The sequence below is a fragment of the Sarcophilus harrisii genome, chromosome 2 (assembly GCF_902635505.1).
Source record: "Sarcophilus harrisii chromosome 2, mSarHar1.11, whole genome shotgun sequence".
Lineage (NCBI taxonomy): Eukaryota > Metazoa > Chordata > Mammalia > Dasyuromorphia > Dasyuridae > Sarcophilus > Sarcophilus harrisii.
In genome coordinates, this window is record NC_045427.1 from 76,849,891 (window position 1) to 76,921,979 (window position 72,089).

General features: G+C 36.8%; 1 long non-coding RNA gene across 1 annotated transcript; it reads left to right on the plus strand.

The window, feature by feature from the left end:
- Positions 1 to 13,284: 13,284 nt before the first annotated feature.
- Positions 13,285 to 58,978, plus strand: LOC116421347. Its single transcript, XR_004231678.1, has 4 exons — positions 13,285 to 13,486; positions 15,566 to 15,649; positions 41,732 to 41,773; positions 58,503 to 58,978. It is a non-coding gene; the product is annotated as an uncharacterized LOC116421347 (long non-coding RNA).
- Positions 58,979 to 72,089: the final 13,111 nt, after the last annotated feature.

Below are 72,089 nucleotides of genomic sequence, written 5' to 3' on the forward strand. Positions count from 1 at the left end.
CACTAGCCCTTTAGTCAGGAGGACCTGAGTTCAAATCAGGCCTCAGATACTTAATACTTCCTAGCTCTGTGACTCTGGGCAAGTCACTTAACCTCAATTGCCTCAGGAAAGAAAGAAAGAAAGAAAGAAAGAAAGAAAGAAAGAAAGAAAGAAAGAAAGAAAGAAAGAAAGAAAGAAAGAAAGAAAGAAAGAAAGAAAGAAAGAAAGAAAGAAAGAAAGAAAGAAAGAAAGAAAGAAAGAAAGAAAGAAAGAAAGAAAGAAAGAAAGAAAGAAAGAAAGAAAGAAAGAAAGAAAGAAAGAAAGAAAGAAAGAAAGAAAGAAGAAAGAAAGAAAGAAAGAAAGAAAGAAAGAAAGAAAGAAAGAAAGAAAGAAGGGAAGGAGGGAAGGAAGGAGGGAAGGAAGGAGGGAAGGAAGAAAAAGAAAGAAAGAAGGGAAGGAGGGAAGGAAGGAGGGAAGGAAGAAAAAGAAAGGGAAGGAGGAAGGAAGGAAGGAAGGAAGGAAGGAAGGAAGGAAGGAAGAGTGAAAAGTGACAAGCAAAGAAATACTTAATTGTACTGATACAAAATGAAGTAAGCAGAGCCAAAAAAAACAACCAAACACAAAGCACTACACATTAATTACATTGATGTAAATAGAAAGAATTACCATGAAGATAATTGAAGGTAAGGAAATACTGTTGTGCTATAAAAAATGATGAGCAGCTTTTCTGCACTGAGGTGATTCAGGCCAGTTCCACTGGTCTTGTGATTGAGAGAGCCATCTGCATACAGAGAGAGGACTATGGGAACTGAGTGTGGATCACAACATAGTTTTTTCACCTTTTTTGTTGTTGTTTGCTTGGCTTTGTTTTCTTTCTCATTTTTTTCCCCTTTTTGATGTGATATTTTTTGTGCAGCATGGTGATTGTGGAAATATGTATAGAAGAATTGCACATTTTTAATATGTATTTAATTACTTGCTATCTAAGAGAGGCAGTAGGGGGAAGGGAAGGAGAAAAAATTTGGAATGCAAGGCTTTGTAAAGGTGAATGTTGAAAACTATGCATATAATTTGAAAAAAAAAACTAAAAAAAAAAATTAGCTAAAAATAAAGAAAAAGAAATGATGAACAGGATGATTCCAGAAAAACTTGGACTTACAGGACCAGGAGAACATTGTACACAGTAACAGTAATATTGTGTGATGATCAACTATGAATGTCTTAGCTATTCTCAGCAATACAATGATTCAAGACAGTTCCAAAGAACACGCTGAAAAACGCTATCCACATTCAGACAAAGAAGATATGGTCTGAATACAGATTGAATCATACTATTTTCACTTTCTTTTTTTCATGAGTTTTTTCTATTTTTTTTTTATTTCTTCTTTCACAATATGACTAATATGAAAGTATGTTTCATATGATTCCACCTATACAAACTATATCAAATTGCTTACTGTCTTAGGGATGGAGGAAGTCAGGGAAGGAGACAATATGGAACTCAAAAAAATTTTTAAATGTTAAAAATTGTCTTTATGTATAAATGGGAAAAAATACTATTTCAAAAAAGGATGTGGACTCCAGAGTGTATAACATTGTATATGGTGTCAAATTTTTCTCAATGCATTGATTAGTTTTGCTATTTTTTCCTTTATTTTTCTAGTACAAAAAGAAAGCTATTTATTATATAATATGGTTGTTTTGCAGGAGGAAAAGGAGAAAAGCTAAGGAAGAAATTTAGGTTATGTAAAAACAAAGTATATCAACAAAACTATTATTTTTAATGTAAAACAGAGCATTACCCTGTTTGAGCTAAAAGATAGGCAAAAAAAAATTTTAGCATAAACGCATGGCTACCTATTCAATTAAAGTTAACAAACCAAGGCAGCAAAAATGCTGAATAGCAAACATACATTATAACCAAGTAGATTTTTTAAAAATTTAAATAAATTACATAACAGGATATCAGAACAAAGACAGTCTTATCTCAAGGTTAAAAAAAAATGTTAAGATTACCAGCTGTTTCCAGGTTCTTTCTTATGCAGCTTCCTATCCATTTATAAAATTTGGCTCTGGTAGCACTAGTGTAAAAGTGGGAAAAGCTTTAGCTAGCTCTATTAAGTAAGTTAAATAGCCAATAGCTATTAGTTATAGCTTTTACTAGTTCAGAAACTGTGTGAAGCACTTTGAATTATTATCTCATTTGATCCTCAAAACAACTCTGGAGAGGAGGTGCTATTATTATCTTCAATTTATGGATGAGGAAACTAAGGTAAACAGAGATTAAGTCCCTAGTCTAGAGTCATACAGCTATGTATTGGAGGACAGATTTGAACTTAAATCTTCCTGACTCTAAGACTATCTCAAAGGTGCTTCCAGAGTAACTGAATCCATCTACTAAAACAGGGATTGGTTAACTATAACCAGCTACAAATAAAACTATTCAGTGCACTTAATTGGAATAAACTATTGGGTGGTCCTCCATCCACCCACCTACCAAATACACTTCTTTCATAGGACTACAAGGACTGGAAGGAACCTTAAGAAATCATTTTTACAGATGAGAAAACTGAAATCCGAGGGAAAATGACTTGTCCAAAATCATATGGGTCAGGTATAAGTAAAGGAGCTCCTTTACTTACTGAAGGAGCCAGGCTTGAATCTGGTTCTTCTGATTTCAAATCCAGTTTTCACTCGCAGTTTATCCACCACTCTCCAGTTAGCATTGTTCTTTCTAGCTGAATGAGATGAGGTGAGACAGTTGTGAAAATTGAGTAAGGCTTCATTTACTTCAGAGTTTGAGTAGGCCTGAAGGACTTTAAGCATTGAGTCAAGGGCATATTTAAGTCCCCTTGTTATCCTCCCATAACATCAGCATCTCCCTATTTCAGTCAAATATGGGCAACTATGTACTTATTGGTAAAGTTCAATTTCTTGGGTAGTTCCCGCGTTTAGAATATAAGATCCTCAGCCAATAAGGATGAGGGTCAGTAGTGGGAGAGGGTATTTGTGTTAGGGATTTAAAGTGTTGATCCTACATTTGATGGTGCTTCCTCCCTTCCACTGTCTGCTCCATGAGGGGACACCCTTCTCTCCAGAATGTATAATAAACTTTGCTTTGCTTCTAGAGATCTCTCCAGCTTTTTTTTAATTAAATGTTGATCCCTCACCATTTCTGAACCACAAATAGCTAAGCCAAAATTTAGGGGAACCCGTTTTTAGTAATTCTAAGAGTTCTAGAAGAAAGCTCGGTAACACAAGTTGCCAACTCCCAAGGCATTTTCCTGATGTGATCTGTGATATGGGGTTTTGCACCAAATGAGAACAGACACTAAATGTTGGGGTTTGGTCATGTGAAGAATTTCTGATGACCACTCTCTTTGGTAAATTTATTTAGAGGAATAGATTACAGACAAAATGAAGGTATACAATAGACACTGGGAATGGTAATTACAAAATAGAGTGAGAAAGCATATGAAAGACAAGTGGAACTCACAATTACCCAGTAGAAAGGGATACCCCATAAGGCTGGGGTATGGCCTTGGCTGACAGGCTAAATCCTGAAAGGGACTCAATACCCTAAAAAGTTAGTTAGCTGTAAAGAGAAGTGGCGTTGGGAAGCAGCATAGGGAAGTTAGGGGAGACACCACATGGTATAGGGGAAGGAGAAGGGGAAAGACACCACAAGGCAGAGTGCCTGCTGCGGCAGACTGACCAAAGGCAGGCAGCACCTGTGAGATGGCCCATAAGTAGATTTTATAGGGAAAATTTAACCTCAGGGACATGACTGGGATTCCTGACAGGGTATAGCAAATTGAGACTGCTGCAGACCTCTATAGAGGATGGGTCTCAGGAATTTGAGATAACTTAGATATCAAACTAGCCCATGTCCCCAAAGGGTGGGATCAAGGGGCTAAACTGATCTCTATCAAAGCCTTCCCTCTACTTGCTTTAGGGATTAATTCTTTAGTTTCTCTTGTCCAAAACATCATTCAGGACCTCATCATTCCTACCTTTCTTTCCTCTCTCTTCTTTCTCTCCTTTGACTCCCTTCTGTCAAGATACTGGAGATACCATGTTTCCCATAGCTAAGGTCCAACAAGCAGGCTATGCCCCGAGTTAGAAGTAACAATCTTTTGCACTCTGGATGATCTCATTCTCTGACAAAGTGCATTGTTTTGAACAACACAAGCTATTCACTTCATATTAATCAATAACTATTTAGATTTTTTTTTGGAGCTCCCCTTATTTCCCAGGGATCTTGAGAGCCAGAAGCAACTAGTATGCTGCAGTATAAAGTCTCCCATCAACATTTCCTGATATGCTAACAATTCCTGAATTCCTAAACCAGATACTGCACTCCTATTCTGCCATACTGATTCTGGTTTGGCAAAATGCTGAATAATCACAAGGCTCAAGAACCCTTAAAACCTGAGACAATCAGCCTGGGGCCTATTCCAAGAGGAACAGTCCTGTGTCCCACAGGATCCAGGACTGCATGAGCCTGTTGTGGAACTGCTAAGAATGTCTTGATCCAGCTCCCTTATGGTTTGTTTTTTTTACATATATAAGCCTTGTCTTTGCCCCCAGCATAATAGGAGGGGAGGAAGAAGGGGAAGCTTCCACTTGCAAAATAAATAATAATTTATTATGAAATAAATTAAACTTCTGTTTGATTCCTGACTCTCCTGTCTCTATCCAACCCACAGGTTGGCTGGTAACTGTCTAGTTGACATTTCTATACCTCATGATCCTGGCCTATCAGCAGCTCTTGGTGGTACCCAGGTATTACTTCCTTCCACCAATGTTACTAAACCAATGTTACTAAGTAGCAGCTCTGTACTTATGTACAAAATTGTAAAGTCAATAACAAAATTCGTCTTTTGTATCCACCTACTTCCTCTTTCATGGTGTAGTTCTTTTTGTAATGGCAGAGAAACTAAGCAACCCAGAGATTAGAGTTTATTAAATGGAGAGAAATACTGGACCAGATGGATGTTGGTCCAAGGGCCAGGCAAGACTAAGTATCAGAGAGCAAGTGTTTTATAGGCTAACAGAAGTGAGTGCAAGGGATAATGTTGTAAAAAAAAAAATTATTCTGTCAATAAAAAGTTACTATAATAAAAAAAAAAAGTTTTTTATAGGATAACAAGAACAATGACATAATGCGGGGAGGTACCTGGGTGGGGATAACCTAATGGTGAGGGAGGCCCCTAGGATGACACAATGGAGGGAGGTTACTAATGACATCTAAAATGGATAAACCTTTATCCTGTCAAACATTAAGAAGGAATGTCTATAACCTAAAGATATAAAACCTTTATCTCATCGCCTATTTAAAAGGGAATGATTATAGCCTGGGGTTTTGGGGCAGAGCAACTGAGGTAGACCTTTATTTCATCAAACATTAAGAGGGAAAGGTTATAATCTGAGTCAGAATAACTAAATAGGACAATTGGAGAAACTGAGTCATGACATTAAAAGGGAACACTTTTCTCATTCTGCTAGACCCTCTTTCAATCTCTAACCCGAAGAACTCTAGGGTAATAATCCTAAATTTAAACTTTAAGCTTGGTAACAAATTGATAACTCTTCACAAAGGTGTTTATCTTAGCCAGCTATTTTTTCAACCCAGTGAGTACATCAAAAATCCAATAAAAGTTGAAGATGTGACCCTCTTAGGAGGTATTTGCATTTCAACAGGGAACTGAAGTCCATCCTCCACCTTACACAACCTCCTTAATGATTCTTTCACCTGGGATGGAAAGGTATTATGGGCCAGTAAATACAGTATATACTAGAGAACAGTGAGTGGGAAGAGAAGGTGGCCATTGTTTGGTAATGGCTACACATGGGATAGACCAAAAGCAGGGGCAGGAAGCTGAGAACAGTGGTTTCTCAGAAAAAAAGACCTAAGTCTAATCCCATCATGTAGGGGATTTTGGGAGTCAGCTGGCCAAAGGGACAACATTAATCTTCTTGGGACAAGGTTCTAGAGGATATAGGATAGGTCTTTGTGTTGCTCAGAGAGAAAAATACTCTATCATACACACATCTCCTAATGTCAGTGCCCTAGGGCAAAACTTTCCTGGCCTGACTCTAGTCTGGTCTCACCTAAAATACTCAAACTATAATTTAACACTATGCTCTTGTAATGTCAAAGGTCACTTTTAATGGAGTGACCAGTTCCTCCATTTGTCCTATTTCGTATTCTGCCTTAAGGTTATGACTGTCCCCTCCTAATGGTTGAGATAAAGGTGTTATAGACATTCCTTAATGTCATTAGAATATCAGTAACCTCCATTTATGAGGCTATCCCCACCTAGGTCTCTGCATTATGTCATTGCTCTTGTTATACCATAAAAGGCTTGCTGTCCAGATACTCAGGGCTAGACTCTTTGAGATGATACTCTCGTCTAGCCCTGGGATCCATTGGTCCCAGTATTTCTCTCCATTTAATAAACTATTGAACTGGTCTCTAATCTCTGTCTTGCTCAGTTTCTTTTGACATTACACTCTCTTTGCTCTTCTCTTCATTAGAATATATAAACTGGTTCTATCGTCCATGTTCCCTATCCATATCATATAAACTATTTTTTATTATTATTAATACCCTCCCTTATACCTGAGAAAAAGGTAAAGATGAAATTAAGTGAAGCAATGAGGTACACAAGGAAATAGCTTTTTTCTTCATTTTTTCCATTATAATTCAGATTTCTTATCTACCTGTGGCAGATAGAGAATTATGATCCTAAAAATCTGATTCATTTTGAACATGGCAAAAAGGCAACCCACAACACAAGAAAAGGGGAATTGTATTTTGTGGACAGGAGAAACGGGCAAGGTCCATGATCATTAGGAGTTGATAGACTAGAGTGGGTGCGGGGATTACACAACCTTTAGCTGGACTTAAATGCAGAGTTGGCAAATTCCTGGGAACAAGAGGAGGCATGGAAGGAAGCCAGCATCTCTAATCATCTTGGCTGTAGTTGTCCCAGGGTTAAACAACAAAGGGATGATTTCTTTTTCCCTGCAAAGAAAAGTTTAAGATCCTCTCCCTGGCTGAAGCATATATGGGAAATATTTGTCTCAAACTATTATTGTTATTACTACTACTATTATTTTTCTCTTCAGGAGGAAAAAGAAGTAGAAAGTTGTGTTTCTTCAAGACCAGGCCATGGGCAACATTTCACTCTTTCCTGCATGGTGATTTTCTTAAATTTGCATCCAAAAAAAAAAAAAAAGGATGTTAGTATAAACTCGGGTGGCCTATTCCTATGTTGTTTTGCATTTTTTTTCCCATCCCCTTAACTAGAAAGCAAGAGGAGGAGCTGCTGATACTTTTATCCTAAGAGAATATAGCAAGTGGAATAGCTGATTATATGTAGTTTCATATGGGAACCACTGGAAGCTGCTGCTTTAACTGGGGGGCGGGGGGTGGATGGATTTTATTTACCTAATTATTCATTCATCCATAATAATATGGTTCTTCTATTACTTTTGGAGAAATTTGAGAATGAGATGGTCATCTGGCTGTCTTTCTTCTTTCTTTTCTTTTTTCTTTTTTTTTTGTTTCATACTGAATAAAGTTGGTACTATTCATAACTAAAACTGGTATCCCACTGGCAGCTAGGTAATACAGTACATAAATGAAAAGGCCCTGGAGTCAGGAAGACCTGAATTCAGATATACTTCCTAGCTGTGTGACCCTGGACAAGTTAATTAACCTTTAATTATGTCAATTTTCTCATCTGCAAAATAGCACTTAGGATCAAATGACATAGTATTTTTAAATCGCCTTATAAATCATAAAGCACTATACAAATGTCAGCTATTATTACTTATTATTATTTACATGTGCCTTCCAAAATTTCTCCCACCGATTCCTTCATTCTCCTGTGGAATACAGCTTCTCCTTCTTATCTATCCTACAAATCCCCAGCATTCATCCTCTCTTAGAATAAGATTTTAAGAATTAGATTTGAAAATTCACAATCACAATCTAATCCTCTAATTTCACACAAAATAAAATGAAGGCTTAGAGAGGTCAGGAAACCAAGAAACAACAACAGCAACAATAATAATGCTTGTAACAGAGTTAGGGTTCAAATTTTTCTAACTCCAAATTCAGTATCCTTTCCTGCTTTAAACAAAGATTGGGGATTATCTCTAGAAGGCTTTCCCACCGGCTGCTGGTCAAAAGGTCTTAGGGAGATCACAGTACCCTTTCAGGGGAGGCAATAAGGGCTATTGACATGACTATTTTGGCCATGGCTTTCCCTTTGGCCCATCACTACCCTTCCCCCTTATGTGTGTGAAGAGCATAAAGACAAAACATTACTCTATTTACCTCTAGGAGAATATGAAATCTGACTATACCTATGGAGAGCAATCCCATTTCCATATTTCTATTATTGAAACAATGCAAAAACCACCTTTATTCTTTTTTTGGTTTTGACAAACTTCCATCACCAATGATCACAATTCTTTAGGACAGAGGGTAAACCCCCAAGGAAGCAGTACTGGCTCTGTAGGTAGGGAGATAGATTCAAATCTTGCTTGTGACATTTGCTAGCTTAGTGATTTGGGGTTCCTCTGAATCTCAATAAATTTATCTATAAAATGGAGATAGTAAACCTGCAGCATCTGCCTTAGATGGTTGTTGAGAGACTTAAAATGAAAATAAAGTATAAAAATGCTTTGCAAACTTGAAAGTGTTTTATAAATGTCAACTACTTTTATTATTTTTGCCATGTTCTTAAGTGAAGGAGTTGGAGTGTAGAATTACAAAGTTATAGCAGGGTAAACAAGAAAGAAAATCTAAGCTTTCTACTTCCCCTCCTTTTTGTTTTTTGGTGAGGGAGATTGGCTTTTACTTTTTGCATTTTGGAGGAACAAGAAAGCCTAATTTTTGGCAATGACTAACAGTGTCATATTCCATAGCGAACAGTTTATATAACATATGGTCTAATCTTGGAGTTTCTTACATTACTTTCCTGCTGGTGCTTCCCTAAAGTTATCAGCTAAATGCCTGATTAAAACTAATGTGTAAATCTTGGTAAAAGCTGCTGCTTTTGACCTTGAATTTTAATCTTTTGGGGGTGAGGGAATTTGGGTCTCTCCAATCTTAGACCAGGATTCATTTTTGACAGAGGAGTTACCTTTTTTGGCCCTCAGCTGTGATTCAGTGTTGTCTTGGGTTTCAAAGGATTAATCTTCAATTCACAACCTGGGAAAGGAAAGTCATAGTTAAGCCTGGAGATCACTGGTGGAAATACCCACAATCCCCTTCCTTTCTCTCTCATCTTTTTGAATCTCCCTCCCCTCTTTCCCCCAATCTCTTCCCCACCACCTTCTCTTATAGTTGTTTTTTTTTTTTTTTTTTTTCCCCTCCATTAATTTTGGCATTAGGGACAAAAACAGCACAAAATATTTGTAGGGCAAATGGAGGTGAGGGAGGGAAGGAGGAAAGGGAGAAAGAGACAGAGAGAGACAGACAGAGACAGAGAGAGAGAGAGAGAGAAAGAGAGAGAGGCTCCCATGAAGGGTTAAACTCCAAGATGCTGGAGTCTATCCAAGTCTTCTACTTAGGAGCCCTAACAAGGGTGTGGTTGAGCTAGAAAAGAACTCACCTTGTTTGCAGACATGGTGGGGGAAGGGGCATAGGTTTGGGATGGAGAATGGATGTATCATCTAATAGTTTCCCATTTTAACTAATTCTTGCTAACTGGGTACTAAACTCAGGTATTTCTAATTTAAGGAGAACATCAGGAAAGAGTAGCTCTATGAACAGAATACTGGAGACAAATAAAGAGCCCTGCTCTTGGTGTGCAGAAAATCTGAATTCAAATCCTGACATATATTAAGATCCTATGCAAGCCACTTGCCCTCTCTCAGCCTCAGTTTCTTTATATATAAAACAGAGCTAATAATAGTATTTATGTTAAAGAGTTATTTTAAGGATCAAGTGAAATAATATATTTCCAAACTTTATATTTACTATATTATAAATGTTCTATGTTGTTATTAGTATTACTAATGCTAAAAGTTCCCCCGTTGTGGAAGATTTTTGCCAATTAATTGTGAATACAGGCAAATCACTTTCTTTTTTCTGGACCTTAATTCCCTCATATGTAAAACAGGGGATTGGATGAGATCATCTCCAAGATTCTATGAATCCATCAACTGAGTAATTTCAGCAGCAACAACAACAAGCTGTTTATTGTGTGAAAGCCAACAAAGGCTTGGGAATGATGGCAGGGAATGACATGCCACTAGTAATTTCCAGTGGTACTAAATTAGCCCCTTCTCTAAGAATGGGAAAGGAGACTGTGTTGGTAGACAAGTCAAAGACATAAATAGGGAAGGGATGCTTCTTATGTGTCCTCTTGGCTAAATTCCTGATACCACAGTGTCAAGAAGAGGAGGACAGCATGTCCTCTGCAACCAAAATTTAGGCCTGCCTAGGACTAGCTACCCACAGAGGAGAGTCTTAAGAAATAAATAGCATAGTATATAATCCTGTAACTACAATGTGAGTAGTCCACCTTTCTTTAAAACTTATCATTATTGTTACTATTTTTATCATTGATAGCAATAAATAGTTACAATTTATACTTTGGAGTTGGCAAAGTATTTTGCTCACAAGGAATCTATTATAATGTAGATAGTATAAGTATATTTATATTCATTTTATAGATAAAGAAACTGAGGCTCTGAGATTTGTCCATGGACTCAGAAACTGAGTCCAAAGTGAGATTCACACAATAAGCAAATCAGGCCATCTCCTTTCAGTACATGTGTACCACATTGCTATAGTTGGCTGAGGTCTCTGTGGACATGGATATATGTCCGCTTTTTTTTTTTTTTTTTTTTTTTTTTTTACTTAAAAGTGACTTATAGGAGAAAAACTGGCCCAATAAAGCTGAACTCAGTTCCCCTACTTTCCTTTTTCAAGAGGCTTTAAAGTTGTTCAAACATTCAATTCCTACTTCCAATAGCTTCTAACCTAAAAGGTTATGATGTTAATAGTATTAATAATGAGCTCAATAAGGTCTGAGAGGCAAGTTAGTTATATCTCAGAGTAGCTGTTAAAACCTTTCTATATGTGAGGATTCTATAATGTATTGTGTACAGGGGAAATTTTCAAATAATATAATCCTATTGGCCTATGTGAATTTCTAGTTGCTAAGGACATTGATTTTTCTTTAAGTAGAAATGGAACTGATTTTTTTTCCCCCAGATCTGAGGCTCTGAAAGTTAGCCTCTATTATTAGCAGCTTCCCAGCTGTCATGTGCTCTAATCAATTTGGATCTGGCCTGAATTGGGCTGGATCTCTGCTTATCACTGCAGGCTCACACTTTCATTTCAGCTCAACTCAATCCAACAAAACATTTATTTGTTGCCTATAGCACAAGCAATGAGAAGATGATATGGTTCAGTTTGTCATTGCACCCGTAGCCCCCTTAAATGATGTTCCCAGACCTGAAAATAATTATGCATATGTGCTCTAGCCAAGGCAAACCTGGGCTTGACATTACCACCCTATGGTACTTTGCATATATAGGCAGTGAGACTATTACTTCCCTCATTGTGAATAGAAGTTATTTTATGTAATACTCTGTGAATAAATCAATTCTCAAAAAGATTTTTTTTCTGAGAGGAGAGCAAAAATTGCTTTTCTTGGTATATAGTTTTAGATGCTCCATTTCAAGAGGGACAATAACAAATGGAATTTCACCCAGAAGACTAACTGGGAGCAATTTGTCCAAAAAATATTTGTGGGTGTTAATGGTAATGAGCTCAAGAGGAACCAATAACGTTAATCTGGTAACTAAGAATTTCAGACTTTATTAAAAGAAACATGGCTTCCAGAAGTAGAGAGATGGTCACCTCATTGTCCTCTATTCTGGTGTTAGGTTCAATTTTGGACAACATTTTTTATTCCAAATATTGATCAAATGATGAAGAAGATGATAGCAGGACATGTCATATGAGAATCATGTGATGGAGGTGAAAAGCCTGAAAAAATGAAAACATGGATAAGAGAAGAAAGATAAGATTTTGCATTTGTTGTTAAGTCATTTAGTTATGTGGCAAAGATATTGAAGTGGTTTGCCATTTCCAACAAGGAAACTGAGGCAAATAGGGTTAAGTACCTTGCCCATTGTCATACAACTAATGTCTATGGCTGGATTTGAACTTGCCTTCTCCTGACTCCAAAGTCAACCCTCTATCCACCATACTACCTACATGTTCTTGGAGTTATGATGGCTTTCTTCAAATGTTTGAAAGATGATCATGTCAAAGAGAGTTCATTTTCATTCTGTTTGATTCCAAAGTGAAAACTTAGCAATGAATGGACATTTCCAAAATTTCAGCTTGATGCAAAGGGAAAATGTCCTAATCTGTTGTAAGGAATCCCTGGGAGAGTTTACATTGCTCAGCAAAACCACTAGTCCTATGTCCTTAAAGAAATCAAGAGAAAGAAAAAGGACTAAAATGGATGCAAGAAAAAAATTGTAGCAGTTCTATTTTTGTATAGGCAAAGAATTGGAAGGTGAGGGTATGTCCATCAATTGGGGGATAGCTAAAAAGTTCTGGTATATGAAAGTGATGGAATATTATTGTGCAGTAAGAAATGATGATGGGAAGGTTTCAGAGAAATCTGAAAAGACATGTGTGAACTGATGGAAAGTGGAGTGCACAGAACCAAAAAAATCATTTGTACCAGAATAATTTTGAAAGATTTAGGAACTTTTATCAAACACAGTTCCAAAGGGTTCATGATAAAATATGAGATCCACCATCAGATACAAAGCTGATGGGCTCAAAGAACAGATTAAGGAATATTTTTATTATTTATTTCTTTTTCATAAATGGATAATACATAAATTTGTTTTGTTTGTAATAGATTTTGTTTCTCTTGCCTTCTCAATGGGTAGAGGAGAAGATAATTTGAAATGAAAACAAAATAGAATTTAAAAGTAGTATCAAAGTAGATACAATCTGAATTCTAAAAATCATACTTTGAATAAATAAATGATTAAATAACAACAACACAAGGTTACCTTAGAGCTTTCCAAAAATAGAATGTGCTAATTTTGAAGATAATGGATTTTCCCTCCTTGGAAGTCTTTAAGCTTCAAGAGGTTTAGACAATTCATCAAATATGTTGGAGGAGGGAGTTGGATTCCTTTCATATATAGATTGGAGTAAAGGTACATTTCAACTCTCAAAATTCTGTGATTCTATGGAATTTCATGTTGTAAAGGGTGTTTTTTTTCTTTCCAGGAATGTATTACATTTCTTAACCACCCAAATCCCTTGAACAAGATCTTGAATTCTATGATCCCACAAAGAGTACAGAAACCACCAGAATTAGTTGAAAAAAAAAAAACTGGGTTATTTAACTTCAAAAATAGAAGACTTAGAAGCTGCTGGAAATTAATATCTTCTTCTCCTTTCCTCTATATTCAGAAGAGATGATCTTACCCCTTTGCAAAGGTTAATTCTTTTTATTTTCTTCCATCTCCTTGTATCTGTTCCACTACTTTGCTCCCTCTATTTCATGTATTTTCAGTCTGTTATTCTCCACTGGCTCCTTACTTTCAGACTGAAAATATATTGAAATCTACTCAATCCTAAACAAATAAAAAAGAACAAAACCCAATCCTTCTTTTTATCCTTTAATGCCATTAAACTATTATCTATGTCTCTCCTTCCATTCACTCTCATTCTCTTAGAAAGAATAGCATAGCCCTAGTTGCCTTCCTTTTGTCACTATCTTCTCAATCCTTGGTCCTGAGCAATCTGACTTCTGTCTCCACCATTCACTTAATGTAGTTCTCTCCAAGGTCACCAATTACATTTGTATCACTAAATCTACTGGTCTTTCCCCATCTTTATCCAGTTTGGTGATTGGTTGTATTTGACGTAAATAGGAAAGTATACAGAGTCTTCACTGGAGCAGGTAGAACAGGTAAAGCAGGGGACAGTTGGAGATGAAAACCTGATCTGAGGCTGCAGATAGAAGAAACAGATGCACAGTGAAAAGGTTAAATTTGAAACCAGAGAAAGGGGAAAGGTGGTAAGCTTGGGACAAGTCTAAGGTCAGAGAGGTTATACAAGATTATACAAGAACTCTCTCCCAGTAGAGTAATGCTGTGGAATTTTACTTCTAGAGGTTTGTAGAAAGTCATGGGGGGAGGGAGAAGAGAATATGTGAGGTCAAGGAGTAAAGGTATAGTTTGTCCTTTATTTTTAAAGAGGACCAATGACATTATGGAATGAAGTCTTGACTAGCACATGAATTGAATTTAAGTGAGGTAGAATTGACCTAAATTGACAGCTTCACTCTCTCTCTTCCAGAGTCGTTGAAGTTCAATGGCAATGGGTGGGAAGTAGAGATCAAAGGTAGATGAAGAGCCCTGAAAAGAGTTCAGTAAGCTCTCATTACTCCCTGTATATAATATATACTCCAGGAGTGGAAGTTAAGGGGAAAGGACAGAAGGAAAGAGTGTTTTTCACCTCTAAAGAGCTAGGACCAAAATGATTAGACAAGAAAAAAGGAAAATAGGGAAAACTGGATAGCTCCATTAAGTATATACACCCAAGTCCTGATTAGTGTGAATAATGAAGTCTGTGAAATGATCCCATGTATTTGAATTCATACTGCATTCCATTATAATGTCCAAAATATGATCATGGTTCCATTCCAATGGCAATATGATAAGCAAATTCAAATATTCTTTTGATCATTTCACAGGATTTATCATTCCCATTAATCAATACTTAGCTGTATTCTTTATCATAGAAACCCTCTGTTTTGTGAAAGAGGCCATGATATATTTTCAGAATAGATGGAAAGATCTGGGGCTTCCCATAAATGTGACTTTCCCAAAGCTACTCAACAATGAAATATATTTCCTTTAAGAGCAGTGAGCTCTTTATTCACTAGAAGTGTTCTAGGCAATACTGAAATAACTGTCAGAGCTGTTTCTAATATATTTACATGACTTCTGGAGTACACATCATTCATTGTTGGCCTATTTATACCCAAAATGCATCTCTCCATTGTCCCTTGAGTTGCCCAAAAACTCAAAACTTCAGGTCTAAAAGACTTAAGGATGTGACCATAATCAATTCTCTGAAACTAAGAGTTAATTATTCAATCTATAGAAAAGAAACCCAAGGAACAACACAAAAGGAGTTTTCAAAAAAAAAAAATTATTTCAAGAGATAGAAAAGGGAGTGGATCTAGGCTATAGCATGCAAATTTAAGACAGATATGTCTAAGAGTGGAATCTTGCCAAGACTAGTTGTTGGAAACTCAAAATGGCAAGTTATCAGATAACAGATACTGAGTCATAAATTCCTCCAAGATTTTTCATTTCCAATGCTGATGCTGGGATAGAGAATTATATAAGAAAGACAAGCACTTCTAATTTTGGTATTTTTGGTTGTGTTAGTAATAGAGGTGTCTTTATTATTACTTAGTTGTTTTAGTCATGTACGAATCTTTGTGACTTCATCTGAAACTTTTTTAGCAAAGATACTGGAATAATTTTCCATTTCCTTTCCCAGCTCATTTTACAGATGAGGAAGCCAAGGCAAACAGTGCAACTCATATTTGAATATATACAAGAATCTGTGGTCTCATCCATGAAGGTAATTCCTCCAATGTAACAGATGTCCTGCCCATCATATATTAACTTTTGTCCATGTCCTTTCATAAATCTTTGGCAGAGAGTCCATTTGACATTCAGGGGGTTCTCTGTTTAGATTATCTAGACATACTATGGATACCAATATAAGAAGAGGCTGTCTTCTAGGTATTCCTTGTTCCTGCTCTATGAAGAGCATACATCTCTCTGGTGGTATCTTTTATATCACTTCTGTTGCATAATTTTTCTTGGCCAATGTGTTGCAACCTGCTCATGCAAGAGTATGTGGGAGCCATACCGAAGATTAATTACCACATTAACTACCTAGGCTTAGGAAGAGAGTTCACAAATGCAGAGTTGATGGGAACTGTGAGGCCATCAACTCCAATCTCCTCATTTTACAGGTGAGGAAACTGATGCTCAGGATAGTTAAAGAACTTGATCAAGATCAAACAGGTAGTAAGTATTTGTAGCAAGATTTCAATTGTTTTTCTTTATACCATGTGCCCTCCCAAAATTGAAAAATGGTAAAGTCCCTGGGTTATGGCACCTTTTCTAATAGGTGCCATATGGACAGTAATTGAATTATGTGAAAAGATGCTGTTGCCTAAGGTCTTCTAAAATAGAAAAAGAAGACAAGAAAGATCAAAACTAGCAGAAAGGGGGTAATGAGGCTCCTACAAAGTTTTTGCAGGAACAATACCTCTATTTCTCATCAGCTGCATTTCTAGAAAGAACGACATATCCTTTTACTGGTTGACAAACATTTATTGAACTGAATTGAATTGCAGTTTTATGTATCTAATCTTTTCAAATAAAAGACTTCTTTCTATTGGTAAAATGCTATTGTAGAAGAAAAACTTACTTAAAAATTCTTAGATCTTTCTTTGCCTTTCAGTAGAAAATGAGCTCTAGCTTTTCTTCCCATAACCACTGGTCTGTATCACAAAACACAAATACCACATGGATTCCCATTATCTCCTCAGCACTATGGAGTAGTGAAGTGCTCATCAACTGCTCATTCTGGCAGAGAGATAAATAGCTGTATCACTTGTTCCCAAAAGCAACTAATTTTTCTTGTCTACTTTAGAAACCAGGCAAATAGCTTTGGGCGTGGGATCCCTTCAAAGTTCCTTTTGGGTCTAGCAAGAACCCTGAAGTCATAATGATAACTGTAAACATGTCAGAATTAAGATGAACACAGTTTTTAAAAGTATTGTGAAGGATGCACAATGGAATAAGGGTACTAAAGAAAAGACTAGACAGATTATAGCTACACACACATTGTTCTGTTGTTTCGGTCATGTCTGCCTCTCTGTGACTCCATTTTGGGTTTGCATGGCAAAGATACTAGTATAGTTTGCCAATTCTTTCTTATTTTACAGATGAAGAAACTGAGGCAAACATAATTAAATGATTTGCTCAGGGTCAGTCACACAGCTAGGAAGTGTGTCAGACCAGATTTGAACTCAGGAAAGTGAAGCTTCCTGACTTCAGGCATGACACTCTATCCATTGCCGCATCTAGCTGCCCCATAGCTAGCATTATAGAGCCTACTATGTGCTAAGCACTGTGCTAAGTGCTTTACAAATATCTCATATGATCCTCCCAATAGCCCTGATAGGTGCTTTTACTATCTTCATTTCATGCTTGAAGAAACTGAGACAGAGCTAAGTGACTTGCCTAATGTCACACAGCTAGTGAATATCTGAAGAAGGATTTGAATATAAGTCTTCCTGATTGTGTTCAAGTGCTCTTTCTGATGGAGGAACCCCGAAACTATCCTGACTTGAGGGAGGGGAAGCCACGAGGAAAACGCTTGAGAAATTCCATGAAGGGGAGAAACTCCTCTGGGAGAGGCTTGCCGCAGGAATCAAGAAAAAGTGGTTTCATTCTGTTATTTTGGTGGGCTATTGATCTCTATTGAGCTGAAAATTGGCTCAGGACCACTCCCAGTAAATGATCCCATTCTACTGGAAATCTAGGCCTGGGGGCAGTGACAGTATTGAGGAAATCTCATATGGTTGAGATTTCCTTATAAAAACGGCAATTTTAAACTCATTTCTTTGCAAAGGACCTAAAAAGCAGGACCATGCCAGGCCAAAAAGACTTCCCATTGGCATAGCTGCCTGTGAGGACCCCCTGCCCACTGAGAAGACATTCTCTTTTCAGCATTAACCCCTATTTATCTCTCTCACCTACTTCTCTGCCAGGACCTGGCAGAGAGCCACAGCAGGATCATGCTTTGTCAAGGAACCCCTCTCTCTCCTTGGCATATTTGCCCGCTGAGAAGAGACCCCCTCTTCTCAGTGTCAACACATCCCTGTTTATCTCTCTTCCAGGATTTCTCTATACCCTTGTTTATCTCTCTGCCAGGACTTTGTCGCTCGAAAGTTAGCCTTCTAGCAAAAGCTGGCTTCTCAGTGCCAATAAACTTCTTTTTGCCAGTCTAACTTTTTGGGTTGGTAAATTCTTTTACAAAGGGGTTCCCACAACTCTCTGCCCTGTACCAAACCTCATTATTTCCACTACACCAATTCTATGTGAAAGTATATTTGAATCAGTAACAGTGTAGACTTTTTTTTTTAAAACAGGCAGTAAATAGTCATTTTCTTATTTATGTATTTCTTTTGCTATCCTGTGAAAATCTTTTATGGTTCCAACTTCAATTAATAAGCACTTAAGAGTCTACTACGTGCAAACCATGGTGCTTCAAAGACAACATGAAAGATGTTCTCTGCCCTCTATCGCGGGCTGAGAGCAGGGGGAAGGGATACTAAGGCAAACAGATGAGTATCAGAATGATCCTTTGAAGATCTAAGAGAACAACCCTTAATAGCTAAGAGGATCTGAAAAGACTTCATATAGAACGTGGCACATTAGCTGAGCCTTAAAGAAAGCTAAAGGTTTTTAAGAGCCAGAAGTAAGAAGGAAATGCAGTCCAGGAATGGAGGGAATACTGGAAAAGGCTGGGAGGCAGAAGATGGAATGAACACCAGGTTCAATAAATAGTAAATTTAATAAATGGTCAATGAAAAGTCGAACAAATATAACGGCAAAGAAATAGACTCATTTTATCAAAATGCACTTGTAATATGGGTTTGAAAACTGGCTGGTATTTGGGATTTGTAGTTCAGAGGGGCAAACGTTTCATCACAGGCTTAAAAAATGATTTGAACTTTCAAAATTTTTGAGCCAGAAATGGACTGGAGTCAGGTCTGGAAGTTTTAAAAGAGAAGCACTCAGCCTGTGAGAAGATCAATTGAGAGGAAGGATTAGGGAACCAGCATTCCTAGCCTCACCCAGGACTTAACATTAATTGCTATACCTGGGTGGAGTTGGCTAGATCTCCTGGGAAAAGAAGGATGGGGTAGTGGTTGAAGAAAACATTGCATTCTAAATCACAGAGTGGCCACTCAGTGCCAATCTCTTCATAACATTTCTAATAGAATCAACCATTGTTTTAATACAGTCCTTGATGAGGAGCTGTTCTGGCTAACAGTATCCATCTCCTTTTCTCCATTTGCACAAGCTACATACTAGATCAGGTCCTCATCATTACTTCTTTTCACTGTTGGCAGAAACAGAGAAAGGATTACATAACAGAAAAGACCTAGGGTACAACGACCCCCTTCCTGTTGATTTTTAAATTCATTGGATGGACTGAAAAGGAAGTAACCACTGATCAATGGTCAACAATGGCTGTCTAGTTCCCGAGGGTCACGTGACTTTCTGAAACTTAGACCTAGGTTTTGACCTTTTCTATCCTATAGCTCTCTGAGAATAGGGGTCACTATGTGACTTCCTGAAGTTTAGGCCTAAGGTCTGACCTACTTTACCCTACAATCTCTGAAGAATTTTCACTGGTCCCATTCAATGTAGATGCATGTATATATCTAAAACTAGGTATTCACTGTAGTGGACTCAGTGTAGGATAGCTTTCTTTAGTTGAATCTTTTTTTTAATTGAATATTTATTTGAATTTTTCTCAGTGACAATATTTAACATCTTTAATCACTAGACAAATTTTGATTCAGTCTTTAAAAGTGCCTTTCCACAGAAAGATAACTCTATGTCACTAGGGAGAGCAGAATTATTTTGATAATAAATTGTTCTTTCTACTTCCTGCCCCCTATGGACTGAGTAAATTTGAACCCATACTAGATTTTGTCCAACTTTCCTGGGACTGAGATTTACAACAAAATGTTTTCTTTAGTCACTGCCCCATCCTCCTTTTCTCAACAGATCCTGCCAGCCTCTGCCCCGCCCACCCCCACCCCGCCACCAGGTATAGCAGTTGATGGTAAACCCTGGGTGGGACTAGGAATGCCATTTCCCTGTTCCTTCTTCCCAATCGGATTTGTCTCAGGCTCTTTTAAAACTCCCAGATCTGACTGGCTCAAGTCTTGAACCGCAGAGTTCCTGGTTCTTTCATAGCAGACAATGGAGTGAAAGGGAGAAAGGGATAATGAGGGTGGGTGTGGAGCAGAATTAAGTGAATTAGAACGGGCAAAAGTATGAGAAAGAAGCGGCCCTGAGCAACTGCTGAGAGTAGAGTGTGAAAAATAAGGAGTTATTTTATCCAGGTGGGAAAATTCTCACCAGAAAGTCTGATGAGGGTCAGTCATTAAAGCAGGGAAGGAAAAGAACAGGAGAGGCAAAGAACTTGTGGAACAAAGGCGCTGAGATAGTGGGAATTAGTTCTGGCGGAGGAAGCAAAAGAAGGAAAATGTAGCAGCAGACAGGATATAGTAAGCGTGTGGACATTTTTTATATCTCCAGGGCTTAGCACAGTGCTTGGCACAGTAGTTGGCACATAGTAGGAACTTAATAAATGCTTATTGATTGATTGAGGGGGAGCAGAAGGTTGACCAGTGCCGCAAGACGACAGGAATATAAAAGAGGATGTGAAAGGTCATAAGCAGAGGTTCAATGAGAAAGGAATAGAGCTGGGAAATCACAAATTGGTGGAAGAAGAGGTTAACCAGGAGTCAAAATTCATCACAGACTCATAGAAGCGCAGTTAAAAAAGGAAATTTGAGATTTGTAGCTGTCAAACTTAAGATGCATAGAGGATAAAACTTTGTCTGTAACTGCAAGATCATGTTAATTTGTGGTTTTCTAAGTCAACAAGGAGATTTGAATCTGACTCCTCTAGTTCCTTCTGTCAATAAAGGAATACTTCCTATAATCTTTTTGACAAATACTCAGCCATTTCAATATAATTATAATAATAACTAGCCTTCTTCTAGTACTTTGAGGTTTACAAAGTAACTTTACAAATCTCCATATTTGTAAAGGAGCTCCTTATCTTCTTGGATAAATTTCAAGTACAAAAAGTAAGCAGAGGCAAGAAAGAATGTTTACTGTGAGATGAGACAAACAAGGTCCAGAGTCCAGAGATCAAGAAACCAGAATCAGGAACTTAGATTAGAAGACCAAAGAGCAAAGAATATGAACAAGAGATCAGGATCTAGGCAATGTGTCTGGGTGAGAAGCAAAGATCAGAAGCAGTTCTAAAGTGATACTGGAAAAAGGAATTTGTAGTTTTGGGAGGTTATTTTTTTTTTTAAAGCAGATCCCATATTCTTCTTGTTCAGACTAAAATGTCTCAGAGTGGGATGTGGAGAAAGTGAAACAAAAAATGTCTCAGAGTGTGATATAGGGAAAGTGAACTTACAAGTGGAAACAAATAGGATGTCTGGCTGTAGTGAAAAATCAGGGAGCCAGGCAGTTCCTGACAGGAAACAGAATATCCTTTTTAAAATATCAAACTCCCTTTAAAAACAATCTCAGAGAGAGAGAGAGAGAGAGAGAGAGAGAGAACGAGCGAGCATAGAATTTTCTTTGCAGACCTGAAAGGATTGTAGAGACCATTTAGCACAATCCCCTGACAAGGTAAAAAGCAGTCAAATAACTATGATGTGTCTAGTTTTCTAGTTTTCAAAAATTAATGTTTCAAAGAATAATGCATAATCAAAATGGAACAGGGTTATTATAATAGTGCAATAATAGAAGACTGGTACTTTTAAAATTATACTTTACTTTGCTGGCCCTGAAAAAAATCTTTGTAATGAAAAGATGCTAAGATAAATGAAATGATGCTGCCAATGCAATCTAAATGACATTGAAATAATAATGTATGTAAATTATATGTCATTATTTGAACATCCTCATTGGACAGTCAGGAGACTGAATCAATCAATACTTAAATGAATTCAGACTATTCACTGAAAGATCAAACACTGAAGCTGAAGTTTAAATACTTTGGCCATATATTGAAAAGTCTGATCATTGGAAAAAACTGATGTTGGGAAAGATCAAAGGTAGAAGGAAAAGAGAATGACAGAGATGGATAGAAACCATCATAGAAAGAATGAATGTGAACTTAGACTTCAAGAGATAATAAAGGATAGAAGGGTCTGATGTGCTATAGTTCTTGGAACCACAAAGAGACAAAACTGAATGACTCAATAGCAAAGCATCATCAGTGTTTGGGGTTCTATGTAAATATTGTGACAGCAACATTCCAGCCTGTTGATATTAAGCATTAAAATAAAAGCTCAGTCAAACTAAAACCCAGAAAAGTCAATTGGTTAGCGAAAACTCATCTTATCCAGCTTAGTCAGGAGAGAGGGAGGGAATAACTATTGATTAAGCACTTGCTATTTGCTAGGTATTGTGCTAAATGCTTGACAAATACTTCATTTGGAGCAAAATCCCTCATGGCAGTTAGGTGCTTTTATTATTCCAATTTTACATTTGAAGAAACTGAGGTAAACAGAGGTTGCATGACTTAACCAGTGTCATATAACTAGTGTGGGAGGCCAGATGTGAACTTAAGTTCTTGATTCCAGACTTAGTACTTTGCACTGTATCACATACATAGGTGCCTTGAGGAACGGGGCAAAATCTCACTAGTTACTTTATGTACAAAAATATTCAAAGCAGCATTTTTTGTGACAACAGAAAACTGGAATTTAAATATGTGCCCAGTGATTGGAGAACTAATAAATTACTTTTGATTGATTTAAGAATGACATTTTAAAGAAATTCAGAGAAACACAGAAGACTATCTGAATAAACTGAAGTAGATTGCAGACAATAAGAGACTGAAGAACAATATGCACAGTGATTCTACTAATAAAAAGAAAGATAGCATCAAGGCATTAAAAACAAGAACAAATATAAGAGACACAAAAGTTGGCATCATACTATCAATCAAACAGATATCCTTTCTGTTGGCAAACAATAAACTACAAAAGTGGATGTTGATATATATGATCAATCAAGTAGCTATACTTAATAGTTCTTGAAGAATAAACTGTAAAGATGATGACATATGAAAATATATGATCTCTTAGTGCCTGAAGCTGGGATTTCCAGATTATATTTTGTGAAACCCTACAGTTAGTGGATGGGAAATGGGAAGTTCTAGAGAAATTTCAGTAGTGGCAGTTTTATCCAGTATCTTACTTGGGGTGTGACAAAGAGTTTGGGAAACATCACAAACTTGGCAAAGAGACCTGCTAAAGTTGTAATGAGGAATTTAACTACTCAGACATCTGCTGATGCTCTTCCTTACTGCCAAAAATGAACCAGCTAATGAATTCTTGATGCACTTGTAATTATCATTTCATGCTTCTAAAGGTAGTGGAAGTATCTGAGTAAAACTGCTACTCTAGATCTGATTATTATGAGAAGAATTATCTGCCTGATGAAATGAAAATAATGAAAATTTTGAGAAGAAGTGAACAAATCTTAGATTTTTCAATGTCAGAGATGTGGATAGACACAGTCTAATGTGCACTTTTAGATTTAGGAAGATTAGGTTTCAAAAAGATCAGAAAGGGTGACATCATAAACAAATTAGAGAATCATGGAAAAAAACATACCTGTCAGATATGTAATATGGATAGGGAGAAAGTGCATGTTTCAATCCAAAAATGGAAAGGTTCATAGGAAGTAAAGTGGACAATTTTTTTAACATAAAATTTTAAAAGTTATTCATGAACAAAACTAAAACAGCTAAAAATAGAAGAGAAGCAGGAAGAGATGGAATCTTTAAAGTTTCTCTGATAAAAGTCTCATTTTTAAGATATATAGGAATACAATTCAAATTCATAAAAATTAAGTCATTCTCCAATTTTCCAGTTTTAATAGGAAGAAATCCAATATGAAAAATATTCTCTAAATCACTAAACTAATGCAAGTGAAAAAACTCTAAAAGTACTGCCATAAAGAATGGTAAAATTGCCCCCCCACCTCACCCTCCCCCAAAAAGGGAAAATGACAAATGCTAAAAGGGCTATGAGAAAACAAGTATATTCAGTCTTCTGGGAAGCAATTTGGAACTATGCCCCAAAAGCTATTAAACAGTGCAGACCCTTTGACCCAGTGGTACCACTACTAGGTCAAAGAGATCAAAGAAAGGAAAAAAAAAAAGATCCATAAGCATTAAAAAATATATTGATAGCAGCTCTTTTTTATGGTAGCAAAGAATTGAAACTGAAGGGGATGTCTATTAATTGGGAAATAATTGAACATTATGTTAGTGGTTTTCAAATTTTTGTTCTCAGTATCTTTATATTATTTTATTAAAATGTATTTTTATTTATTTTTTGCTGAGGCAATTGGGGTTAAGTGTCTTGCCCAAGGTCACACAGCTAGGAAGTATTAAGTGTCTGAGCCTGGATCATCTATTTTTCCATCTATCTGTCTATCTGTCTATGTATCCACCTATCCATATATATATATATATATATATATATATGTATGTATTTTATATATACACATATCTATGTATACATGTATGTATATACATTTGAGTGTTTATAAATGTGTGTATATATGTATTCAATCCCTCTCCCCAATATTAGAGGATGATTTCTGTAGGTTGAAAAGGAATAGGGGACCCAGAAAATGCCAGACTAGAATTTCTAGCTGGACACATCAGTGGATACTGTAGAAACAGTAATCCTAGAATTTAGCTGTTAACTTTAAAGGAAGGTTTGCAAAAGAAATCTCCTCTGTGAAATTCCAGGCCAATTTGTTCATTGGGAATATACATTGAATATACAAATTGTGACCTTAAAATAACAGGAAAAAAAAAATACAATAATCATACAATTGAAAAAAAAAAACACACTAGATTTGGAATTTTAAAGTCTGAGATCAAATCTTATAGCCCTACCCTGTTTCTTTATACACTAGTCCATCTCTATTCAGCTGCCCAAGTTAGCTTTCTAAAGCATATGTTAGATTGCCTAACACAGAGATACTCTGGGTCAGTGACCATGTGAGTGGATAGCACAGAACAAGACCTTTGGGCAGCCTCCATGTTAGGTGAACTGGGCATTTTCCAAATATCCCTTGTAGTTTGTATATAAGTTTGTATCCCAGCCATAGTACCTGTTATATTAAGTACTTAATAAATGCATGCTGACTTACTAAATGAATATTTGTCTCTATTTGATGATTCGATTCATGCTTCTAGATCCCCATTTGCTGGGTCATTTCAATAAATATTAATTACCATTATATTGTTAATGTGTATCAGTGCTAGTTAATAGTTAATAGAAATAGTTAATAGTTAATAGAAAGTGTTAGCTGAATAGGACTTCTTGAAGCTTGGGACATGAAAACCAATATACACAGAAGCATTCCAAAAATTCTCTAAATCCACCCTTTATTAGTTTTGGTTTCTAATATAGTAAATATCTATAAATACAATCCACATAATAATCCACAAAAGTTTGAGAACCACTGATCCACTGAGTGCCAGGCACTGTACTAAGTTTTTTACAAATATTTTCTCATTTTATCCTCACAGCAAGCTGGGTGCTTTAGTTATCCTAAACCCTAGACAAATGGAAGTTAAGTGACCCTAGGGTCACCCAGATAATAAGGCTAGATAAAATAAATGAAGTATTGGTCTTTAGCCTAAAGAAGAGAAGACTTGGGAGGGATATAACATTTATCTCCACAAATGTAAAGGCCTGGAAAAAGAATTAGATTTCTGTTTGATCCTAGAAGGCAGAATTTAAAACAATGAGTAGAGATTTCAAAGGAAAGAGTAACAAATGGAAATCTTCCAAGGTAGAATGGATTGCTTTGGGAAGCAGTAAATTCCATCTTTAATTTAAGGAAAGGGTGGATGACCATTTCTTTAGGGTACTGTTGAGGTGTTTCTTGTTCATGTTTGAACTGGACTAGCCTTTGACATCCCTTCCAAATTTCATTTACTGTCATTTAATGAAACAGTATCACTTTGGAAAGAAATTGGAAATAAGACCAAGAAACAAAAAGCAAAGTTGCTTTTTCTCTTCCTCTTATGTTCTTCCCTAACATTCTGAACTAGTTATTTTTTTTTTCCTCCCACACCTCAACTCCTAGACAAGTGTTGGTCAGTGGAGATCAACATGCTTGTGTGCTCAAAGCTGTCCTCATTCAACAAATAAACTGTATTCACAGAACTCTGAGTAGTGCAAACAAGTCTCTGTTCACAAAGGCTTGAGTTGGACCAGGCTTTGAAATAACAGCAGGCGAGAACCCTCCCCCACAAATTCTATATCCGTGTTATTTATTTATACAGAGCCTTGAGTGTACGCAATGCCTCCCAAGAGAACTTGCCAAGAACGAGAACACAATCTCTGCCCTTTATAAGATATCTTTGCTTCTTTCCCACAGGCCTCCTGAATAGGGTGGATATGATATTGTGAAATATTTTGGCCCAAATAAAGGAAGGAACTAGAAAAGAACAACAGGTGAATTGCTGGTGTGTCCAGCTATTGTTAAAAAATTTTAAAAATAAGAAATGCTCCTTTTCCTCCTTCCCTTCCCCCTTTTCTGAGAAAGACTGTCAGATGCATGAATAAATTTTCATCAGTAATCCCAAGGGAGATCATCCACAATAAATCTTGCTTTCATGTTCTATTGACAGATGACACTTAGTCTGTTTAATTCCATTCCTTTTTTGGAGCTGTCCATTATCTCTAGTTAGCCTTACCTCTCAAAATGCTTTAAAAATGAAAACAGTATTTCCTCTTCTAATCTAGGGATACTATGATCCAGAAAGAAAACACATTGAAGGAGGGAAGAAAAGTGAAAGGAAGAAGGAGGGAGAGAAAAAAAAAGAAGGAAGACAGACAGACACAATCATGCAGAAAGAGACAGAGACAGAGAAGGGGAGAGAGTTGGAGGGGGAAGGAGAGAGAGAAATCGGAAATGGAGAGAAAGAGAAAAAAGGAGGAAGAGGGAGAGAAATGGACAGGCAGAGACAGAGAAAAGAGGAGAAAGGGAGAGAAGGGAAAGTGATACAGAAAGTCAGAAACAGAATGGTAGAGACAGAGACAGTCAGAGAGGGAGGCAGATCAAAAAGTTATCAAACTGTGCATACCCTTTGACCCAGCAGTGTTTCTACTTATATCCCAAAGAGATCTTAAAGGAGGGAAAGGGACTCACATGTGCAAAAATGTTTGTGGCAGAGCTTTTTGTAGTGGTTAAAAACTGGAAACTGAGTGAATGCCCATCAGTTGGAGAATGGCTGAATAAATTGTGGTATATGAATATTATGGAATATTATTGTTTTGTAAGAAATGACCAGCAGGATGATTTCAGAAAGGCCTGGGGAGACTTACACGAACATGATGCTAAGTGAAACAAACAGAACCAGGAAATCATTATACACAGCAACAATGAGATTATATGATAATCAATTCTGATGGATGTGGCTCTCCTCAACAATGAGATGATTCAAACCAGTTCTACTTGTTCAGTGATGAAAAGAGCCATCTACACCCAGAGAGAGGACTATGGGAACTGAGTGTAGTTCACAACATAGCATTTTCACTCTTTTTGTTATTGTTTGCTTGCATTTTGTTTTCCTTCTCAGGTTTTTTTTTTCCTAGATCCGATTTTTCTTGTGCAGCAAGATAACATATTTAACATGTATTGGACTACCTGCCATCTAAGAGACGGGGTGGGGGGAAGGAGGGGAAAATTTGGAACATAAGGTTTTGCAAGGATCAATGTTGAAAAATTATCCATGCATATGTTTTATAAATAAAAAGGTATAATAAAATAAAATTTTAAAAAGAAAGAAAGATAGGCAGAGAAGGAGGGAGAAAAAGAGGAAGGAAGGATAGCTTAGCTTAGGCTGATATTACTTCTTAGGGATCTAAAGAATTATGCTAATGTCCATTGAAAAGAAATGAGTGAACCAAGAAAAGTTGAATCAGAAGGAAAAGAAAAAAGAAAATTAACCTTATCTATACCTTATCTATATCCTTTTTAGAGTGTCTCCATTATCTTGTTCATAGAGTTAATACTCTCCCATATCTACAAATGTAAGTTTAAAAATACACTCCAAAGTTAAATATAAGTTATTTTTTGAAATTAAAATGCTTATTTGATTATCCATTATTTGGTTATCAATGCCCTTTATTTGCAAAGATAATCTAAAGTTGACTATTTAGGAGTCATAGTCCTAAGGGTGGGGGGGTGGGGGGGACTGGACAGCTCTTCCTCAGAAAGGATGTGATTTTCAATGATTTTGAGGAACCAAGATTTAAGGAGTTCCAGGGCCCTTTTACCTACTCCTTGAATACTGTAAGATTAGATTCCTGATGCAATTCTTGAGGGTTACATATGAAGTAAGAATTCTTGTTATCCTCTGAGTATTTAGGAATTAATCTTGCTTAAGGATATTTCACTGGATAGATTTAGCTATCTGAAACACTACTTTGCCTATTATTCTCTTCTTCATTAAAAAAGAAAGAAACACCTTTGGTGGCTCCCTATTTCTCTTAGGCTAATATCCCATATCCATCACTTACTAACTTTGTAAACTTGGGAAGGTCATTTCACTCCTCTGACCTTTAATTCCCCCATGTTAGAATGACTAAATTAGACTATATCATCTTTCAGATGAATCTGTAAAAGTTCAAATTTCTTAGCACGGCATTCGAGATCCTATACTATTTTGCTTTATACTGTTACTCCAAATCATATGTCTCACTCCTTTCCAGCATCAACTTTGATTCAAATGGGTTTCCTAATTCCTGGAATACACTTGATTCAGTTTTGTCTGTTTGTCTTTGCTCTTACTGGCTAGATTGCTCTACCTTTCTTTTATCCAAAATGTATCCATCTTTTCTCCATCACGAAGTCTTCCCTCACTACCCTCGCTCATACAGTCAAAATCATACAGGCCCATAGAATTATGGGCCAATCTCATCCAACCCCTTCATTCTACAAATGGGAAAATTATGTTAAGTAATTTCCCCAAGTTCAGTGGCAGAGCATGGATTCAGACTCAAGCCATCTGACTAAAAATGTAGTATTCCTTCCCCCATACCACATTGCTGAATGATTCTCTCTTCCATATACTTAGCTTTTGTTACCTAAAATACTCATATTAGCATTGAATTTTAACATTGTAGAATCAATCCTAAATTATAAGATTTAAAGTTGAAAGGGATTCAAAGCATTCTAGCTCATCCCTTCTGCCCAAACACTAAAGCATCTAAGAAACTTCCCCAATATTACACAAGCAACTGGAATTTGAACTCAGTACTTTCTCATGCAAACCAGTCCAGCTTTTCCATCATGCTGATTACTTAACCATCTCATTAAACTGATTTTGAGTGATGGGAAATGAAGAGGTAAAGGAGAAAAGGGAACTCAAGAAATGACCTCAATATTTTTTAGTGAAGGATGAAGTAAGGGTTCAGCTGAAAGGTAGATGAAAGAAGTATTATGGGAGGTTTGAGCAAGAATGGAAAAATTTGGAGTAACAATTGTGGGACAGTTGTTGTGAGTGGGACACTAAATTGATCATGGAGGTATAAAAAGATTGTCTTGCTGCAGAGATGGCCTGTGAGGTATATGTCCCACTTTTGCAAGAGATTATAACCTCTTCAAGGGCATAATTGTAACTCCAAAAAATGTTAGATCTAGTAGGGAAACTGCACTGACAAATGTATGGAAACTTGGAAACGGTCTTTGTTTTTAGCAGGAACATTGTATGAATGGAAGTAGTATGAAATAAGAGGTTGGAGCCAGATTGTGGAGGGCCTCAGATGCCAGGCTAAAGAGTTTCTTTTATTCAGTATGCAACAGGACACAAGAAACCAATTAATAAACTAGTAAGCATCTAGTATGTGTCAGAAACTGTGGTAAGTGCTAGGAATACAAAGAGGCAAAAAACCGACCCTGTCTTCAACAAGTTTCATTCTAATAGAACAAAATGGTCTTGGCTAAGAAGAATGAAGGGAAGGGAGAGAGTGAGGGTAGTGACACTGGTTCAGTAACTCTTGGAACAGCCCAAGTGATAGGTAATGAGATTCACAACAAGGATGATTCCTGTGTCAATGGAAAGGAGGAATCAGATACAAAAGATATTGTGAAGGTAGAATTGACAGGACATCACAACAAATTGGAAATAAAACAAAAAGAAGAAAGTTAAATATGAATGAGATTTCAAACCTGGAAGACTGAGAGTCAAGAGTTACCCAGCCATCAGGAAAAATAGAATAGGGAAGTTGAAGATGGGTGTCTTGGGGCAAGGTTCTGTTCCAAAGAAACTTGTGACTTGTCCCTTGCTCCAAGGGACTTGCCTTGCAAGACTTGCTCACAGTCTATTTGGGAAGATAAGATATGGGGACTTCATTACTCCAACGATCTGCGATATCAAGTGCAGCTCACAGTTCTCTTAACAGCTGCTGGGAATGAGAAAATTTTATCACCTGGTGACCAAGTGTCTGGAGCTTAGCCAGTCTGGTTCTGGGCCAACAGGCCATTGTTGGGTGTGTACTTCAAATATTCCTAGCTCCATGAGAATCTGTTAGATCTTGTGCTCCATTCGTTTAGACTTCAAAAACACAGAGTCAGCTCCACCCAGAAACCTAGTCATTTGCTGTGCTGAAGTTTAATAATGCAACTATTGAAAACACGTTATTACAACAATGTATTGACAACAGGGCATTGTGATTTAATAATAATCATAATAACTCACATTTACAGAGGGCCTGAAGGTTTCCCAAGAACTTTCTTACAAAACTCCTCTGGTTTTTGGTGGGAAAATTGAGATAGAAGGATGTTAAGTGAATTTACCTGAATGATACAACATGTACTCATCAGAACAGGGATTTTTACCCTTCCTTGACGCAGCTCTTTTCTTTTAGTACCATGCTGTTCTTTGACTGTGATTAATGAATGGTACAGACCAGTCAGTTATAAGAATTCAGATGAGTGGGAGTTTTCAATGCAACACCCAGACACACCTAAACTCAGTAATATCCAGTAGCTCCCCATTATCCATCAAATGTAAAATCTTCACAATTTGACTCCTTCCTATCTTTCTAGTCCCTTCCATATATTTTACAACCTAATAATACTGATGTTTCTGACACTACCTCTTCCACCTCCATGCTTTTCTGCATGTTCTTCATAAATGGAAAGCTCTCTCTTCCTCCCTCTGCCCCTTCCTTCAAGGCTTGCCTCAAATTCCACCTTCTGAAGCAGGCCTTTTCCAGTCCCTTTCCCTGCTAGTGTCTTTCCTCCAAGCTTACCTTCCATTTATAACATATATATTGCTTCTATATACATGTCTGAGGATTGTATCCTCCTTCAGGTAAAAGACTGTTTTTGCCTTTCTTGGTTTCATCCAGTGCTTATAACAATGTCTGGCACATAGTAAACATTTAATAAATACTTCTTGTTGTGCAATCATAGTCAACTTTTCATGATCCTGTGACCCACCCTGTTCTTGGCAAAAATGCTGAAGTGGTTTGCCTTTTCCTTCTTTAATGGATTAAGGTAAACAAATTAAGTCTTTCTGACTAAACCCAATACATTATCCACTACACCACTTAGCTGCCCACCATCTTCTACGTGAAGCCTTTTTTGAGGCATCCAAATATTTATACCCTCTTTCTAAAATACCTTGTTTTTAATGGCTTTCTATATTTGTATTTATTCACCTGACCTTTATGTGTATATATATGCACACTTGTCTCACCATTAGAATGTAAGCTCCTTGCAATCATATGCCCAGTATCTAGCAAAGTTATAGATAACTAATAAATACCTATTGATTGATTGGCTTTTGAAAAGAAAGGAGAAAAAAAATGAGAACAAATCTAGTATCTATAAACAATGTCAATGAATGAGATTCCTTCCCTTCCTCCTACACCCCATATTTCCTTCTTTATCTTCTCACCTCCATTCACCTTTTCAGAGAAGGCTTCACACTTTAATCCCATTCAATTTTAAATCCTTTCAGCATTTATTTTCAGGAGTTACTTCAGTTACAGACCTTTAAAACAATCCTTACATTAAAAGGGGGAGTTATCTGTTAATCCTCTTCTCCTTCTAAATCTAAAACTACTTGAACTCTACAGTGACTAAAAAATTCCAGGATTGGAGGTGCTACCTGAGGAGCAGCATGAGGAAACTCTCTTCAGGGCTATCATTTCCTCCATTTTCAATTAATAACAGCTCAGGTAATTCTGCATTAAATAAATATCCTACTCTCAATGACACACATATAATCTCTTAACCCCTTTCCTCTTTTAAGTTCCAATTCTTAACCAGCTATTTTAGGAAACTTTCTCTTTAATCCTTTTTTGTTGCAAGCTAATAATTCTTAAGAAAAGAAAGATTTCCAGATTTCCGTAGAAACATTTTTAAAGAAAAACACATTCAAAGGAATCATTGCCTTCTATCACAAAACTATTAAAAATGTCCTAAAATCCCCTTCAGAATTTCTGAGATATTCTCCATCTACCTCCTCTTTCTACTCTAATTAAGTCTAGTTTTCTTCAGGCACCAACAGTGAAGATAAATAAAACACTAATTCTTATTCAATTGTATTTTAAAATTTTTAATTCGTGTGATTACAATAGCACTGCTTTCTACAGTTTTTCATTACAAATTAAAACGAATCTCAACCACATTATAAGTTTGTTAAATAGACTTTCCTGGACTATCTTGGCAGTATAAGCATATTTATGACATTGTTTCTGTGGGAAAATGTGTTCCAAGTTCCAATCAACTGCCTTCTAAGTGAACTTTTAGAACACAAACTATTTGTATACTAGAGTCACTATACTGACTATACAAACCAGATTATTTAGTACTAGTTGATAATTAACCATGATCAAATTATTTCCAGTGTTTGTCCTGATTCCTCAACTACAATCTCGCTCTAAGTATACAGAGCCCTTATTTCCCCATGTCTGATGTTACCTCTCCTACTACCACAATTTAGGTTTTTATCAGCATACTTAAATTATGGTAATGGACTCCCAATTTAACTCTCTATCATTTTCTCCCTTCTCTAACCCAATCTATCATAGACATTGGTGCCAAACAAATATTCTTGAAAGTCTTCTTGAATCATATCATTTCCCTGTCCTAAAACCTTCAGTGTTTCACCAATATCTAGAGCTTAACCTGGAGTTCATGAGCTTTTTTTTTTTTTTTTAATGATAACTATATTTCAATATATTTGGTTTCCTTTATAATCCTATGCATTTTACTTAAGCATTTAAAATATTCTGAGAAATAATCCACCTGATGGTCAGAGGGGTCCAAGATACAGAAAAAAGGTAAAGAACTACTATATCTATTCCCAGAATAATATCTAAGCTCCTTATCTTTCCATATAAAGCCTCCTACCATATGAGTTTATGTTACCTTTCTAATCTTTTCTATCTCCTTCCTAGTGACAAATATAGTGCCATCTATATAAAAAGTGCTCAATTAGATCCATTAATTTAAACATATTTCTGCTTCTCTGAGAAGAAAACTCTCTTTGAGAAATGAGTTCTACATTTATTCCTGATTCTTTTGCTTAGTTTCTTTTGTATTGAATTGGGTTCCTATAAAGAAAGGTCAATTTTCTACTCTGGACCTCAGTTTTTTCATCTGAAAAATGAGAGAGTTGAACTAGAGTATCTCTGTCATTCCTTTCAGTTCTATATTTCATACTTCTATGACCTCTCTGAATCTTAGATTCCTTTTGCATAAAGTAGAGATTATAATACCTGTATTAATTCCCTCACAAGCATTATTGTGAGAAATCCAATATGACTTTCAACTTTTGGTTGTCTGAGATATTTCCAAACCATTATTCTCATTTTATAGGTGAAAAAATTAAGGTATAGCGTGCTTGCCCCTAAGTCAATCAGCAAGTAGTAGTATTCAGAGTTCCATTTTCTGGAGACATTAAATGTAAAAAGGATCAAAGACCTAACAACAGGAATATTCATATTTTAATTACACTCCAAATCTGGATTTTAAGGAAATTAAATCCTTCTTAGGTGAACATTCTAAGGAATGTGAAGCTTTGTGGTTTCGTTCCTGTTTCCCCTACCTTTCAATGTGTTAAATCAATAGGTTGATTTTGTGGGCAGAAAAAAAAAGAAATCCGGTTTTGATGAATCCAGGGTTTGTTCCAAGTTAAATATAGTTGGAATGTTAATAACTGATTCCTAGCAGGCCTTAGAAGCTTAGTTCAAGCCAAGGTGCCAACAACCTTGCAAAGAGAGAAGGTCACAGCCCTGAGATCTGCAATGAAAATTGGGCAGCTAATCTGGAAAGTTCAGCTTTCAAGTTTCCTACCTCCTGGGATTTAACTCTCTCACTCTCACCCCTCTACCAGCCTTCCCTCTCACCACAGGGAGTGAGGTTACCTTTGACTATGAAGCAAAGCTTAGAAACTCACAGCTATAAAATAAGGAGCTAACATTAGATGATCTCTAAGGTCCTTTCAAACCAAAAATTCTAAGCTTGAAAGAGGAGCAGCTGTTCTCAGTATTTCTAAGTATTATTTCTTTTTTTTTTTCCTCCTTGTCTCTTTTTCTCTTTTCCCATTCCTTTCTTCCTTCCATTCCCCCTTCCTTCCATTTTCCTTTCTTTCCATTCTCCTTCCATCCCTTCCTTCCCTCCCTCCCTCCCTCCCTCCCTTCCTTCCTTCCTTCCTTCCTTCCTTCCTTCCTTCCTTCCTTCCTTCCTTCCTTCCTTCCTTTTCCTTCCTTTCTTTCTTTCTTTCTTTCTTTCTTTCTTTCTTTCTTTCTTTCTTTCTTTCTTTCTGAATGTCTTCTTATTAGTAAGTAAATTTACTTTTCAAAGTAAGTACATTTCAAATCATTTCAAGAACGTAACTCTCCATGGGAATTTAGCCTTTCTTTAATCCTATGAGACCAGGAATATGCCACATGTGTTTAGCTTCACCTCTACAATCCCAGGAACTAGCCACTCTTTGGGACACAATAGGTGTCCAGGAGGGTTGGCCCCCTCCCTGACATCTACATTTATCAAGTCATATCTTGGAAGCCCATCTGGCATTTCCCTCTCCTATACTTGCATTTCAATAGATAAGCAGGTTAGCTCTTTCTCCTATAAATTCAGTCTGGGTTTATTCCTCATTGGGCTTCACCTATGGGGAGACTACTTTGCCTGGGCTAACACTTTTCCCGATGGAAAAATTGCACAGCTGCAATGGGGCCCCCAGCTGTGCTCCTAGATTGGTGATTTATACTATCTCTCTCTCTCCTATCTTAATCATAGTTTTCCTTATTCTTTGTCTTTTATGTATTATTTGTTGTATTGGTTGTTATTGTAGGCAATCTATTCTGTGTATTGTATAATTAAACTTTATATCCACTTTAATTGAGTTATAATTTTATTTTCATTTTAACTGAGTTAAAAAAGGCTATTCAAAGGAGTGTTCCGAACTTAAATTAACAGAACACTTTCTTTCTTTCTTTCTTTCTTTTTCTTCCTTCCTTCCTTCCTTCCTTCCTTCCTTCCTTTCTTTCCCAGTCACCTGAATAATTAACTGAAGAGTTAACTAGAGTCAAATCCTTGTCTTGAACCCCTGACAGTATCATCTTCTACATTCTACAAAGTATTCCTAGGACAGACAAGATGAGTCTAACGTGTAATGATAAGCATTCTAGATTTGGATACACTGGATTAAATCTAAGCCCAGGTCAACCATGTTGCACTCCTGAATATTCAGATATTATGTGTTCCCTCCAATTCAAACATAGGCTCCTTGAGGGCAGGAACTTTTTTCTTTTCCCCTGTATTTTCTATCTCCAGCTTTCCAGACAATACCTGGCACATAGTAAGTGTATTAATTGTTGCCTTTAATTTACTGTCTTTGAGACCTTGGACCAGGACAGAATCTTTATGGAACTCAGTTTCATCATTAGTAAAATGAAAGGGTTTGACTAGCTCTCTAAGTTTAGTTAGATCTCTAAGTATGATGGGAAACTTTCTCTCTGACTGGAATAGGTAACTATTTGTGATTTCAAAGGCAGAGAGAAACTTCATGTCCTTGTACCTCCCCAATATGCCCAAATATCTTCTACCATGTTCATTTATGACTGAAATTCCTCATTAAAAGCTTTTTTTTTTTTTTTTTTTTTTTTTTTTTTTACTACGATTAAATAAGGATGAAGGTCACATTTAAAATATAAATACTCCGGAGAGAAGTAATCCATTAATCATTTACTAAAGTGCCCAAAATACTTTCCCTTTTTACTGCCTAGTTTAAATCTCAACTCCTCTATGAAATTTCTTGACCACTACCACTCTTAATGATCTATCAGTTAATTAGTAATAAGTATAGGAGGCGCTTGAATGGCTTAGTGGAATTCTGGACCTGAAATTCAGATCAAGAAGACCTGGATTCAAATCTAGTGTTAGACAATAGCTATGTGATCTTGGGCAAGTCACTTAAGCCTGTTTGCCTCAGTTTTCTCACCTGTAAAATGAGCTGGAGGGGGGAAAAAATGGCAAAACACTTCAATATCTTTGCCAAGGAAACACCAAATGGGATCACACAGAGTAGACATGACCGAAAAAAAATTAAACAATTGAAGAAGATGGTGCTTGAGTTAAAGGATTCTTTAAAGCAGAGGTAAGGAGGAAATGCATCTAGGAGTCCAGCCACTCCAAAGGTATAGACTCTGTAAATGTCAGGGGCAAGATAGAAGGTCATAGGGTCCTATGTGAGGAATAGAGAGAAAACCAATCTGGCTGAATTTCAGAAGCAGGAGACATAGTAATGTCCAATGAGATTTGAAAGATAGATTGGCACCAGGAAGTATAAGGCTTTAATTAAGCTAAACAGAAAGTTTCCTTCTTATTCTAGAGGCAATATAGAAAGATCCAGAGTTGGCCAAGTAGAAAAAGTCATATGGTCAGATGTCTATGTTCTTTAGTTATATTTCAGTTGCATCCAACTCTGTGATCCCTTTTGGGTTTTTCTTGGCCAAGATACTGGACTGGTTTGCCATTTCCTTCTCCAGCTTATTTTATAAGTAAGGAAACTGAGGCAAAGAGGGTTAAATGATTTGTCCAGACACATAGCTAGTAAGACTCTGAGACTGGATTTCAACTGAAGTCTTCCAAACTATAAACTTACATGTTATTTACTGCACCATCTAGCTATTCTTTAGATCTCTTAAAGAAAATCAATTTGGCAGCAGTGTGTAAGATGGACTGAAATGGTGAGACTTGAGGAAAGGACAACAATTAGGAAGATGTTAAAATAATCTGGGCAAGAGATAATGAGAGCCTGAAATGAGGTAGTAACTGTGAGAATGAAAAGAATGAAATGAATGTGATAGATGTGCTAAAGGAAGGGATGTCAAGATTTGACAGCTGACTTGACACATGAGAAGAAGGAGAATGAAGTATCCTAAATAATGTTGAGATTACAGACCTCAGACATTGAAAGAATGGTGGCGCCTTCAACAGAAACAGCAACATTTAGAAGAAGGGATAGTTTGGAGGGATAAATAATCAGGTTTTAAACAGGAGAGTACCTGCCCTTAAAGACTTTCCATTCTATGGAAAATTTACAAAGGTTCATGGCAAAATCAATTCAAGGTATATACAAAATATAATTGGGTAGGAGGATGAGTAAAAACTGAGGGACTCAGGAAAGACTTATTGAAAATGATAGAATTTGAGATGAGTTTTGAAAGAGAACTTTTTTTTGAGAAATAGCAGTAAGGAGGGAGACCCCTTCTAGGCTGGAGATGGAATATTGTGAACAACAGCCATATTAGCTAGAATATAAAGTATGTGAGAGGGAACAGAATAATCAGCCTGGAAAAGTTGGCTGGAGTCAAATCATGAAGGATTTTAAATGCTAAGAAAAGAAATATTTTATCACAGAAGCAAAAGGGAGCCATTGAAGCTTCCTGAACTAAAGTGGCATGCTGAAGTATTTTAGTTATATCCATATTGCTTCAGCAGTTGTATGGAGGATAGGTTTAAAAGAGAGGAATCTGGCTGTAAGGAGACCAATTAGGAAACCTATTCCAATATTCCAGGTGGGAGAGAATGAGCATCTGGACTGGAATAGTTATGTGAGCAGAACTATGGGAACAGATTCAAGAGGTGGGAGAGGAGAAATTGACTACATTTGGCAACTAAATGGGTCCAGAGTATGAGAGAATGGAGTATGGACAATGTTCATAACTAGTTCACAAACTAGAAACAGGAAAGTTAGAAGGGTATGGTAAAGATAATTAGAGGGAACTTGGGAAGGAAGTTAAGGAGTTTCACTTTGGACATTCTTGGTTAGAGATACCTATAGAAATCCAAATAGAGACATAAGTAAGCAGTTGAAGAGTTATTCCTGGATCTCTGGAGAGATATGAGGGCTAGTTAAATAGAAATAGGAGTTATACGCATAGAAATGATAGTGGAAGCTATGGAAAGTAATGAAATCACCAAAAATATGAAGAAAGTAGAAGAAAGGGAATAAGATGGAGCCTTGTGATATACTCGTGCACAGAAGGTGACATATGTGTAGTAAAACTCTAAAGACAACATTTAGGCAGGATTTGGCTAACAAGAAGAGAATAAGAGATACTCAAATAAAATAAGCTATGTAAAGCACTGTATAAACCTTAAAGCATTCTGTTATCATTGTTATTATTGTTATTAATTAGGCTATAGTCACCAAATCTCTCTAATTCATTCCTTGAGCCTTGTACTGCACTCATGCTACGCTCAAGCAATTTTTATAGAGCAATTTAAGAGTTTGTTGGTTTGTTTAACAATTGGGCTTGAGGGGAAATGTTTGCACGTGCACTTTTAATTTCAATATTACTAATACTTTCTTAGATCTAGACAATCAATAAAACAATAAATAAAGCTCTGAATTGTAGTGATTGCTGATTTCTGAAATATAAATACTCCCACTGAAATTTAACAATCAGCTCTCAAAACTCCAGCGCACTCTTAGAAAAGAACCATGTATGACAAAGCAATGTACTCTTTGGCTGACCTTGAGGTCTTCTGAGAAAGGCCTCCACTTTCTTTCCTTTCCCTGTTCCATCTTTCCTTTATTATTTCCTGTTTATTCTGTAAATGGCTTATTTGTACCTGTCTATTTGCTTGTTGTCTTCTATTAGACTATAAGCCTCTTATGAGCAGGGACTTTCTTTTGCTGCCTTTTGTATCCACAGTAGTAAGTACAATGATTGCAACATATAAGGTCTTACTAAGTGTTCAGTGACTGATTAATTTTTTTTCATTTATTCATTATTCCTATTTCAAATCCTCTCTGTGCTATTCCCCTAACCTGGAATGCCCTCATCAGTCTTTCCTTCAAAATCAAATCCCATCTTTTTTAAGACTCAGTGCTAATGTGAACTCCTCTATGAAACTTTGAAATCCATTGGACTTCCACTGAACTTTTCATTCTTTGAAGTCCTGTAACTTATATTTGGTACTATATAATTTAGACCTTAAGTCAGCTAGGTGGCACAGTGGATAGAATACCCATCTTGGCATTAGGATTACCTGAATTCAAATCCAACCTTAGATTCTTACTAATTGTGTGATCCTAGACAAGTTATTTAACTCTGTCTTAGTTTCCTCATTTGTAAAATTAACTGGAGAAGTAAATAACAAACCACTTCAGTGTCTTTGCCAAGAAAATTTCAAACAGGGTCACAGAGAATTGGACATGTCTGAAACTACTCAAAACCAACAAAAAACAACAAATTTAAAACCTAAAATCACAGGATCCATCTAGTGTTGACTATTGCCAGGCACTATGTTAGGTGCTAGATATATGAATATAAAAATAAGACAACCCCAACCTTCAAGATTCTTGCATTCTAATAGAGAAAACCTCGCATATAAGCGAACAGTGCCCATGGAAGGTGGTGTTGGTTAAAGAAATCACAAGGATTCTGAGTGGAATCAGTGGGCAACAGATTGTCATGCCTTTCAAACTGTAGTGGTAAATGAAGCATGATCTAGACCTGGTGATGGAGATTGAACTGGTGAGTTTTTGCTTACTCATCTACCAATTAGGATAGTTGAGTTCCAAGGATGAGTACTCAAACTAAGTGAATCCATTTAAATCATAAAATAAAATCATAAAATCGTAGCCTTACTATAAAGAAAACCTAATCTAATCCTCTCATTTCGGAGGCCAGGAAATTGGTGCTACAAAAAATTAACTGGTTTAGTTTTAGTCACCCTGGTAATAAATGTCATAACCAGGATTCAAATCTGAGCTCATCAACTCCAAATCCAACACTCTTGGGATCATAGAAGATTAGAAGGGCCTTGGAGACCGCAGACTTAAGTTAGTCCAATTTGTTCATTTTAAAGATGGAAAAAAAGCAAGATTTAAAGCTAAGGTGAATAATCCATACTATCAAGAGCAGAATAAAAAGAAGAGTGAATGTCACATAATCTCTACCCTCATCAGGCCAGAGATAGTTTTCTTAGCAACCAAGTTTCTTGTCACTTTCTTGCTCCACCCTATCCCATTTTGAGATATTCTTCAGAGATGAATATTTAACATAAAATAATAAAAATTTATCTTCAAACCAGCCTGACAACTTTCTCCAGCTGCATTTCCATCCTCATCTCCTCATCCCTCCCCCCACCCCAACACATACATATTTACAAGCATGTCCTATTTTGCTATTAATCATCCTCACATTCAGTTTCTGGGTCATTTGACTTTCCTCCCCAATTTCCCAGAGATTACTAGAGGGTTGGTTATATGCCAATCAGATGTTTATAATATGCCATGATTTAGTCAACATAATTCCCAAAATTCTGATGTTGCTCCATGGAAACCCACACAAGATCCATACTCTGCAGAGATCACCTGCCTCTGCCTATTCTTGGAACCCCTAGGGCAGCCAACATGGAACCATGTCCATAGATCTCTTAAATATCCTTTGACCCTCACATTCTAACTACATACAAACGAAATAAAAAAGGAATGTGCATTCAATTGAAGGAGATAATCATCTATTATGTGTTAGAGACTCTTCTAAGTGCTTACAAATGTTATCTGGTTTGATCTTCCTAACAATCCTAAAAAGCTTCTGTCATTGTCTCTCTTTTGAATTTGAGGAAACTGAGTCATACAGAGATAACTAAACTTGCCCAGAGTCACCCAGCAAGAAAATGTCTGAGGTCATAATAAAACTATCTATTGGACTAACTAGTTACTAATGGGATACACCATTTACACAGAAAATTTGAAGAGGGAAAAATTCCCTAATGATTAGGAAGATGAAGAAAGGTCAGCCTCTAATTCCTAAATGCCCCTTGGCCTTACGCAGGGGTCCTCAAACTTTTTAAATAGGGGGCCAGTTCACTGTCCCTCAGACTGTTGGAGGGTCGGACTATAGTAAAAACAAAAACTTTGTTTTGTGGGCCTTTAAGTAAAGAAACTTCATAGCCCTGGATGAGGGGGATAAATGTCCTCAGCTGCTGCATCTGGCCCATGGGCCTTAGTTTGAGGACCCCTGCGTCTACACTCTATAGACCCATTGAACTCTGACCTATAGACTTCATGTATGGGCTTTGGATCTTGCCATCCGCTTCTAGGTTTCACTTTTATTCTGAAGCCTTTCACCTGCCCTCGAGTAAAACCTGAATTTTGTTTTGCATTTTTTCTCCCAGTTAAAATTTTGAAAATAGGGACTTTCACTTTTGTTCTTTCTGTTTCCAGCACTTAACACAGTAACTGCCATGAAGAATGGTTTTTAATTTTTTTTCTTTCATTTATTCATAGAAATGAGAGTTGGAACACTGATGTCAAGGGAAAGCAATTCAGGTAGGCTGGCCAGAATGTGTATGTGAAGGGAAATAATATAAAATAAACCTGGAAAAGTAAGATGGAGCCAGAAAGCAAAGAGCTTTACAAAGAATTTTGTCTTTATAACCCTGTTCTGTTGGTGGGTAGCACAAATATTATCATTCTCATTTTACATATGAGTAAACTGGGTCTTAGAGAAGTAAAATTACTTATTCAAGATCATACAGCTGATAAAGAGAAGATCCAAGTACCTTGCATTATGCTACAAGAACTCTAATGTCATACATGTGGAGGCAACATAATTGAATGGAAAGAATGTTAGATTTCGAGTAAGAGATCTATCAGGGGTCCTCAAACTACGGCCCTCGGGCCAGATGCAGCAGCTGAGGACTTTATCCCCCTCACCCAGGGCTATGAAATTTCTTTATTTAAAGGCCCACAAAACAAAGTTTTTGTTTTTTACTATAGTCTGGCCCTCCAATAGTCTGAGGGACAGTGAACTGGCCCCCTACTTAAAAAGTTTGAGGACCCCTGAGTCCTGCTCCTGCCTTAGCAACTTAGTAGCTTCACGATTTTTGGGAAAGTCATTCAAGCTCATTGGGTCTCAATTTCCTCATCTGTAAAATGAAGGGGTTGGACTAGACCGCCAGGATCTCTTCTAGCTCTAATACTTGGATCTCATGATACCTTCTTAGTCATTCTGTGATTCTAATATTTTTGTTTTCTCTGAACAAATAAGTGCTTAATAAATGCTTCTTAATTTAGCTTTTCTGGTTAGAGTCCCATATAAATAATCCCACAAAAGTAACCATAAGGAAAAAAAAAGCTTGAGTCTTTAGTTAGAAGGATCCAGGTGACATGAAAGATAGAGCCCTAAACCTGGAGTCAGAAATACATGAGATTAAATCTGGCCTCAGACACTTGTTACCTATGTGATCCTGGGCAAATCACTTAACTTTTGCCTGCTTCAGTTTCTTCATCTGTAAAATGGGAATAGTAACAGCACTTACCTCTCTGGGTTATTGAGAACATTAAATGAGATATTTGTAAAAGGGGGTTAGCACAGTACTTAGCACATAGTAAGTGCTTAATGAATGTTTATTTCCTTCCTTTAATTAAAGCTCAAACTCCCTTGCAAAAGAGGCCTCAAAGAAAGAACAATAACACTGCAACTCATGTATTCTCAAGGAGAAGTAATTTTCATATCTCACAGCTGCTTAAGTGGGAGTGGCAGCTCAACGTTCAACACCAAATTGTTCTAGATGCAGAGAAATCAGTCTCAAGAGAATTGTTGCTCTTCCTCTGTTTTTCCTCTGTTGCTATTCCTTGCCCTTACTCTGCTACTCTCTAAAAGAGGTCAAGGTACTCAAATCATCAGCTAAAAATCTCAGTCTGACCTCATGAGTGCAACAGAAAGGCACTAGAGCAGCCTTGAAAATGAAAGAAACACTCTTCTAAGACCATGTCTGATTATATAATTTAAGGAGATTGTTTGGTCTTTTTCTGGTGTAAATGAGTGATTATCTAACTCTATTAGTCATTCCCTTGAGAATCAACAAAGCAGCCAGGCTCTACAGCTGGAGCAAGTTTTCTGCTGCGTATTGACAATTGGAATAACCCACAAATGGACTAACTCTGTGTTGTCATCCCATTTCAAAACGGACTTCTCTACATGAGTATGCCGATGGGTAGCCCAATCTTTCTGTTTGCCTGATTTTAAACATTATGTGTTAAATTAGTTTTCTTGACCCCCTAGAGCAGAACTGCATGATTCACTAGGACCAATGGATCTTGTGAAGTATCTTTTAAGTGGAGATCTCAATCTTGTTTTCTTGGTGTCTGATTGTCACTACACTGCCCAGGACCAAGAATTTCAAATAACTCAAAAGAAGGTTCAAGGATAAGTTCAACATTTATTAAATACCTTCTGTCACTAAGTCACTTATTGAGTACCTATTATGTTTCAAGTACTATGCTAAGCACTGGGAATAAAAAAGGAGTTTACATTCTATTTGAGGGGAGAAAGGGAGCCAATGAAAGGAAAATGAATAAGATTGGGGGAAGGGAAGAAAGGTGCCCAACTCAGGGGCTTAGACTTCTTGTGGAGAAACCCAGAGCACAGCCTGATGAGAAATAAGATAATTTGCTTGTCTGGATGCTCTCCTTAAATAGTGGCTGGGAAGAGTTATCCAATCAGAGGAAGGGGCTACAATGGTGAAGTGTTGTGTGTTGAGATATGCTCTAAAAACTTATTATGTTGCTATATTGTGATATAGAGGTTCTTGAAGGTTATGACATTGGAGTACAAGCTCTGGTAAGTCTTAACATACTGGAAAGGCTTTGAACAGGAATTTTGTAGATCTATCGTCCAAGGTCTAGCTTAATTCAAGATAGAAACATATCACCTGAAAGTTGACAACTAAGTGATGAGTTTTGGGAGAGGCAAGTAATTACTGAAACCATTTACTTGGCCATGGAAGAGTTATCATTTGTACTGTTGAAAGGAATGTCTGCACTGAGAAAATCATACCTCCTTCAAGGTATTGAAGTATTGAAGGATGTATAGAGAACTCTAAAAGGTAGCGGGAAGGATAAATAAAATCAATAAGAATAAACAAGATAAATAAGGAAAGAGAAGGAAAAACCAAGGGAATATGCATTTATAATGCACCTATTATGTGCTAGGCACTGGCATTTAATAATTATAATCTCATTTTATCCTCACAACAACTTTGGGGAGTAGGTATTATTATTATTTCCATTTTATGTATGAATTAATTGGGACAAATGAAGGTTAATAACTTATTCAGCATTCTAAAGCTAGGTAGCATGGTAGATAAAGTGCCTGGCTAATGATTAATCTTCCTGAGTTCAAATCCAGCCTCAGATTATTATTAGCTATGTAACCCTAGATAAGTCATTTAACTGTGTTTGCCTCAATTGCTTCATCTGTAAAATGAGCTAGAGAAGGAAATGGCAAACCAGTCCAGGATAAATAGGGTCACAGAGAATTAAACATGACTGAAAACAACTGAAAACAAAAGCGCTGTATCCACTGTATCACCAGTTGCCTCAGAGAATTTGGTGATCTGTGTTCTTAAAGCACGGGTACAGGCTGTAAGGATCTGCTAGTCCATGTGCATCCTTAAGGATAGTCTTCAAGAAGTGGAGTCATCCTCTATGAGTGGACCACTATCAGTTTGATAAATTAGAGGAATCTAGACTCCCAGGCTCTTATCTGAGATATACACCGAATTGGAGATCCCAAAGAATCACAGAATCTTAGGCACCATCTTGTCCAACCTGGACTAGAATAGGAATTCTTCCTTCCATAGCAGAGGAGGCAGGGTAGCATAAGAAGAGTACAGGGCTTGCCATCAGAAAGCCCCTATTCGAATCCAAACTTTGCCACTTACTCCCTTTATAACTTTCAGGAAGTTGTTTGAAGCTGAGGCAAGATAGAGCTTATAGAGTTTTTAATATTTTACTTGGATTTCTGAGAGACATTTTCTGGGACCAAAGGACTGATGTCTCAAAGTATTCAGCAGCAGCAGCAGCTTCAGCAGCAGCTTATATATGTTTCCATAGATCAGGGTAGGCAAAGGCAGGGGTAAAGTCCGAGCATTGGTAAACGTCGGGAATTTCCAGGCAGGGACCATTAATTTGGTTCTGACAGGTTGGGGGTAAGACCATAAATTCTTGATAACTTAGGAGGACTTAGGAGCCAGAATGTCTGAACTCCCCCTTAACTTGAGTTTACACATTTACAATTTATAACCTTAGAGTAGCCAGTTCTAATGGCCAAGGCTGGGGTGGGGGTGGGGGGGAAGGTTTTGCAACCAGGGGGATTGAGGCAGAACAAGTCAAAGAACTGAGGCAGAATAATTTAGGGAAACTGAGGCAAGACCATTTAGGGAAACTAAGGCAGGACAATCAGGAAAACTAAGGCAGAATAATTAGGAAACTGAGGCAGAACAATAAATGGGAACTATGGCACAACAATTTTACTTTTCTGGACCTCAGTTTCCCCATGTATAAAATAAGGAAAACCTAGTGCAGGCACTCATCTCCTCAAACTAGGACCATTGCAATAGCCTACCAGTTTGTCCAGCCCACTCTATCTTTCATTTAAGCTGGCAAAGCTAACTTTAATTCTTTTACTTCAGGTCTGAACATGTTAGCTTTTACTCAATAAAGTCCAGTGACTCCCTATTACTTACAGAATTAAATATAAAATATTCTATTTAGTGTTTAGTATCCTTCATAATCTGCTTCCTCTCTTCCCCAGTCCTTACTTTCCAGATATTTTATTTTATTTTATGCCCCTTCCCCTCAACATACTCTGCTATATAGTGACAATAGTCTTTTGAGTTGATATTCCTTGAGTGAGACACTCTATATCTCAGCATTAATTAATTTTTTTTTTACCATTTTCCCTCCATGAAATGGGATCTCTATCAAATTCCAGTTAAAATCTTGCCTTCTATAGTGAATCTTTCCCATTTCCTCTTAATTTTAGTCCCTCCCCTCCATTGATTATTTCCTATTTATTATATGTATAGCTTGATTGTACATATTTATTTACTTCCTCTATTCTCAAAAAAATGAACTGACTTTTGCCTTTTTTTATATTCCCAGAATAATGTCTGACATATAGTAAGCACTTAACAAATGTTTATTGATTCATTGAATGAAAGACAGAATAATATAATGATTAGTGAGTTGACCTTGGAGTCTAGAAAACTTGGGTTGAGGTCCCACCACTAGCATCTAATTACATCTAAGTTTCCTTACTTGAAACTCTATAAAGTAAAACTAGAAATTTGTCAGTGAAAAAGATGCACTAGAATTCAGTGGTTCTCAAACTTTTGTTTTCAGTATCTTTATCCTATTAAAAATTATTGAGGATCTCTCCAAAATGTTTTTGTTTGTCTGGATTATATTTATAGACATTTACCATATTGGAAATAAAAAACTATTTTTGAATTTGTAGACCCTCTAAAAGGGTTTCAGAGATTCTCAGGATTCTCTAGACCATACTTTGAGAACCACTGGACTAGATGATCTATTTGGTCCCTTCTGGTCCAAATCTGTGAGTTTGTGAAAATCTCTTCTGTAGTCATCTAGCTTCCCCTTGAAGATCTAATGATGGTGATGGTGAGCCAGCTATTTCTGGAAATGACTAATTCCACTTTAGGGGAACTCTAGCTATTAGGAAATTTCTCTTTATATTGAACCCAAACTTGCCTCCACAACATTACTGCAATTTAATTCATCATTCATGTCCCCATCACAGAGAAGAGTAAATAACGTGTTAATAGGTGCCTAATAAATGTTCTTGATTAATTAAATGATCAATCAAAATTGATCATATGCAAGCATATGCAAGACATTATGTTGAGTGATGAGGATATAAAGATAAACATTAGCATCATCTCTGTACTCAAGGAGCTTACAATCTAATATGCAAAAACTAGATAATAATATAATGAGGGAACCAGCTGATACTGACTGTAACCTGCAAGCCAACTCTAGAGTTATCAACTAAGTTTGGGTTGGAGTTCTGGGTTTATATAGGTTGAGAGAGGAGACATTAGAGAACCATCAAGACAGCGTTCTATCTAATTACATTGATCCTCTTAAAGCTTAATGATGGTACCCATTGTGTTGTGAGTAAACTGTGTTTTTTCCTGTACTCAAGCCCAACAAGAAACTAGTCTAGGGTCTAGCAACACTTATGGATAATGTAAAGAAAGGGGCCTTTACTTTGACTGTTAAAGAGACGAGAAACATGGAGAATGGTGTGTATGGGGGGGGGGGGGGGAAGAAGAGAGACAAAAGCAAGAGAGAGGGGAGGCACAGAGGGGAGGCAAGACAAAATAATCTGATCAAGCCTCTCCTTAATGAGTGCAATAGTACAGATATATATAGCAATAGGAAAGGAAGCAGGGTTGCACAAATTCAGTACAGGGTGGGGGTCCTAGACAAAGGATTGGTTTCCCGCCCAAGGATGTCTTTGGCCACATAGGAAGCTCCAGGATGTAATTAGTAGATGCCTAGATATCTGCCTATTCAAGGTTAAGGCAGTCTTAGGAATGTGGCCTTATCATTTATATGGCCTTATCACCTATAGATTAGTGCCGGCTCCCCACAGAGAACAAAAAGAATGAGGATCAAAAATCAAAAAATAATAGATTTTAGAGTTGGGGAGACTGCATCCTTTTATGGGAGAGAAACCCATGGACCAAAGAAGCTTAATGATTTGTCCAAGATCACACAAATAGTAGCAGAGCCAGAATTTTATATCAGATCCTATAGTTACAATTCCAATATTCTTTCTACCATAATGTGCTGCCAGACAAGCAGAGAGGGGGCTCGTTTTCTCAGCTTAAAGCCAAATTGATCAGTGGGCTCCAGACAGCTATTAAGCTAAAATCATTCTTTTGGGTGACTGTGTCTATTTATATCATGGCAAGCCCACACAGAGAGAACCCAGATAGTACTTGCTATCATCACCCACACTAGTCAAATGTTTAGATAAACAAAGATGTTGAATGAAATTCTGTTATTTGAACATAAATTGATATGAATAGAAACTATAATACTGAGTCAAATTCCATGTAGGAGATATGTGGTATCAATTGTCAAAAGCACAAAATAACTTTATCTGAAAATACAAGGAAATATACACTGACATATCTTCCTCAATAAGAAAAAAGGAAGAAAGCCCAAAAGCCAATTTAGCTTTGGAAGAGTGGGGAACAACAGGAAGAAGGGAAGGATCTTTTCAGTTTACTAGCTCTTTTTCCCCTTCTAGTATTTACCTCCATACACAATTCCCTGCTCTGCTAATCCACTCCCTCTCTCTTAAATTTTTTAAATCATTATTCTCTAAAGATTTCATGATATTAGGTTTTCCAGGATTTCTCTGCCCATCCTATCTCCTCCTCTAGATATTGTCCTAATTTCAGAATTGGAGCATTTATACAAAACTCTCTAGATCAGGGGTCCTCAAACTACGGCCGCGGGCCAGATGCGGCAGCTGAGGACGATTATCCCCCTCACCCAGGGCTATGAAGTTTCTTTATTTAAAGGCCCACAAAACAAAGTTTTTGTTTTCACTATAGTCTGGCCCTCCAACAGTCTGAGGGACAGTGAACTTATTTAAAAAGTTTGAGGACCCCTGCTCTAGACCAATGAGAAATCTTATGCAAATATTCCACACTTCAAACATGCTTAAAATTTGAGTTACAAGAGGAATCCAGAGGTGAGCTTTATTCAGATAAGAAAAGTTATATTAAACCTAATCTGATCCTTTAAGGCTTTCACCAAGGATAGAACTTTAGTGGATATCCACACTTAGGTAGTGGAGGATATGAGGTCCAGTGAAAGTGAGAAAGAAGATTCAGTCAAAGAGGAGAACACAAAAAGTTTAGTGTCTTCAATAATCCATTTCGAATAAAAGTGATACAACTCAGGTTTCATTTCATACCTTTTAGATGGCAAAAAATTAAAATGGTCAGTGCTGGAAGGACTGTTCGAAAACAGGCACATTAATGCACCACAGAGAAATGGTAATTGGTCCAAATATTCTATAAAATAATTTTAAACTATGTTGAAAAAGTCAAGAAAAATCATACTGTTTCAAATTGGCATGTACCACAAGAGGGTCAAAATGACAGGGAAAGTCTTATATATGCAAAGATATTTATAGCAATACTTTTCATAGCTTCAAACAGTTGAAGGGAAAGAGGATGCCCAGACTGATAAATAACTGAAATAACGTTGTACGTGATTGTAATGGAATATTATTGTGATGAAAGAAATGACATAAATTCAGGGAAAATTTGTGTAAAATGATGCAAAGCAAAGTAAGAAGAATTTGCATGGTGATAGCAATAATTCAAATTGAAAGACTTAAATTCACTTTAGTCACAAGTATAGGGAACTGATGGTGAAACATGGCAGAGAGAAACAATAGATTTTAGATACCAAATGAGATATATATTTTCAAGACATGGCTAATATGCTGATATATTTTATTTGGCTATACATAGTCAGTTACAAAATAAGAATCTCTTAGGAGGCAGCACTGAGATAGTTTTTTTCCCTCATCTATTTTTTAAATACTATTTTATTTTTCCAAATACCTGCAAAGATATTTGCAAAACCTTGTGTTCTAAATTTTTCTCTCTTCCTCCTCCCTCCCCAAGACAACAAGCAATGCAGTTTAAACATGCCAGTTCTTATAAATATATTTTCATATTTGTCATGCTGCAGAAGAAAAATCAGATCAAAAGGGGAAAAAAATAAGAAAAAAAAACAAACAACAAAAAGGTGAAAATACTGTTTTGATCCACATTCAATCTCCATAGTTCTCTCTCTAGATGCAGATGGCACTTTCCATCCCAAGTCTATTGGAATTGCCTTACAACGTTCTCTTGGTTCTGCTCACTTCACTCAGCATCAATTCATTGAAGTCTTTCCAGGATTTTCTGAAATTAGTGTTGCTCAGATGATATATTTTAAAAGAGCTTTAATAAAACAGTGCCTGTACTAGAATCTTCACTGTACCTTATGAGTGGTCATCTAGTCTTTGCTTAAAGATCTCTAGAGAGAAGAACCCATCATTTCTGAAGCATCCTATTTCACTTTTTGCATTGTTCTAATTGTTAAGGAGTGTGTGTGTGTGTGTGTGTGTGTGTTTGTGTGAAAGACAGACAGGCAGACAGACTGGGGACAATGGACAGAGTAAAGATTTCCAGATAATTTCCAGAAACATGAAACCAAAGTGCATCTGATCATGGGGCCATTTAAGAAAGATTTCTTTCTGAGCAGGGATGCAGGGATGCAGGGAGACAGTACTATATCAGATGGTGGTCTAGCTTTAAGGTTAGCAGAGCACTTTACATATTTTACCTCACTTTATCCTCATTACAACTCTGTGCAATCAATTTTATTATCCCCATTTTACAAAGGAAAAAACTGAGACTGAGAAAGAGGTCAAGTGACTTGGTCAGAGTCACATAGCATCTAAAGAACTCAGAGCTTCCTGGTTCCAAGTCGATGAATCACTACACCACCTATGGGTTAAACTGGAAAAATTACTGAAAGTATGGGTTATAGTAGTGAAGAATCAGACTACATCCTGGACTCACTTACTCATAATTAAAAACAAAAAAGCAGATTTTGCATCAGCATGGCCAATCAAATGCATAGTGAGAGTTAGGGTTTTGGGGTGTGTGTGTGTGTGTGTGTGTGTGTAACAATCAACCAAGATGAAATGGAGATTCCCAGTTTTGTCTATGGTTCTTTTTTTGAATTCTGCTAGGTGTAAAGAAATGTTTATCTTTTGCTATTTAAATTCAGAATATTTTAAAACGAAAAAAATAAGGTGATCCTTCCGGGGAGTTTTCTTAAAGAAGACTAAAGCTTTTTCCTACTGAATATTTAAAACATTTAAGACACATCTTTGTTTTAACATATCTATTTTTAAATTAAATTTTATTTTTTAATCAGCAAAAATCCTCCTCTTCCTTCCGCCCCAGATCCAATTGAGAAAGAAAAAGAAAACATCAACTAAAATGCATTTCTGCATTGATCATAATCAAAGAAGTATGTTTCTCTCTGTACTTTGAGTCCTTCACTTCTCTACCAGGAGATTGATAGGTGGTATTCTTCATCATGAATGGAATTGGAGTTAATCATTATGCTTATCTTTATGATATTATTGTCATTGTATAAATTATTCTACTGTTCTACTGGCTTGATTCTGTACCTCCTTGGGAGGTAGGTGCTATTACTATCCCCATTTTATAGTTGAGAAAAATGAGGCAAATAGAGGTTTAGTGACTTGAACTGAGTAACACCACAAATAAATATCCAATACAGGATTTGAACTCAGGTCTTTCTGACTCCGGGTTCAGAGCTCTATCTACTGTACTTCTTAGTACATTAGAGAGAATTAAAAAGCTTGTACATCCCCAACCTGAACTGTCCCTGAGATCTTGGAATACCACAACATTCAATACTCAGCAAAAGCCAGTGCAGGACCAGTCCAGGAATACAAGTCTTTTCAGGTTTTTCTGCAACCACCCCTTTCATCATTTCTTATTCAATAATAGTATTCCATCATATGTATATTTACTAAACTTATTCAGCCATAGGTAGCCCCCTTATTTTCTGACTTATTTTGCTACCACAAAAAAGACTACTATAAATATTTTGTATAATCTTAGAATTTATTTTTCTTAGGAAACATCTCTCCCTTAATCTAACCACCTCATTATTTCATCTGTCTCTTTTTTCTCCTTTCCCTCTGTTTTCTTATTTTTTGAAATTTATTTCTGTATCCATCTTGGTGTTTATTCTTCCTTCCTTTTACTAGTTCACATGACAATGAATTTCAAGTGTTGTTTGCTCTCATACACACTCACCTCCCTTTTTATTTGCATAGATTTCCATTAGTACACCTTAATTATGAGATAATTTCCCTTAACTTTCATTTTCCTTTCCTTTCCCGGCGTGTTCCTGTTCATTTCCATTTGTTTTTAAAAGAAGACATAGAAGAGTTACTCCCAGGCTTTCTATCTAATTAAACTGCCTCTAAAGTCTGTGGCAGTGTTCCGACTCTTATGAATGGTTACCCAGTCTTTGCTTAAAGATCTTTAGAGAGAGGAACCCATCACTTCTGAAGTATCCTATTTCACTATTTTGCATTACTCTAATTGTTAAGAAGGAGTGTGTGTGTGTGTGTGTGTACTTTATAAATATTATCGCAGTATTCAGAGAAGATATATATGTCAGTATTCAGAGAAGTTACATGTGTCATCTCCCCATCTTAGGAAGTAAACAATTTATCCTTGTTTAGTTTCTTCTTATTATTCATTCATATTTACCTTTTTATATTTTCTCTTGACTCCTATATTTGTACTTTGAAGTTTCTACAAAACTCTGATCTTTTCCTCAGGATTGCTTGGAAGTCAGTCGATAAGTGAATAAACTAAGTGCTTAGTATTTGCCAGTCACTGTGCTAAGCACTGGGAATACAATAATAATAATAATAATAATAACAACAACAATAATAATACAAGACAGTCCCTTCTGATAAGGTACTCAGTCTACTGAGGGATACAACATGCAAACAATATACAAACAAGTTACATAAAGAATAAACAGGAAATAACTAATTTTAGTTGGGATTTGAAGGAGACCAAGAAATCCAGGAGGAAGACATGAGGGAAAAGAGAATCCTAGGTAAGGGAGACAGCTAGTACAAAAGCCCTGAGTAGGGAAATGGATTGTCTTGTGTGAGGAACAGCACAAGTCTTCTATTTCATTAAAGATCTATTTATTCACCCCTGTGGGATTATACAGAGTTTTTCTGGGTGAGTTATTCTTAGTGGTAAGTCTATATTCTTTGCTTTCTGGAAGATCATATTCCAAGCTCTCTGCTCCTTTAAAGTTGTGGTTGCTAAATTATGTGCGATTCTGACTGTGGCTCCTCAGTTCTTGAGTTTTCTTTCTGGCTGCTTGGACTAATTTTTTTTTTTCCCCTTTGACCTAGAAACCTCAAGTTTTGTCTATCATGTTCCTAGAGGTTTTCATTTTGGAATTTCTTTTAGGAGGTGACTGTTGGATTCTTTCTGTTTTGTAGGTTGCCTAAGAGATTTGAGTAGTTTTCTATTACAAATTTCTCTTTTTTTATTCAATGGCTTTTAGGTACTCCAATAATTCTTAAATTAATTCTCCTCAATCTGTTTTCCAGGTCAGTTGTTTGTTTTTTGCTATGAGATACTTTATATTTTCTTCTAGTTTTTCAATCTTTGGACTTTGTTTTAAATTTTTTTTTTTAATTGTTTCATGGAGTGAATAGCTTCTATTTGGTTCATTTTAATTTCCAGAGTGTATGTTATTTGAGCAAAGCTCTGTTCCTCTTATAAGTTATTGTTTTGAGATTCCAATGGGATATTTGTAAAGTACTTAGCATAGTGCCTGGTGCATAGTATGTGCTTAATAAATTCACATTTCCTTCCTTCCACCATAGTCTGATACTGAGTAAAATCTTGTTACTCTTCTCTTATTCTGAGATCCACAAATTCCTGACTTGGGTTTAGATGAGGGCATCATGTCTGTGAGATTGACTTGTTTGTAGTTCTAGTGACTACTACTGGCCTCAGCCACCATCAACCAGCTGAAAGGCTCTATTGGTTCAGAGTAATGGATCTGAAGGTTTCCCTTGGTGTGGTATTCCTGGCTAGGTTATGCCTTTACAGACTTCAAATTGAACTAGAATTTAAAATTGAAATCCCCTCCCCTCCTGGGGTCTGTGCCATACAGCAGTTACTGGTTTCTAAACTTGCTCTTGGTTCAGTACACAATGACATAGACAAGGTTCTATAATTGCTCTTCATCCTGGAAGGTCATTCCTAGATCTGGGTCCCCTCCTCATTCCATCCTGGATTTGTGATCTGAAACTGGGAACTGAGCAATAGAGCTGCCAGCTGGCATCAGTTCCTGCATCTTACACAATTTTAGGGTCCTCTGTGGTAAACATAGGACTTCTTTTTGCCCTAGTGCACATTTTCCTGGAGCACTGCTCTCTCTGAACAAAAGTACTCCATAAATTGTTCTGGACACATTCTGTCCCCCTACCCCAGTGACTGCAGACCTCTCTGTCTCTCCACCTATGCTAACCTGAACTGGGGAAGTGATTTCCTGTGATTTTTTTTCTTGGATTTCTTAATCAAAATTCAATCTAGACATTTTCTAGGTCTGTTTGGAGAAGGTGAGAGTTGGAAAGAGCTTGCTCTGTTTTTCCTTCTCCTTCACCATGTTGACTCTACATTGGAGTATTGGCTTAAGTTAATATAAAGTCAAAACTGGATAAGAAGATTGGGAATAGAACTAATGACTTACAGTTTTTGCTGAGGATTGAGACTGAAGTATAAGTATCTTTCTAATTTGTAAAACTATCAGACTTTTCATCTTTTCCAATCTTCTCCCTTCTCTTCTATGTTTTCCCATTTATACTTAGTAGTAAATCCCCACAGCACATCTTTCATTTTTTCCAAACTCATGCAAAGATAGGTTTCAACATTTACTTTTTTCTTTTTAAAATAGTATTTTATTTTTCCTAATACATATAAGGATAGTTTTCAACATTCATTTTTATGAAAGTTTGTGTTTCAAATTTTTCTCTCTCCCTTCCCTCCTCAAAACAGTAAGCAAGCCAATATAGGTTAAATACATGCAATTCTTTTAAACATATTTCCATATTCACATCACTTTTTTGGACTTTTAAAGTCCAAGGTAAATCTCTTATTATGGAGGAGGAATAGGAAGGAAGGAAACCCAGAAATTTTCTTCTCTGAAGGAATTGTGGATAAGGAGCAATCCAGAAAAGTTAAACACTGTTAGTAGCAAAAACCCAATTGAATATACCCAGCTGGTTGTATTGTCAGCACTTAGCACAGTGCCTGTTATAGAATAGCACTTAAGTGCTTTTTGACTCTCTTTGACTTAGTCAAGTCTTACTTGGTCAAGGATAGGTTGTTTTGTCTGCCTCTCCATACTTTGCTTTTCTTATCTCCAAAAGGGTTTGTGAAATTCACCTCATTAGAATATCATAAGTATAAAATCTTTTCAGTTCCTAAAAGGTTACAACCTAAATCATAGGCAACACTTTTGTGGTAAACACACAGAAAACAAGAAAAGCTTAATTCTAATTCTAATTCTAGTCAAAGTTAGCCAAAACATCTGAAAACCATATTATTTTCCTTTTGTTATTAGTGCCTCATTTTCTGTTCCTTTCATGTGTCTCATTTTCTGTTACCTTCAAGTATCCAAGTCATGGTTGTTAAGCAGAGCTTAAGTTAAAGTGTTGCATATAGTCCCCTTTAAACTGAGCTGGAACTGAATCAACACTCTGGAACAAGAGCCAAGACTAGCAGAGGGCAGCAGGGGCTTTGTCCCAGGAACTGAGAGCCAAGAACATGCTGCCTTTCTCTCCTTTCCTCCCTACTCTAGTGTCTAATCCTTTAACTAACCCCCAGGCCACCATCTTAGAGTCCTATTGCTGTCATGCTCATCTCCTTTACCTTCCTTCCTTCCTTTTCCCAGCATGCCTCCTGGCCCTGATGCCCAAGACTGGTACAGGGTTAACGGGGGAATAAGTAGCAAAGATAGCACATGCTAGATAGTGATTACCTCTACCCTCAATGTAAACTCATCTCTAACCCTCTCTAGGCCCTATCCTTTTTTGTCCTCCTTACTCACTGTGCTTTATCAGACCCACCTCTGTTGTTAACAAATTCTCCTTTATTCTAGATTTCTCCTTTCACATTTCTTCTCCCTTCTGGTACCCACTAAAACCCAATTTCCTTCCCAAGATTGGCTATGTTTTCTTTCTCTAATCCATTTCACAAAGGGCCAAGAAAAAGATTTCTTTCCTCATTGCTATTTTCAAATAATTCCTCAGTCAGCATTAAGCAGCAACCACCTTTCTACTTTTAAACTTCATTCTATTCTATCAGATACATACTGCTACTGTTTTTGGAACTCCAGGTCTCTTTATGAATAACAAAATTACCACCTAATGATTTCAGTATCTAGCTTAAAATTCTCTCCATCCCAGTCCCTAGCCCGTTCAAACATTCTAGCTGCCTAGCTCTTCCCATCTCCTCAATTTGTATTACATATGTCTCCAGTTTACTGATCTACCTCAACCAAAAAACCCAATTCCACTTCCCTCATTCTCTACTACCACTTTGTAGAATACACACACACATACACACACACACCCCTAAATCACTTCAAGTGCCAGAAATCCCCACTTAACTAACTGCACCTTAACACAAACACACCATTGTCATTTTCCCATGCTATAAAGTTACAGAAAATTAGATTAGAATTGGAAGAGATCTTAGAGTTCATTTAGTCCAATTCCCTTATTTTATAGAGGAGGAAAGTGAGTGCCAAGAAAGCGAGTGACCTAGTGGAGAGAGTTTGGAACTTGGAATCATAAATACCTGAATTTGAATCTTGCTTCAAACATTTACTAGCTATATGATTCAAGTCACTTTCTCCTCAGTTTTCTTAACTGTAAAATGAGAACAACAATAACACCTACCTCCCAGAGTTGTTTGAGGCTCAAATAAGATTATATTTGTTTTTTTAAATTTTATTAAAGCTTTTTTACTTTCAAAACATATGCATAGATAATTTTTCAACATTGACCCTTGCAAAATCTGGTGTCCCAAATTTTCCCTTCCTTTTCCCCACCTTCTCCCCTAGATGAAAAATAATCCTATTAATATATTAAACATGTGCAATTCTCCTATACATATTTCTACAATTATCTTGCTGCACAAGAAAAATCAGATCAAACAGAAAAAAAATGAGCAAACAAAATGCAAGCAAATAACCAAAAAGAACATATGAAAACATATGTTGTGATCCATGCTCAGTTCCCACAGTTCTCTCTGGATATAGATGGCTCTCTTCATCACAAGATCATTGGAACTGTCCTGAATTATGAGGTGATATTTTTTAAAGCAGATCCTGTATTTTTACTTCTTTTTTTTTCATAATTATAACTTTTTATTGACAGAACCCATGCCTGGGTAATTTTTTACAACATTATCCTTTGCAATGAGATAATATTTGTAAAGCACTTTGTAAATCTTAAAGTATCAGCTAGTTAGTAATAGTGGTGATAATGGTAGTGGTGGGGGTGGTAGAAGTGGTAGTAGTAGCAGCAGCAACAATAGTAGTAGTAGTGGTGGTGGTGGGATAGATAGATAAAAAGACAGACAGACAGATAAAGATAGACAGATAGATATGTAGCTTAGTCTAGGTTATATACAAGTATATCTAGATATAGTTTGTTACTTTCAAATATCTAGATCATAGTGTTAAGCAGAATTTAGGACATTTTGTTAAAATTTTGCAGATAAATCCTCTTAAACTGAGTTGGAACTAAATCAATAATCTGGAAAAAGAGCCAGGATTAGCAAGAGCCAGGACAAACAGAGGGCAGCTGGGGCTTTGCCTTAGGAACTGTAAGCCAGAGAATATGTTCCCATATCTAAATACATTTAGTATATGTATTTTAACCCAGGGGTTCTGAGTCGGATATTTTTTCTATTCTACCATATTACTTTCATTAGACATACGCCTACTATATGGCGTGGCCGCTTGTATTTTCAGAGATAAATACCTCTTGACAAAAACCAATCTGGAGTCACCTTATTTTGGATTCTGGATTCTAAACTCGGACAATTCTTGTTGCAGCGAGGCATCCACTAAAAAGAATAAGGGAAATGCGTGAAGGTGGTCAGTGTCATGGCTTGGCCAAGGTTTTATAGTCGGTTTTATTGCAAGGCAGCCACACATTGCTAAGCTTCCCTCTTGTTTCCGGTTGTTAAGTAGCAGCGGAATGAAACATAATTGCTCCCAGAGTAAAAGTGTTAAACACTCACAAGCTGCAAGAAGGGTTGACTCATCGGCCAATTGCTACAATCAGGAGCCGATGAGGGGGAATGTCAAAATGTACAGTAGGTGAAACAATAAAGTAGCTGTGAAGTACAAAGTTATAAATACCCGGGAGACATTCTGGTGACCTCAAAACTCGCTTGAATCCATGCATGCTCAGGAAGGAGGAATGGCAAGTGCAAGGGAATCTAGGAGTCAGCACTCTGATTCATAACACGGGTTCTCTGCTGTAATGTTGGTCATTTTCTCCTAGGTAACAATAGCATCTGGCAGCTGTGATGTAAAACTGGAGCAGATGACAAGAGCCTTCTTTGTCAAGATGGTCGATCTTTGCCTGGTGGATAATCATGGGCTCTCCAAGGGCAGGGGAGTCATATTCATCTGAATCAATTATGTGGTATCCACTGCATGTACTTGTTGAATGGCCTCCTCCCACTATGGCCAAGAAAGTCAGGAGAGTGATGGGACTGCAAATCCTTCTCCTTGTTCAAATAATTTTTCCTCCTCAGTTTCTATAACTATAGATCTTCTGATAATATGGAATACCATCTGGCTTTGCCATTACAGTCTGAAGACACCTGGGCCTTGCCATCTGCCCCATCACCGACCCCTTAGGGCTTTTGGGCTTTGATATCAGTCCTGCAGCTGAACTCTTATATGTGCTGTCTCCTCTAATTAAAATGTGAGTTCTTGGAGAGCAGGGTCACACACTCTCCCTCTTCTTCTTTCTCTTCTTTTACCTCGTGTCTCTCTCTCTCTCTCTCTCTCTCTCTCTCTCTCTCTCTCTCTCCTTTCCTTTCTCTCCTCTCCTCTCCTCTCTTCTTCTCTCCTCTCATCTCCTCTTCTCTCTCTCTGCCTCTCTCTCTCTTTGTGTGTCTGTCTATTCTGTCTCCATCTATCTCTGTCTCTGTTTTATCTGTCTTTTTCTTTCTTTGTCTCTCTGTCTCTCATCTCTTTCTGTCTCTGTTTCTCTCTCTCTCTTTCTCTGTCTCTCTCTAATCTCTCTGTCTCTCTCTTTGTCTCTATGTCTGTCTCTGTCTCTCATCTCTTTCTGTCTCTGTTTCTCTCTGTTTGTCTCTCTCTCTCTCTGTCTCTGTCTCTCTCTGTATCTCTGTCTCTGTCTCTCTCTCTCTCTCTGTCTCTGTCTCTCTGTCTCGCTCTCCCCTCTCTCCTCCTATTTTGTATGTTGTTCAGTCATCTCAATTGCATTTGACTCTTCATGATCCCACTCAGGTACATTCAGCATCAGAAGCTCATTCACCCATTCTATGATCCTCTATGTGAGTGAACCTGAGACTGAATTCCATCGTGTTTAATCTGAGAAATGCCTGTGTTTGTTTGTGTGGCATATTTTCTTATGTTCAAAAAACACTAATCTTTTCCTCATACAATATGGAAATGAGACCAGAGCAGATGGCAGAATTAGGAATTGCCTCTGTTGAAATCATAACTGCTTTTAATCAAATGATACCAATTTCAGATCCCCTTCAGGAACAGAGGAAAGTGATTCATGCAGCCATGATGGACCTTAGCTTTACTTAGTACCAGGAGGCTATCTGGATGCAATACCACCCATCCTATCAAATGAAAGTGAAATTATGCTGATCATAGCAGCTCAATATTAGATAGCCTATGGCAATCTAGGAGCTATAAAAAGATGGTAGGATCTTCTACCACAGTATTAAAGAAACTTCATATCTCAAACAGACAAGTCAACATTTTGTAACAGTGAATGAGGATTAACAACCCAGATTCCACTACTCAGGGTTGACTAATGGAGGGGGAGAATGTGTTGTTTATTTTTCCTCTTTTAGAAATGTTCTTAATGAATGATAAAAAGCTCCAAACCCCAGGAGAAAGTGAGCATGAAATTTTAAAGGAAAACAAGTGGCAAAGGCCAGTTGTGCCTGAAAGAAACTGTGAAGGGAGCCAGAAAATTGAATGAAGCAGACCTGGTGTGTAACTGATTCCTCTGCCACTCTATTTAACTCCGTAGGGTGACTCTCTGAGAGTTCTAGCAGTTAATTTGGAAACATTGGAGGGAAAGAGAAAGAGAAATTCAGCGTTTTCAAAAATAGCTCTTATTTGGTAATAAGCTTACCAGAAAAAGCCATCACTTCTAATGGGTAATCTTAGAATCATAGCATCAAATGGACATTGGATGACACCTCTTTTAAACTGTACATGGAAAAAGAATTCCTCACCAATATATCTGATCAGTGACCACACAATCTTTGCTTAAAGATCTCTAATATGAGGAAAGTTATTAACTCCCAAGATAGCATTTCTGAATAGCCTTTATCATTCAGCTTTCCCTTTATAGCAAACCTAAATTTGCCTCTTTGCAACTTCTATTCATTGTTAGCCATTTCAACATGACAGCTTTTCGAATAAATACAGGTTTTATGCTTTCTCATCATTCCTGTATTTTATCTTCTTCATGTTAAACATATCTCCCATATCCCTTTAACCCATCTTCACATGACATGAACTTGAGGATCTTTACCATTTTGTTAACCTGCTTTTAGTCATTCTCCATTTCTTTAATATTCTTCCTAAAATATGGCATCCACAAAGATATGTCTGATGAAAGCAGAGTATAAGGATATGATCACCTCCCTTATTCCTGATGCTCTAAATCCTCACCTTGGGCCAAACATTCTAGCTCCAGTTTTCTGGCACCCTGGTAAGAGTTTTCCAAAACTAACCTAATCCATAGCTAAAACACTGTCATTGTTTTCTGACCATTTTCTTGTGGTGTCCTTCTACCTTTAACTTTGTGAACAGTGGTCAAATCAACACTATCTTGAGAAGGACATGTCAGTCCATCCTCCTTTGGCTCAACTGCCCTCCCCTGTGATTACCCCTTCCCTATATGTGTTGACTTCTCCTATGTATGCTTCTTCTCCAAGGTAAGCTTCTTGAGGGCAGAGGTTGTCTTGATATTTGTTTTATGTTGTTTTATGATTGCATCTCCAACAGTCAGCACAATACTTTAGCATATAGTTGTGACAACCACGCTAGCCTCCAGTATACCTTAGAATCAGCCGGAGTCAGGATAAGCAAAAGTCCTCAGTCTTTATTCTTGGTCCTTAGACACAGGATTGAACAGGATGGAAGCAGAATCTCTGTGACTGACTTTTTCCTTCATCTACTGCCCAAATATGCCTCTGGCTAGTCTTTTTCCACCCCCTAGTCCCTCCTACAAGACTTTGTATACATCAATCATTGAGCCAGTACAGATAGTGGAAAGGACCATTTTCCAATTATATGCCCATAGAGTATTGTCCAATCAGTAGTTACCCTCAAGTCCTCAGCAGTCCTGACCTCAGTGCATAGACTCAATAGTTTCAGCCCTCTACACATAGTTGGTATTTAATGCTTTTTTATTCATTCACTAGCTTTCTTGCCATATTCTTTTGTTGACTAATAATGAGCTTTAGTAGACCAATCTGAGGAAAAAGCAAGGAAATAATAAATTAAAAACTCAATGTCTACAACTGACTGAGGCAGTCAGCACAGAATCGAAGACTAATCTCAGAGTCAGAAAGACTTGGGTTCCCATCTCTTGACATAAGCTGGCTTTATGATTCTGGACAAATCACTTAGCCTCTTAATGGCCCAGATAATTCTCTCTCTCTCAGATAATAAGACTTTAAATTGTAGAGACAATTGGTAAAGGGAACTTCCTTTTCAGAAATTTCTTATAACAATGAAATCATAGGTTTATTGTGCCACAGTTCTCTTTTAATGTCCTAACCCAATTTCCCTAATTGTCCTATTTAGTTACTCTGCCACAGGTTATAACCATTCCCTTTTAATGTTTGATAGGATAAAGGTCTTAATATCTTAGACCTTAGGCTACACTTATTCCCTCTTAATGTTTAATGGGATAAAGGTCTTTATCCATTTTAGGTGTCATTAGAATATTCTAATATTCAGGAGCCTCTCCCCCAGTACCTCCCATTATGTCATACTAAATGCCTCCTCCCATTTGGTCATCTCCATCCAGGTACCTCCCCCATTATGTTCTTGTTACCTTATAAAAGAATCTTGTTATCCAACATTCAGGGCTGAGTTCTTTGAGACGATAGTCTCATTCAGCCCTGGGACCAAACATGGATCATTTGGTCCCAGTAAATCTCTCCCAGTTAACAAATTATTGAATTGTTCTCTAATCTCTGTCTTGCTCAGTTTCTCAGGCATTATAGGTTCAATTAAAAAAAAATAGCATATTATTTGCTTCAAACTTCAGTTCCTTGTTATAAACTACCTACCCTATTCACCCTTTGGCTTACTAGTCACCAATTTGCCATAAGAAAGTCATGGATAAAAGATATGGGCCACCAGAAATACATGGGTTATTTGCAATATTTAAAAAAATTAAATTATTTTAAATTTATTAAAAATACCAAATATTAAGTTATTAAAATAATATTAAATTATTAATTACATATTAATTTTAAATATTAAATCATTAATATTTTATTTTAGTAAAATATTATTGATTGACTATTAATATTAAAATTAGTAAATTTAAATATTGAAATTTTTCTTTCTCATTTTTCCCTTTTTGATCAGATTTTTATTATTAATATTAAATGTTAATATTCAAAATACAAGAGTCTAGATTTAGCAGATAATTTGAGAAGTATCTGCTTTATAAAGTGAGTTATGATAAGATTAGTAAGATTACCGGTATTTTATCTTTAAAATGAACTAATGGTGATCAAATTGAGACTGGAGACCATATCTCCCACCTCTTTGTATCACAGAGCCTTGTATACATACTATTCTGATATGTAAATAGACATGTAAGCTCACTGATATGGATGGTTCTGCAACTGATTCATGTCTGCCCTTCTGTGCATCTCTCAGCCATGTCTTTTCACAAATTCCCCTCCGAAGTCCATCCAAAAAGCTGAAGGGCTTTTGTGTCCTTGTCACATGGCAGGGATCATATGGACTATCCATCAGTTATTCTTTCATCATATTATGTGAGTGGTCTTTTTTTTTTTTTTTGTATTTTCATACAGTTCTTTGATGACTTCCTTTTACATCATTTATACTGCATATTTCATATGTACACACATATATATATATATGTACATGCATGTGTGAATATATTTATATGTATATATGTGTATGTGTAGTCTGCTTTTATCTACCACATGCTTCTCCAGTTTCTTCTGAGTGACTCTCAGCTTCAATTTTTTGAAAACCATAGGGTTTCATAACTCAAAGTAGTATATCATTACTGAAAGATATGGACATTAAAGAGATGAAGGAGCTTAATAGTGAGTTTAAGGGTATTAAAAAGAATGTTGCATCTTCCCAATGGTAATCCCATTTATTCTCCTCCTGATGAAATTCAATTAGTACAAAGATACAGAATCAGAAAATGGGGGTGTTATGTATAAGGACTGGCAAGCAATCCAGTATAGGTGAATGGTATAGTGAGTTAAAGTGAGTACAGTGTAAGAAAACTAGAAAAGAGCAAAGTTATAAAAGACTTTATGACAAAGGGATTTATATTTGATCCTGGAAATATTTAAGGAATTTGGTGGCATTATTGGGGTGGGGATCAGAGGAATGACTTGGTCAGAACTGTATGTTGAAAAATAATTTTGAAAGTTGATTGGAAAATAGATTGGAACAGAGAGAAGCTTGAGACAAGGAAACCAATTAGAAGTCTTTTGCAATAAGGTAATAATAAGAGCCTGAAATAAGGCAGTGACTATATGATTGAAGTGAGGGAGATATATATGAGAGATGTTGTAAAGGTAGAAATAATAAAATTTGAAAACAGATTAGATATGTAAGGTGAGTGTGAATGAGTAATCAAGAATGGTACTGCAATTGCATCAAGTCTTCAACAAAACCCACTGGATTTTATGCTCTCTGTTTTAGACAATGGAATTTCATTGTGTCCCTATGTACCTAAGAAGTGTATAAGAAAAATTATGGAGAAAATGTATGATCAAAAAATAAAATGGGCCAGACTAATGATAATCATTATAATAACCATAATAGCTGACATTTATATATTACTATATGCCAGGCACTCAGCTAAATGTTTTGCAATTATGCTATTCTTATTGTAGCTAAATGGTACAATGGATAGAGTGTTAGACCAGAGTAAAAAAGACCTGAGTTCAAATCCAGCTATGTGATTTTTGGACAAGTCATTTAATCTCTATTTCCCTCAGTTTCCTCAGCTGTAAAATGGAGATCATAAGGGTAACTTCTCTCCCTTCCACCTTTCCCCATCCTCCCCAGGCTGCTGTAAGGATCAGATGAAATACTATCTGTAAAGTGCTTAAAGCAATTCCTGGCACAAAGTTCATGTACTCCACAGACAGTGAATCTTTGATCTTTGTTCTCAGTCTAAATGCAGAGTTACAGGACCTCTCTTCTTGTTGGGAGATAGTTAGGAATTTTGCATATATGCTTGTTCCCTTCCCTCTTCCCCTCTCATTATAATGTAAAACAGAGGCTGATAGGTAGCAGCTATATTTAATGAGTTGCCTGATACTATGGAGATTTCTCAGATCTCTAGAAAAAGAAGTTCTTGGAATTTAGTAACAAATACTCTTCTTCTAGCCAAGACTTGCTAAACAAAAGAGGCCCCTCATAAAGAAGAAAATATGGAAAACAGTCGATTTGAAGGCACTGCTGAAAGAGGAGATAGTCTTTCTTCATATCAAGATCCATTAGCACCAAAAGGGTAGATTTGAATTGTGGGACAGGGGCATGCTCAACTTTGATGATTATTTTCTTTCTTTTTTTATTTGATGGTTATTTCTCTTATACATGAAGCTTTTTATGATACTTTCACTGTTATTATTCTCTCTCCAGTTAACTACCTTCTCATTTTTTTTATTTATTCTGTAAAGATTTATTCAATCTGTACTTACTAGCAATACTTTCTTTTTTATTTGAATTTTTTTCTTTACAGAGAAGACATGCATTTTACAGTATCTGTAAACACATCAATATGCGCACCCTGACTTTTGAACTCAGTATCTGTGTATTTTGGAACACATATTGTGTGGTTCAGAAATGGTGAAGGGTCACCATTTAGTAAAAAAAAGCTGGAGAGATCTCTAGAAGCAGATAATCGAAGGGAGGAAGCACCTTCTAGGGCAGGGTCAACACTTTTAATCCCTAATGCAAATACCCCCTCCCACCACTGACCAGGGGAACTACCCAAGAAATTGAACTTGACCAATAAGTACATAGTTGCCCATATTTGACTGAAACAGGGAGAAAATGATGTCATGGGAGGATAGCAGGAAGGGGCTTAGGTATGCCCTTGGATCAATGCTCAAAGTCCTTCAGGCCAACTCAAACTCTGAAGTAGATGAAGCCTTACTCGATTTTCACAACTGTCTTGAAAGATCTTACCTCATCTCGTTTCAAGTGGCTTAAACTAAAACTGCCTTGAGAAAACTATTACCTCTATCTACCCTTTCTGGGCTCTTAGTGGAGAAAATGTAATCTCAGCTTTACAGTATTCTTTCTTGGATTCTGGATTTTCCTGCAACAATAAACAAGGAGAAATTACAACTAGCCAAATCCCTCCTTCTTCCTTCAGGCTAGGCAATTTAAGAGTCCTAGAATTAACTTAAGCTATTAAGTGTAAAAATGAGAAAGCAAATACCGAGTTGAAATCTAAGATAATTTAACTGGATTGTACATAATTAGTTCCCAGGTCTTTTGCAACCAGCTCCTCTCTTTGATGTACTCACTCACACATTCAGTTTTTAAAGGTACAGGTGTATTGAAAGTGGCCAGTAAAGCAATACACACTAATGTTTAAGACACAGAATTTGGGGTTATTTTAAAGTTCAGTGCTACACACAACATAGTGGATTTGTCTACTCACAGTAATTGTTTCTGTTCTTTCCAGAAACCTTGAGAATCTTTCCCTTCCAGATTGACTTTTCTTTTTTCTGAGTAGGTAAAAGAGGCCATTTTTGGCCTCTTTTATTACCTAGTCTTAATCATTGAATCGGTGTTGCCTCAAACTGAGACCTGGGAAAGAGCTTAGGTTTAAAAGGCCAGTCTCCCACAACATCCTGGGCTATCTCCAGATCTATATCTTGCTGTTGATCCCAGATGGCTCTAGAAGAGAGAGTAAGACTGATGACTTTGCACAGCTCTGTCTTACTTAAATCCAATTCACTTGCAAGTCAGTTCATCTCCTACCTTATGTTGGTGGTCCTCTTCCAAGAATGAAGGACCAACAGCAGTAGGAGCTAACCAGGAAGATTTGATTTCAAATCCTCTGACACTTTCTAGCTCTTTAACACCTGGGCAAGTAAGTCTTTGCGGTTATTCAGTTGTTTTCAGTCATGTTTGACCCTTTGTGACCCCATTTGGGATTTTCTTGGCACAGGAAAAAAAAAAAACTAGTCTGCCATTTCCTCTTCCAGGTCTTTTTTTTTTTTTTTTTTTTTTACAAATGAAGAAACTGAGGCAAATAGTATTAAATGACTTGCCCAGAGTCCCATAGCTAGTAAATGTCTGAGGCCATATTTAAACTCAGGTCTTCCTGATCTGGGCTCAGCACTCTATCCATTTCAATACTTCATTGCCCCTAGATAAGTAAGTCACTTTATATTTAAGGGACCTAGGTGATTCTTATACTCCCATAGGAGGAGAAAGTGCTTGCCTGTATTGGTAAAGAGAATTTCCTCACCTGAAAGTTTCTTCTACTAATGAAGCTACAGCTCCAGTCTGTAGCCCTAGCTCTATGTGAGAGCTAAGGAAGAAAAATGGGTTCTAGTTTTGCTACAGTCTAGCTATCTGAGTAGAAGTTTTCCTTAAGGCTTTAGGTCTCTTCTTGGATCACAGGAAAATTGTGGATGTTAGCAAGTGATAGCAATATATTTTGAATAATGCTAGCAGTGTCATTATATAACTTTCTTTTTAAAATATTGATAATAGTTTTTTTTATTTTCAAAATACATGCACAGATAATTTTCAAATTTACTCTTACAAAACCTTATGTTCCAAAATTTTCTCCCTCTTCCCCCTCCATCCTTTCCCTAGAGAGCAAGTAATCCAAAACATGCAATTCTTCTAAATATGTTTCACATTTATCATGTTGCACAAGAAAAATCTGATCAAAAAGGGGAAAAATTATAAAGAAAAAAAAATCAAACAACAAAAAAGGTGAAAATATTATGTTGTGATCCCTATAGTCTTCTTTCTGGATGCATATGATTCTCTTTGTCACAAGTCTACTGGAACTGGCCTGAATCACCTCGCTGTTGAATAGAGCCACATCCATCAGAGTTGATCATCACATAATCTTGTTGCCATGTACAATGTTCTCTTGGTTCATATAAGTCCTTCCAGGCCTTTATGAAATCATTGTGCTGATTGTTTCTTATAGAACAATAATATTCCATTATATTCATCATTATATAACTTTTTAACGCTTATAAAGAGCCTTCCTCACAACAGCCTGATTTCTTCATAACAGCTGCAATGAACTAGGTTGTACAAATATTATCATGCCAGTTTTACAGGTGAGGAAACCAAAGATGACAACATTGAACATTCTTTACAGAAAAAAAATAGGGCATAAAAATCCTGGAATATCATTTCTTATGTTATTATTCTCAAGAGTAGAGACAACCTGGTATGGTGGAAGAGGGTAAGATTCCTCCTTTGTTTTTCAGAATCCATTCTCTTTCCTCTCCTAAGGTACCTAGGTGAGATAATCAATCAATCAAACATTTATTAAGTGCCTACTATGTGCCAGGCACCATGCTAAGTGCTGATGTGGTATGGGGTCAGAAAGATGAGTTCAAATCTGACCTCAGACCCTGAGCAAGTTATTTAATCACTGCTTGACTCAGTTTCCTCAACTGTAAAATGGGGACCACAATAGCACTCAGGGGTGCTGTAAAGATCAAATAAGATATTTGCAAAGTACTTAAAACAGTGACTGATACATAGAAGCTTAATAAAATGTCTATTTGCTTCCTTCTCCAATTTCTCTGGGCCCCTAAGTGCCCCTAACACCACTGTCAGGGTCTGACCAGATCATTCCTCTCTTCTAAAAGTTCCAATAGTTTCCTATTGCTTTTAGGGTAAAGTCCAAATGCCTGCATTTGATGTTGAAAATCCTTATCCATTCGGCATTATCGGTTACCTTCCCTAAGCTTATTACACATGAGTGATTCACACATTGCTCTGGCAAACCTGTCCTTCTTGGATCTTTGCATACACCTTGCCCTTCTGGTCTCTATATACTTTTAGATAAGCTAACTCTCTACCCCCATCCTTATCCCTTCTTCACTTCTGACACTTGGAAGCCCTACGTCCCATCAAATTTCAACTCAAGTGCCTTCATAGAGCCTATTTCCCCAGATGCAACAGTGCTCTCCCCCCGCCCCCCAATTACATAATGATAATAAGCATCCAGGTACTGTGATGGACAGGGCACAGGATTTAGAATCCAGAAGACTTTTGTTTGGTCATGTGACAAGTCACTTAACTTGTCTGCCTTGATTTCCTCATCTGGAAAACAGAAATAAAAACAGAAGCTACCACCCCAGTGTTTTAAAGATCAAATGAGATAATATTTATAAAGTGTTTGGTAAATCTTAAAATGATATATAAATACTATAATTATCATTACTATTATTTGCTATTGTTATGATCTATAGCAAGCAGGGCCGTTAGAGGCCATCTAATCCATCTACTCTCCATTTTATAGAAAAGGAAAATGGAGTCAATGCAGGTTAAATGATTTGCCCAGGTTCACAAATAATGAGCAAATTTTGAAACCATATTTTCTTTGTTTCTTTACTGAATCTGATCAATGTAGCAATCAACTTTAACTTCAGAAAATTGATAATGAAGCATATTTCTTACCTTTTGATAGAGAGATAGTATATAGGTACAGGATAATAGATGCATTTTTCTTAGTTATACATATCTGTAATAAGGCAAGACTATTTAAAGGAGGTAATTTGCATTTATTTTATTTGTATAACAGAGTATTGGCCAAACATTCCCTTATGACCATTCAATCAGTACATAGTTGATAATAATTCTCACATGGGCTTTGGGGCATGTAGACATTCAATAATAAGTTCTATCCAGTATGGTGAAAGTCAACTTTTGGAATGGCTGCTGAGCTAGAAATGAATTTGCATTCACAAAACTAGTAACTAATTGAAGGAAACCTCTCTCTCTCTCCTGCCTATACAGGAGTCTCTGAATGGAGAGAGTCTGAGGATTCTCCCCTCCCAGATTTTCGTGTGGTCTTTGAATATAGATCTCTGTTCCTTGACTTTTCCCATTCTTTTCTGATTTTAATTGAAGAAGTTTTAAAAGCAAGCTATGATATTAAGAACTTCAAAATGACCAAATAGCAAAACCACAGAGAGGACCTACCAACTTAGAGTGCAAATTACTTACAGAACTTGTTATATACATTTTGGAAATGAAGAAATGTGATTTACATGTATAGCATTAAATCCTCCCTGGGCTCAACTCCCACAAGCACTGATGGTGAGCTGTCCTCAGAGCATAGTTGATTAGTTTGAACCCCAGTGTTTTAGGGTTAACATCCCATCCAATGTGCTTCTTCTGCCCATTTTTTATAAGTTATATAGTTATAAGTTCTTATAAGTTAACCAGATATTTATCAATATAAAGAACAGTTCAAGAAACATTGTCCCAGAAATCTAGGACATATTCTCCAATAAGTACCCACAGAGTCCAAGGGTTCAGACTTTGAAAGCACATGTGATCAAAGGGTAAGTCATATCTTTTGTCTATTGGAAGCCCTCTTTCCCCTTTGTGGAATCCTCATGAATTCCCCCTTGGTTATCTTTCTGCGTCTCTTGATGGGCTTTTGTAGAGCTGTTTTTCCTCATTGTGTCTCTCAGTTTCTGAGAATGCCATCATAGAATATTGTTCTAAGGGAACTACTACTGATCTTGATTGGAACACCAAATCTCCCAACTTTTCAAAGTTCACTGGATTATTTTAAAGCAGTTTCTTCTTGGGGGCTTGGTTGTAGCTACTCCATCACTAGGATGAATTGAATCCTTTATTCCCAACTGGCTGTTTTATCCAGGTCCCATAGAGTATGGCTGATTCTATTCATCCAGTCTCAATGTGTTTAATCATATGATTTCATCTAAAGCATTTCTTCACCAAATTTGATTTAGGGCTTATTCACACTTAGTTTATGTCTTTGATAGCCTTATTAATTCAATAGAATTATATAAGCTTTGTTCATGTCTATTTAAAGGCTTTTGATTCTGTAACTTTGATAGATCTCTTAGAACTTAAGAGAATCTTCTTAAATCTCCTTAATAGCATTAATTGGAGTTAAGGAGTATAACATACTCCTCCTACACATGCACAATGTGTAGGTCTTGGGAACCTACTAATATTGAAAAATTCTGGAGCCCTGGTCACTCTCTTGCACTTTGATTACTTTTTGCTCTTCCCTCTCTCCTTGGGGGTTCTACTATAGTGCTAAACACATAGTAAGAATTCACCAAATATCTATTGAAATGAATTAACTTGAACTGAGCATTGTCACTCATGGCAAAGGAGATCAGTGACCTGAGGAAAATACTCCACCAGAGTGGTGTCATGGCTTTCATTTTTATTAGAGTTCCCTCTTACCTGCCTGGTTATTTCCTTGAGCAAAAGAAAGTATGACACAGTAGAAAAGACACTGGAAGATCCAGGCACAAATTCTACCACTGGTAGGTACATCCCATGTGACTTTAGGCAAATTATTTAACTTCATGAGATATCAGTTTCCTCATGAGTAAAAGGAGATTATATGGTTTCTATCCCAAAGAGGACATAAAAAAGGGAAAAGAATCCACATGTGCAAAAATGTCTGTAGAAGCTCCAGTCCTAGCAGGAACTAGAAATTGAATGGATGCTAATCAGTTGGAGAATGGCTAAATTATGGTATATGGATGCAATGGAATATTTTTGTTCTATAAGAAAAATCAGCAGGATGATTTCAGAAAGGGCTGGAGAACTTACATTAACTGATGTTGATAAAATGAATAGAAGCAAAAGAACACTGTACACAAAAACAAGAAGATCATATGATGATCAACAGTGATGAACTAGGCTCTTTTCAGCAATGAAGTGATTTAAGGCAATTCCAATAGATTTGTGATACAAAGAGCTATCCACATCTAGAGAGGATTATGGGAATTGACTGTGGATCAAAACATAGTATTTTCACCTTTGCTCTTGTTGTTTGTTTGCTTGTTGTTTTTTCTTTCTTGCATTTTCCCCCTTTTGATTTGATTTTTCTTGCACAATATGACAGATGTGGAAATGTATTTGAGAGAAATGCATATGTTTAACCTATATTGAAATACTTGTTTTCTAGAGAAAGGGGGAAGGGAGAGGGAAGGAGAAAAATTTGGAACACAAGGTTTTGTAAGGGTTTGTGTTGAAAACTATCTTTGCATGTATTTTGAAAAATAAAAAGCTTTTATTTTTTTTAAAAAAAGGAAAGATTAGATGATTCTTGCAGTTCATTCTTATTCTAGATCTATGATCATATAAAGGAGGAATTAGATTAGAAGGTTTCCACAATCCGTTTCAGCTCTAGATCTATCACATGAAGGAAGGTTAGATTTCACTGGGTAGAACTATTTGGCACGCCTGGGTTTGAAATCATCCCTTAGCTTAAAACCTCTGAAAGCAAAGGAAGACAAATCACAGCAATTTGCATCTTAAAACTAGACTGTCTGCTATAGTTTCCAAGTCAATGAGTCCCTTACTCAGTAAGAAACAGAAATTAAGCTGTTTAACTGCGAACAGATTC